At 45.8% G+C, this 60948-nt stretch overlaps 1 protein-coding gene across 1 annotated transcript; it reads right to left on the reverse strand.

The window, feature by feature from the left end:
* Window positions 1–18396: 18396 nt before the first annotated feature.
* MFSD8 (major facilitator superfamily domain containing 8) lies at window positions 18397–59921 on the reverse strand. Its single transcript, XM_073655764.1, has 13 exons — window positions 59636–59921; window positions 58176–58260; window positions 57185–57270; window positions 56344–56387; window positions 51486–51726; window positions 49303–49416; window positions 49072–49216; window positions 48919–48977; window positions 46654–46759; window positions 23271–23405; window positions 22551–22654; window positions 21681–21916; window positions 18397–19125 (listed from the first exon to the last, which is right to left on the reverse strand). The coding sequence occupies exons 2-13, from the start codon at window positions 58235–58237 to the stop codon at window positions 18919–18921; spliced, it is 1539 nt and encodes a 512-aa protein (XP_073511865.1). The 5' UTR covers window positions 58238–58260; window positions 59636–59921; the 3' UTR covers window positions 18397–18918.
* Window positions 59922–60948: the final 1027 nt, after the last annotated feature.

Raw genomic sequence — 60948 nt, forward strand, 5'->3', positions numbered from 1 at the left:
AATGGCTATGCCTCTTTATTTCATGTTTCGGCAACTGAACAAGTTCGATGTTGTAAAATAGGAGGAAATTGTCCACATGTGCTTATAAATAGGGAGGCATGATGGCTTTTTAATTTTAATATCAGAGTTCCCTAGACGGGGATGACTTATAGAGTGTATGCTCACCGCATCTAATTGTGCCGAGTTCAGGCACAACACAGACGCAACATGAAGACTGATAATCAAATCTCCTGGATGACTGCTGCTCCATCTACGGAACCAACCAAGGGTAAATGTGCTGAGAAGCGTAGGAATAAAAGAAACAGGACTAGGAGTCCTACCAGTAGGAGTAACCAGAGGGTTGCAAAAAAAAAAAAAAATTCTATTAGATAGGAAACACGTAGCATGTTTTAACCCATTAACAACCTATGATGTGTATATCAGTTATAGGTTGCCTCTCCCTCTTCGGTGCTGACTCCGGAGTTGAGCCCTCACATTTTCCGGCACATGACAGCTGATCTAATCAAAATCAAAAATACACATATTTGGTATCACCACGTTCAAAATCGCCCAATCCGTATAAAAAAAAAAGAATACGATTGGTTAATGACCAACGAGAAAAAAAAGCTAAACCCCAGAATTACAGTTTTTTGGTCGCCGCAACATTGCAATAAAATGCAATAACGGGTGATCAAAACATCGTATGTATCCCAAAATATAAGCCCCCACCCAGCTCCCGGTTTCTGGCCAGTTTTAGCTTTTAGTGAACATGGTAAAAAAAAAAACACAAAAAAAACAACTATTATGGAATTGCACTTTTTGCAATTTCACACCACTTGGAATTTTTTTTCACGTTTTCCAGTACACAATATGGTAAAACTAATGATGTCGTTCAAAATACAACTCGTCTGGCAAAAAAACAAGCCCTCACATGGCCATATTGACAGAAAAATAAAAAAAAGTTATGGCTCTGGGAAGAAGGGGAGGCGAAAACTGAAAAACCCATGGTCTTTAAGGGGGTTAAACAGATCAGGTTTCTTCATCAGATATCAGCCGTCCATGGCTTATATTTGCATAGAGCAGTGGTTCTTAACCGGGGTTCTTTCGAACCCTAGGGGTTCGGTGAGTCGGTCTCAGGGGTTCGGCGGAGCCTCCGCCACGGAGGTCAAGACACACCCGACTCATTAAGTAAATTCGTGATGACACGCCCCGCTTGGCCATCACTTTCTGCAGATGATCACGTTACATTAATTGGCCAATCAGTGCTGCGGGGAATTTAGTGTGCTCAGTAGTCATCGTGTGACTGTCGTAGTCGTACGTTGTGTGGTTTCTTTCTTAATATTTTAATCCATACTAACTATGTCGAGCAGAAAAAGAAAGTGGTCGGACGAATATGTACAACATGGATTCACATGTATCACGGAACGTGATGGGAGTCAGCGTCCTATCTGCATGATTTGCAATGCCAAGTTGAGCAACTCTAGTCTCGCACCGGCAAAACTGAAGGAACACTTCTTGAAGCTGCATGGAGATGGGGAATACAAGAACACAACGCTTGCTGAATTCAAAGTGAAAAGAGCCAGATTCGATGAAAGGGCCACTCTGCCTGCTCTTGGATTTGTACCCGTGAACAAACCGATCCTCATTGCATCGTACGAAGTTGCTTACCTGATCGCAAAGCAGGGCAAGCCGCACACCATCGGTGAAACACTCATAAAACCAGCAGCGTTAAAGATGGTGAAACTGATACTCGGAACAGCGGCCGAAGGTAAATTATCCCAAATTCCTCTTTCAAATGACACCATCAGTGACAGAATAGAGTGCATGAGTAAAGACATCTTGGCTCAAGTAGTCGCAGATCTAATTTCAAGTCCGGCAAAATTCAGCCTTCAACTCGACGAGACCACAGACGTTTCTAATCTAAACCAGCTTGCTGTTTTCGTGCGCTATGTGAAAGACAACATGATAAAAGAAGAGTTTTTATTTTGTAAGCCTCTTACAACAACAACAACTAAGGCAGCCGATGTGAAGAAACTTGTGGATGACTTCCTCAGAGACAACAATCTTTCATGGGATATGGTTTCTGCAGTTTGTACGGACGGAGCTCAAGTCATGCTGGGAAGAAAGTCTGGTTTTGGTGCGCTAGTAAAAGCCGATGCACCACACATCATTGTTACGCATTGAATTCTGCACAGGCATGCGTTGGCAACAAAAACCTTGCCTCCAAAAATGGCAGAAGTATTAAAAACTGTAGTGGAATGTGTGAACTATGTGCGAAATAGTGCTCTGAGGCACCGCATCTTCAGTGAGCTGTGTAAAGGAATAGGCTCTGAATTCGAGGTACTTCTGTACTATTCTAATGTTCGGTGGTTATCCCGGGGACAGGTGCTGAATCGTGTTTTTGCCATGCGTGTGGAATTAGCCCTGTTTTTGCAAGAGCACCAACATTGTCATGCAGATTGCTTCAAAAATCCTGAGTTCATTCTCATTTTAGCGTACATGGCGGATATATTTGGAGCTCTAAATCATCTCAATCAGCAGATGCAGGGTGGTGGAGTCAACATCATGGAAGCAGAAGAAAACCTGAAGGCTTTTAAAAAAAAAAACCTACCGTTATGGAAACGACGAACAGAGAACAATAATTTCGCAAACTTTCCCCTTCTGGATGACTTTGTAAGTAAGATCGAAGATGTGTCTGGAATCGGAGACATTTCTGTATCCATGGAACTGAAGCAAACAATTGCCACGCACTTAGATGAGCTTGCAAAGTCTCTTGACGGATATTTCCCTACAAGAGAGTCATATCCAGCATGGGTGAGACAGCCGTTCACGTTTGCTGTTGAGACAGCAGATGTCAATTATGAATACCTCGACGTAATCATTGAAATTCAGCAGAGCCAGGTTCAACAGCAACTCTTTAGAACAACAACACTCTCAAAGTTTTGGTGTCGACAGTTGGAAAAGTACCCAATTATTGCTAAGAAAGCCCTGGAATTTTTTTTACCATTTGTTACAACATATCTCTGCGAACAAACCTTTTCGAGGATGCTGGACATAAAAACAAAGAAAAGGAACAGACTTTGCTGTGAAAATGACATGAGAGTAGCACTTGCCAAGGTGAAGCCACGGATATCTGAACTGGTCTCTCAAAAACAACAGCAGAAGTCACACTGATTTGCAGGTATGTAATTTGTTGTGAGTTCATGCACTGTGTTGGTTTTGTTCTTTGATCAAGGTGATGTTCATGCACGGTTCATTTTGTGTACCAGTAAAAAAGCATATACCTATGTCTTGAATTTGGAAAAAAAATCATATTTATCACTAAAGAAGGGTTCGGTGAATGTGCATTTGAAACTGGTGGGTTCGGTACCTCAAACAAGGTTAAGAACCACTGGCATAGAGAAATTATTTTTTTTTTTAACATTGAATTTTTATTAGAATTTTTCAAACATTACAAGGAAAAAGGACATCAGGTACATCACATACAATATACAATATTTAGTGTACAATAAGGCTTCTGAGAGTAAGTAGCAAGAAACTTTTAATGTCATGAACCTGGGAAACAAGAAAGGAAGGGTGGTAGGATGTAAGCTAACCCCTCAATTGTGGAAGGGAGAGGAGGGGGGGGGGGGTAAACCAGGGAAAGGTATATTCTCCAAGTAGGTCATAATGAACATATTGTATTCAAGAATCTTTGTTATGAAAAAATGCTTTAACTTCCGGCCATGCACACCACCGTTGTTGGGTCCTATCTTTTTTTGAAGCGTCCCATGACAGAATCATTTCATAAGGATTATATGAGTCGACTCTCCACCAAATGTCATCCGTCGATGGAGTAGAGTGGGATTTCCATTTGGAGGCAAGAGCTTGTCTGGCCGCAGTTAATATAAAAGAACAGAGCCATCTGTTCTTGTACGGGAGGTCGGTAATGCCTATGTTCAGTAAAGCTAATGCTGGATTCATTGGGATGTCACTTCCAGCACAGTATGATAATCTCTTATATACAGTGGTGGCTAAAAGTATTGGCACCCCTGCAATTCTGTCAGATAATACTCAGTTTCTTCCTGAAAATGATTGCAATCACAAATTCTTTGGTATTATTATCTTCATTTAATTTGTCTTCAATGAAAAAACACAAAAAGAATTGTCCTAAAGCCAAATTGGATATAATTCCACACCAAACCTAAAAAAGGGGGTGGACAAAAGTATTGGCACTGTTTGAAAAATCATGTGATGCTTCTGTAATTCTTGTAATTAACAGCACCTGTAACTTACCTGTGGCACCTAACAGGTGTTGGCAATAACTAAGTCACACTTGCAGCCAATTAACATGGATTAAAGTTGACTCAATCTGTGTCCTTGTGTGTACCACATTGAGCATGGAGAAAAGAAAGAAGACCAAAGAACTGTCTGAGGACTTGAGAAACCAAATTGTGAGGAAGCATGAGCAATCTCAAGGCTACAAGTCCATCTCCAAAGACCTGAATGTTCCTGTGTCTTCCATGCGCAGTGTCATCAAGAAGTTTAAAGCCCATGGCACTGTGGCTAACCTCCCTAGATGTGGACGGAAAAGAAAAATTGACGAGAGATTTCAACGCAAGATTGTGCGAATGGTGGATAAAGAACCTCGACTAACATCCAAACAAGTTCAAGCTGCCCTGCAGTCCGAGGGTACAACAGTGTCAACCCGTACTATCCGTCGGCGTCTGAATGAAAAGGGACTGTATGGTAGGATACCCAGGAAGACCCCACTTCTTACCCCGAGACATAAAAAAGCCAGGCTGGAGTTTGCCAAAACTTACCTAAGAAAGCCGAAAACGTTTTGGAAGAATGTTCTCTGGTCAGATGAGACAAAAGTAGAGCTTTTTGGGAAAAAGCATCAACATAGAGTGTACAGGAAAAAAGAGGCATTCAAAGAAAAGAACACGGTCCCTACAGTCAAACATGGCGGATGTTCCCTGATGTTTTGGGGTTGCTTTGCTGCCTCTGGCACTGGACTGCTTGACCGTGTGCATGGCATTATGAAGTCTGAAGACTACCAACAAATTTTGCAGCATAATGTAGGGCCCAGTGTGAGAAAGCTGGGTCTCCCTCAGAGGTCATGGGTCTTCCAGCAGGACAATGACCCAAAACACACTTCCAAAAGCACTATAAAATGGTTTGAGAGAAAGCACTGGAGACTTCTAAGGTGGCCAGCAATGAGTCCAGACCTGAATCCCATAGAACACCTGTGGAGAGATCTCAAAATGGCAGTTTGGAGAAGGCACCCTTCAAATATCAGGGACCTGGAGCAGTTTGCCAAAGAAGAATGGTCTACAATTCCAGCAGAGCATTGTAAGAAACTCATTGATGGTTACCGGAAGCGGTTGTTCGCAGTTATTTTGGCTAAAGGTTGTGCAACCAAGTATTAGGCTGAGGGTGCCAATACTTTTGTCTGGCCCATTTTTGGAGTTTTGTGTGAAATGATCAATGATTTGATTTTTGCTTCGTTCGCTTTTGTGTTTTCTCCTTGCAAGCAAATTAAATGAAGATAATAAGACCAAAGAATTTGTGATTGCAATCATTTTCAGGAAGAAACTGAGTATTATCTGACAGAATTGCAGGGGTGCCAATACTTTTGGCCACCACTGTACCTCCTTCCAAAAGCTATTTAATTTAGGGCTAGACCACCAAGAATGCGAGAGTGTACCTGTTTCTCCACAATTTTTCCAGCATAAAGGGGATGCTCCTTGAGATAGGTGAGCTATACGGTTTGGGGTGTAAATACCAACGGAGTTGGATTTTTTTTGCAATTTCTAGGTGGTTTATGCATGATGAACTTTTAATGGGCCAAGACAAAGCTAATTGCCATTGGTCATGTGTGAATGAAGTGCCCAAATCTGTTTCCCATTTAACCATGTTAAAGTTTAGTATTATTAGGAGAATTGAGAAAATTATATGCTACCGAGACAACCCTGGAGAATCCCTTCTTCCCCAAGATAAAGTGTTGTATTGTGGATGGAGCTAGTCGGGACATAATTGCTGGAGAAGAGGATAAAAAACTCTTCAGTTGAACATAGGAAAAGTGAAGATTACCGGGGAGTAGATATATGGAAGATAGTTCATCAAACGTTTTGATAGAACTAGTTGAGAGCATAGACTGCAAGTTCGGAATGCCGTGATCTTCCCAACGATGGAATTGGGAGAATGGGACCACCAAATCAACACTCCTAAACGAGATATATTTCAACGGAATGTGTATAATCTTTTTAAGAATCAACTCTCTCCACATTTTAAGAGCGTGTGTCATTGTAGGGAGGGAGCAAGATTGAGACCCCAGGAGCAGAAATTCCGCCTCCAACATAAATCTAGTAGAATGAAGTTTGGTATCTGATTTTTCCATTTGGACCCAGGAGAGATTGGACTTCGTGTCCCACCACTCTCTAAGAGCATCAATCGTGCATGCTTTATAGTAGAGGTGGATATTCGGTAGTCCCAAACCTCCCTCTCCCATTCTGTAAAACAACAAAGAGCTCTAGAATCTGGGTTTTTTGCCACCCCAAATAAAACGGAATAGTAAAGCTTGGATTTTGTCTAGTTGTTTTTTTTGTATGGGAAGTGGTATACATCTTAAAAGATATAGAATTTTAGGTAAAGTCATTTTACATGTTTGTATACGGGCCATCCAAGAAAATTCTAAGGTGCTCAGTCTTTTGAGTTCTGGCTTGATAGTCTCTAAAAATATTTCAGAATTACTAGATTCTAAGTTTTTAGAGGGGGAGACTAGGTGAATTCCCAGATAAAGAATGGAGTTTTTAGCCCATGTAAATGGCAGAGATTTTTTAAAATCAGAAATTAGTCTAGAGGGACAACCAATCGGAAGGGCCATTGATTTTGCGGAGTTCAATTTGTAGAGAGATACTTCTGAGAACTGAGAGAGAATTGATATTAGTGCTCGGAGGGAAGTTTCAGGATGTGTTACAGAAATAATTACATCATCCGCATACAGACCAACTGGGTGGGCCACGGAACCTATTTTTATTCCAGAAATATCTTCACAAGAACTAATCCTCTGTGCCAAGGGTTCCATTATCAATGCAAAAATTGCAGGTGACAACGGACACCCCTGGCGAGTTCCATTTGAGATATGAAACCTTTTTGAGCTAAAGCCTGCTGCTAATACCTTCGCACTCGGGGAGGAGTATAACGCCATTATATCCTTTTGTATGTGTCCAATGAACCCGAATTTAGTCAAGACTGCTTGAAGGTATCCCCAGTGTACTCGGTCAAACGCTTTCTCTGCGTCCAGCGAGACAAGCACACTGGGGACTCCAGATTTTTCTGCTCTATAGATCAAGTTAAGAATACGTCGAGTGGCGTCTCTAATTTGTCTCCCCGGCACAAAACCCATTTGATCTGGCGCTACCAGTTGAGTAAGGACCGAATTAATTCTTTGAGCTAGTATCTTAGAGTACAGTTTAAGATCACAATTCAGTAGTGAGATAGGTTGAAAATTCTCAGGTTTATTTGGGGGTTTGCCTGGTTTTGGAAGGGTAACTATGGTCGCTTCCAAGAATAATGGATTGATTTTACCCTTAATTCTCCAGTCCAAAAATAATCGCTGTAAGTACGGGGATAATTGCTCTGACATTTTATAAAATTCATTGGCAAAGCCATCTGGCCCTGGAGTCGAGTGTAATTTAGAAGCTTTAATTGCACTTATTATTTCTCTAAGCTGAATAGGTGAGTTCAAAGACTCAAGTTGGGATTGTGAGATTTTCGGTAAATCAATAGGTTTTAAAAATTGTTCTATATGTGGGGTCGAGGGATGTCGGATGGTATGATCCGTATTCAGATTGTACAAATGAGAGTAATAGTCCGCAAATGCGTTGGCAATCTCTATTGGATCATAAATTTTGTCCCCATTTGACTGAAGCAAATGGTCAATCCTCCCCTTAGCAGTCTGTTTTTTCACTTTACGGGCTAATACGGCGCTTGCTCTATCCCCCAGGGCATAGTATTTTGCTTTAACACGTTTTAAATTATGTTCATAATTAAATAATAAGAGTTTCCGAAGATCATTTCTGCTTTCTAGCAAAGCGCCATTAATTGCCGGAGTTTTGTTTTGTTTCTGGTTATTTTCCAAGATTTTGATTTTATTTATGACTGATTGCACTTCACATTCTCTGCGTCTCTTTTCTTGTGAGGCCAATTTTATGCATAAACCTCTCATAAGGGTATGTGCACACGATGCAGAAATGAAGCAGAAAATTTCTGCATCATTTCTGCATCTCCCTGGCAGAAAAAACGCATGCAGATTGTGCATGCGTTTTTCCTGCAGAATACATGCGGATCCACATGCAGATTCACATGCGTTTCCGCATGCAGATTGACAAGCGCTTTCCAGGCGATTTTAGCATCACCTGGAAAGTGCTTGATAACTAGGTCACACTATATAAATCCATGCAAACAGCATGGATTTATACAGTGTGAACCGAGAGAGTGTATATACTTACCTCTGATGGCCCGCGCTGTCCTGCTCACTCCGTTCTCCCGGCTGCCGGCAACTTTGAATTGAAAGACCTGCCGACGTCAGCGTCACGTGACCCGTCACATGACTCTGACGTCACCGCAGGTCCTACAACTCACTGCAAGTGCCGGGAACCAAGCGGGAGCGCTGCGCGGGCCGACAGAAGGTAAGAATACATTTATTTTTTATTTTATTCTTCTTTTTACAGCTTTTTTAATGGTACCTGGGTGTGGATGAGACTCTCCTCTCCTCCACACCCGGGTACCATCCGCACATTAGAACGCACCAATTACGCAAGTACAAATGCTGTCTTGCGGAATTGGCGCGTTCTAATGCAAGTCAATCGCGGCGAAATCGCCGCGTTTCCGCAAAATTAATTGACATGCTGCGGATTTTTGACCGCAGCGTTAACGCTGCGGAAAAATCCGCATCATGGGCACAGCACATGCGGATTTCCATTGGGGAACATTGCTGCCCTTCTACCATGCGTTTTTCATGCGTTTCCGCGGCGTTTACGCAACTGCAAAAACGCCGCGGAAACGCATGAAATACGCATCGTGTGAACACAGCCTAAAAGCTTTTTGTGATAGCCATAAAGTCTCGTCGGAAACTTCTCCATTGTCATTAATTTTGAGAAAATGCTTCAGTTCATTAGAGAGATATTCCCTATTATGAGCAGATTTTAAAAGAAAGGTGTTCAGGCGCCAAGTAAACACAGAGGATGGAGCGCCGCCATCATCGAGTTCTAATGTAATTGGGGCATGATCGGACCAGGTTATCGAACCTATGTGTGAGGATTTACATAGTGGTAAAGCTGTTCTATTTACTAAGAAATAATCTATTCGGGAAAGTGATGAAAACCTAGGAGAAAAGAACGTATAGTCCCTTTCGTTGGCATGGTGGTATCTCCAAACATCATGGAGAGCTTCTTCTGATATAATTCCTTTTAGATCCTCTCGACCCGTAGAACAATCGGAGTCTGTGTCTAAATCTCTAGAAACAGGGGCGTTGAAGTCTCCGCAAATTATCAATGGTCCCTGACAAATGGAGCTGATTTTTTTAAGAACTTTAGGGAAGAAAATTTTGGGTTTGTTATTAGGGCTATATAGGGTCACAATCGTGTATTGGGAGTTATTTAGTAAACAAGATAGGACTATGTATCTCCCTCTGGGGTCAGTATAAAGGGACAACATGGAGTATGATATGGTGTGTTTTATGAGTATCGCAACACCCGTGTAACGGGTCTGGGAGGCGGAACCTCTGAGCTACTATACAAGGGGGCGGTCCTTGTAAGGGAGCGGGTGGCGACCAGGGAAGACGGGCAGGCAGTCACAGCAGGTGACCGGGACAGTCGCTGAGTGAACGGGCTGGAGGTCACGGCAAGTGACCGGGGCAGTCTCTGGATGAACGGGCAGGAGGTCACGGCAAGTGACCGGGGCAGTCTCTGGATGAACGGGCAGGAGGTCACGGCAAGTGACCGGGGCAGTCTCTGGATGAACGGGCAGGAGGTCACGGCAAGTGACCGGGGCAGTCTCTGGGTAAAGGCTAGGTACGACCTGTGATGGCAGAGCCTCCAGCTAGGCTAGCAGGCAGATGGTAGATGTGTGCTCCCAGGTGAGCAAGCGAGAGTCTCTGGAATGGCAGGTGGTCACAGCACGTGACGGCGGAGCCTCCAGGTAGGCTAGCAGGCAGGTAACAGGTGTGCGCTCCCAGGTGAGCGGGCAGGAGTCTCTGGAATGGCAGGTGGTCACAGCACGTGACGGCGGAGCCTCCAGGTAGGCTAGCAGGCAGGTAGCAGGTGTGCGCTCCCAGGTGAGCGGGCAGGAGTCTCTGGAATGGCAGGTGGTCACAGCACGTGACGGCGGAGCCTCCAGGTAGGCTAGCAGGCAGGTAGCAGATGTGCGCTCCCAGGTGAGCGGGCAAGCTGGTCCATAGACAGACTGACAGGAGTTGGAGGGCAGACCGTCGGACCTTAGCCTAGCAGGCAGGTAAGCGGAATATCAGGCAGGAATCAGACAGCAAACTGGCAGGAATCTGGCAGGTAACTGGCAATGGGACCTGAGGGCTGAAGCAGAGTAGTGAACAGTGCAACAACATTGCTCGGGCACCTCCATTTTGGAGGAGGTGCCTAATATATGGTGAAGTCCTCCGGCCATTGGCCGGGGACTCCTTAGGATGGCGCGCGCGGCCCCTTTAAGAGGGAGGGAGTGCGCGCGCCCTAAGCACAGTGGCCGGGAAGGAGCGCGCGCTGCCAGCAGAGCGGGAGGAGGACGCCGGGCTCGGAGCAGAGGGGTGAGGGGAACAGCGTCCCTGCCTAGCAGAGGGCAGGGACGCCGGCGCTACAGTACCCCCCCCTTTAAGCCCCCCCTTTTTTAGGCCAGAGAGAAATTTAGCTAGGATAAGAGGGGCATGGATGTTCTCCCGGGGCTCCCACGTTCTCTCTTCAGGACCAAACCCCTTCCAATCTACTAGAAAAAAGGTCTTCCCTCTTACCCTTTTGGTGGCCAGAATGTTCTCTACCTCAAATTCGTTTTCAGCGGAAACCGGAGCAGGAGGCGTACCTGTAGACTTGGAAAAAGAGTTAAGTACCACAGGTTTGAGGAGAGATACATGGAAGGAGTTAGGGATCCGCAAGTTGGCCGGGAGTTTCAATTTATAGGCCACCGGGTTGATCTGACTGATGACCTCCAGAGGACCGATGAACCGAGGCCCTAACTTATAGGAAGGAATCTTGAGCCGGACATACTTGGACGAGAGCCAGACCTTATCCCCTGGACGGAATTGAGGAGGATCCAGACGTTTTTTGTCAGCATGTCTTTTCATACGCTCGGATGACAGAAGGAGTGCGGATCGGGTACTCTCCCATATGGAGGAAAATTTGTTAACAAGAGATTCCGCAGCCGGATTGTCCACCGAGGTGGAGACGGGAAATGGGATCCGAGGATGCTGACCGAAGACTACAAAAAACGGGGATTTGGAGGAAGATTCACTCTCGTGATTGTTGTAAGAAAATTCGGCCCATGGCAGGAGATCCACCCAGTCTGAATGGTGGGCATTAACGAAGTGCCGGAGGTAACTGGTCAGGTTCTGATTGATCCGCTCCACTTGACCATTAGACTGTGGGTGGTAAGCGGAGGAGAAGTCCAAGGTGACGTCTAGCAGTTTACAAGTGGCTCTCCAGAAGCGTGAGGTGAACTGTACCCCACGATCCGACACGATGTGGAGGGGCAGGCCATGAAGACGGAAGATGTGGCGGATAAAGTCTCGGGTGCAGACGGGAGGCCTGGCAGGGGAACGAAATGAGCCATCTTGGAAAAGCGGTCAGCGACCACCCAAATGACCGTACAACCGGCAGAGACGGGGAGATCAGTTATAAAGTCCATTGCTATATGCTGCCAGGGGGCAGCAGGTACTGGGAGCGGAAGGAGGCGACCGGCTGGCAGATGTCACGGAACCTTGTTGCGGGCGCAGGACACACAGGCAGAAACAAAGTCTATTACGTTCTTGTGCAGGGTAGGCCACCAGTAGTGCCGGGTAATAAGCTGGAGGGTCTTTTTCTGACCGGCGTGGCCAGCTAGTTTAGACGAGTGACCCCAGTGTAGGATCTTCTCCCGATCAGGTACTGATACGAACGTCTTACCGGGAGGGAGACGATTTAGACTCACGGGAGCCACCTGCATTACTCTGGCGGGATCGATGATGTGTTTCGGTTCTTCCTCGAGATCAGACACCAGAAAGGATCGGGATAAGGGGTCCGCCTTGATGTTTTTGTCAGCCGGGCGAAAATGAAGAATAAAATCAAAGTGAGCAAAAAACAAGGACCACCGAGCTTGGCGCGGGTTAAGTCTCTGGGCATGCTGGAGGTAAGCCAAGTTCTTGTGGTCAGTGTAAATTATTACCGGGTGAAGAGCCCCTTTGAGCAGGTAACGCCACTCCTCCAATGCCAGCTTGATGGCCAATAACTCTCGATCTCCAATGGAATAGTTGCGCTCAGAAGAGGAGAAGAGTTTGGAGAAGAAGCCACAAGTTACCATTCTCCCGGAAGATGATTTTTGGGTAAGTACCGCTCCGGCTCCAGAGGAGGAGGCGTCAACCTCCAGGAAGAACTGCTTGTTGCCATCTGGGCGATGCAGAACCGGGGCGGAAGAGAAGGCCTGTTTTAAGGAAAGAAAGGCCTCCTCTGCTTCGGGCGGCCACTCTCTGGGATTAGTACCCTTACGGGTGAGCGCGGAAATTGGGGCAGTCCGGGAAGAGAAGTGCGGTATGAAGAGGCGGTAGTAGTTGGCGAAGCCCAGGAACCGCTGAATGGCCTTCAACCCCTCCGGTCGGGGCCATTTCTCGATGGCAGATAGTTTCTCTGGATCCATTCATAGGCCGGTCTGAGAAATAATGTAGCTCAAAAACGGAAGCGAGGTCTGCTCAAAGAGGCACTTCTCATATTTAGCGAAGAGGTGATTCTGCCTGAGCCTGAGCAGGACCTGACGAACGTCTCTCCGGTGAGTCTGGAGATCCGGAGAGAAGACCAAGATGTCGTCCAGGTACACCACTACGCAGGAGTAGAGAAGGTCCCGGAAGATGTCATTGACCAACTCTTGAAAGACGGCAGGAGCGTTACAGAGACCAAAGGGCATTACCAGATATTCATAGTGGCCGTCCCGGGTGTTGAATGCAGTCTTCCATTCATCCCCTTGACGGATACGGACCAGGTTGTACGCCCCACGGAGGTCCAGTTTGGTGAAGATTCTAGCCCCCCTCAGACGATCAAATAATTCTGGAATGAGCGGAAGGGGGTACTTATTCTTCACCGTGATCTGGTTAAGGCCTCTATAGTCTATACAGGGACGGAGAGAGCCGTCCTTCTTTTTTACGAAAAAGAAGCCTGCTCCCGCCGGGGAGGTAGATTTCCGGATGAATCCCCTGGCCAAATTCTCCTCAATATATTCGGACATCGACCGGGTCTCAGCCGTGGACAATGGGTAAATACGCCCACGGGGAGGCGTAGCACCGGGTAGCAGGTCGATAGGACAGTCGTATGGTCTATGAGGGGGTAATGTCTCTGCCTCCTTTTTATTAAAGACATCAGCAAATGACCAATAGGGAATCGGGAGTCCAGGTAGATTAGTTGGGGTAGGAGAAGGACGGGCGGGATGAACAGGAACCAAACAAGTCTTATGACAGTCCTGTCCCCAGCGAAGGACCTCTCCGGTCTGCCAGTCAAGCACGGGTGCATGTCTCTGCAGCCAAGGTAGACCTAGTAAGAGGGCGTGAGAGAGTCCAGGCAGAACATGAAAAGAGATGCTCTCAGAATGCAGCATTCCCACCTGCAGAGTTACGGATTCGGTGATGAGTTGGATGGGACGTGGTAAGAGGCCCCCATCCACAGCAGCGACAGATAATGGTATAGCCAGAGGTTTGGTGGGAATGCGGTATTTTTCTACCAGGGCCTGTGAAATAAGATTCCCGGCCGCTCCAGAGTCAAGTTGGGCTAGTTCGAAAAAACGATTCTCCCCGCAGATAATTGAGACTGACAGCAGCAGAGATGGAGAGGATTTATTCTTGTCTAGGTCGACCTCTCTGAGCGAACCTAGACACAGGCGTTTCCCGACCTCTCCGGGCAGGTACGGATCCGGTGCTCCTTACTGCCACAGTAGAAGCAGCTCCCCTCGGCACGGCGTAAGTCCTGACGGGTTTTGACCATCTTGGTCTGGTCGACCTGCATAGGCTCAGGAGAGTGTACCTGGGGAGAAACGGAGGGAGTGACGGATCTCTGAAAAGTAGGAGCTAGACGTGGGAACCTCCTCTCACGGGTGACTTCTTTGGCACGCTCCTGGAACCGTAGGTCAATCCGGGTGGCAAGAGTTATTAGGTCATCGAGAGTGGTAGGAATGTCTCGACCGGCAAGTTCATCTTTAATACGGCCGGACAGACCCTCCCAGAAGACAGATACCAGAGCGTCGTTATCCCAGGCCAGCTCCGAGGCAAGGGTACGGAACCGTATGGCATATTGGCCCACGGTGAGACTTCCCTGACGGAGGCGTAGCAGAGATGATGCAGATGAGGTCTTCCGTCCAGGTTCGTCGAAGACTTTCCGGAAAGCCGTGAGAAAGGCAGGCAAGTCGGACACCAGGGGGTCTCCTCTCTCCCATAGAGGATTTAGCCAGGCCAGGGCCTCCCCGGTGAGATGGGACATGATGAAGGCAATTTTGGCCCGGTCGGAGTTAAACTGGTGGGACAGGAGTTCAAAGTGCAGGGTGCACTGATTTATAAAGCCCCGAGCCTGAGCGGAGTCGCCTCCGAAGCGAGGAGGTGCAGAAAGCCGGGGTCCGGGGTAGGATACCATAGTATTGGTGGGCAGCGGAGCTGCCGGATTACGAGTCATGGCACTGGCGGTGGTTGCTGGTGGAGCAGTCAGAGTGTCCAGGCGAGAATTGACATTCCGCAGGTGACCCAGGATGGACTCCTGTTGGGACCTCTGACGGGACAGTTCATGACACAGGTCCGAGAGTGAGGGAGCTTGGGTGCCACCGGGTTCCATGGCCCGAGCAAACTGTAACGGGTCTGGGAGGCGGAACCTCTGAGCTACTATACAAGGGGGCGGTCCTTGTAAGGGAGCGGGTGGCGACCAGGGAAGACGGGCAGGCAGTCACAGCAGGTGACCGGGACAGTCTCTGAGTGAACGGGCTGGAGGTCACGGCAAGTGACCGGGGCAGTCTCTGGATGAACGGGCAGGAGGTCACGGCAAGTGACCGGGGCAGTCTCTGGATGAACGGGCAGGAGGTCACGGCCAGTGACCGGGGCAGTCTCTGGATGAACGGGCAGGAGGTCACGGCCAGTGACCGGGGCAGTCTCTGGATGAACAGGCAGGAGGTCACGGCAAGTGACCGGGGCAGTCTCTGGGTAAAGGGTAGGTACGACCTGTGATGGCAGAGCCTCCAGGTAGGCTAGCAGGCAGATGGTAGATGTGTGCTCCCAGGTGAGCAAGCGAGAGTCTCTGGAATGGCAGGTGGTCACAGCACGTGACGGCGGAGCCTCCAGGTAGGCTAGCAGGCAGGTAACAGGTGTGCGCTCCCAGGTGAGCGGGCAGGAGTCTCTGGAATGGCAGGTGGTCACAGCACGTGACGTCGGAGCCTCCAGGTAGGCTAGCAGGCAGGAGTCTCTGGAATGGCAGGTGGTCACAGCACGTGACGGCGGAGCCTCCAGGTAGGCTAGCAGGCAGGTAGCAGATGTGCGCTCCCAGGTGAGCGGGCAAGCTGGTCCATAGACAGACTGACAGGAGTTGGAGGGCAGACCGTCGGACCTTAGGCTAGCAGGCAGGTAGCAGAAGAGCGCTCCCAGGTGAGCGGGCAAGCTGGTCCTTAGACAGACTGACAGGAGTCGGTAGGCAGACCGTCGGACCTCAGGCTAGCAGGCAGGTAAGCGGAATATCAGGCAGGAATCAGACAGCAAACTGGCAGGAATCTGGCAGGTAACTGGCAACGGGACCTGAGGGCTGAAGCAGAGTAGTGAACAGTGCAACAACATTGCTCGGGCACCTCCATTTTGGAGGAGGTGCCTAATATATGGTGAAGTCCTCCGGCCATTGGCCGGGGACTCCTTAGGACGGCGCGCGCGGCCCCTTTAAGAGGGAGGGAGCGTGCGCGCCTTAAGCACAATGGCCGGGAAGGAGCGCGCGCTGCCAGCAGAGCGGGAGGAGGACGCCGGGCTCGGAGCAGAGGGGTGAGGGGAACAGCGTCCCTGCCTAGCAGAGGGCAGGGACGCCGGCGCTACAACCCGCTTTTTTATGTGGAGCATTGGCCTGAATTATTGTGGGGAAATGAATATTGGATAATCTGGGTGCGTCTTGGGGAAGCAAATGAGTCTCTTGTAAACAAATAACTTTGCTTTTAGAGGATCCTATCTCTTTCCAAAGGAGGGACCTTTTGAAAGGGGAGTTTAAACCCCTCACATTAAGAGATAAGACCTTAATACCCATGGTGGTGTATCAAAATTCTCGAGTACGATCAGAGGGGAGAACATTTGTACGTCAATACATATTCCTGACAAGGAGAGAGATAGAACAGTGCAATTTCGAGTATTTGGAGAATAGGGACCCAGAGGGTGAGGGTTAATTAACCAGACATGAACATATCTAAGAAAAAAGTAAAATAGAGCAACCAAAAACACATATATGGAACAAATATTCAAATGATAGCGAACCATCTGGATATACACTATCGAGTGGGGGTATTTAAGGGATACGGACACAACAAGGAAGGACAACCGAAGTAGTCAGGTCCGCACCCCTGCGTCCAGGCCACAAGAGGAAAGAACAATACAGAATCGGAAAATAGAGGTGAACTCCTAGAAAAAAGGTTACAGGCCTCAATGATTTACAGTGATCCAATCAGTTGGATCAGTTACATATCAGCCGTCCATGGCTTATATTTGCATAGAGAAATCATGTTACATTATTAATTATATTCTTAGTTCAACAGGAGAAAGCAGCAGATTTCTCTGATAAAATATTAAAGTTGCTTATTCTCATTAGTACTACTGATTTATGGTGGTGGTAATGACCATCAGTTTTTAAGGGATTTTTTTTCCAGTTAACCAAAGCAAATACCTTTCAATAACCTAGAAGCTCGAGAGGATTTCACCTGCGCCACAAAAGTGTCAGACTTTAATAAATAAGAAAGATAAAGATAGCGCAATCAACATAATTATCCACGTTACCAAAAAATATAATTTACTATTTAAGCAGCTGTTGGCCTTGGCTCCATAGCTGCAGTTTTAATTCCTACTTTGAATTAAAACATTATGTTACCGTTTATTCTCCTTAGAGAAAAAGCACAAATACATTTTTTCCATTTGTTAGTGTCAGGGCTGCGGAGTCAGAGTCTGTGTACATTTTGGAGGAGTCGGTATAAAATGGACTCCTAAAATATACAGGGTGGTCTAAAAGTAGGTGGACAGAAAATAATAACATTTATTTTGATTTATAATTATATTTACTAACACAAGCATAACATTGACAATTAAATTTTATTCTGAACAATAATACAAAAGCCCTTAAATTTTATTAGTGCAGGAGCTCAAACTGTTTTCCATTACAATTTGCACAGCTTTGAAGTCTGCCTCTTACGCTTCAACAAACTTTTTTGCACAAGTCTCTTTGGGTATTAATTTGACTGCATTTTGAGATTTCCAATACTCTGTTAAAATCCATTTTCTTTGATCTGTATTTAAATTATTTGCCATTATGTGTTATCTGAATTATCTGAAAAGAAAACCAATTTGGGGGAGATCTATCTGTGAAAACTAGATCTGTGAAACTGGCTCAGTTGCCCTTAGCAACCAATCAGATTCCACCTTTCATTTTCCAAAGAGTCTGTGAGGAATGAAAAGTGGAATCTGGTTGCTAAGGGCAACTGAGCCAGTTTCTATTTACACCATGTTTGATAAATCTCCCCCTTCATAACCTTATTACACTTTCTGTCCACCTACTTTTGGACCACCCTGTATAATAAATTGGTACAGTAGTACAATGCAGGATGTGCTCTAAGTGTTTTCATAAGAATTTGGGAAAGTTATGAAGTTAGATAAATATCTGTTCTATTCTTGATCTAAGGATTTAAAGGGGTATTGACATCTCCATGATCCTATTCCAATATGTAGTAGATGTAATAATAATATTAGAAAATCCCTCCAATTAGAAATATAGTTTGGTTCTTCTGATTCGCCATGTCGCTTATCCCATGTGCAGGCATTGCAGAACCTTAGGTATCCATGGTTATGACCACTAGCAACTAGCTAACTAACTGTCACTATATCAGTGGTCGTAGCCATAGATACCCAAGGTCCTGCAATGCCTGCACATGAGGTAAGCGACTTAGCGAATCAGAAGAACTATACTACATTTCTAATTGGAGGTATTTACTAATATTATTATTACACTTACTACATATTGGGATAGTATCTTGGATACATTGTAAGCTTGCATACAGGGTCCTCACTCCTCCTGGTATCTGTTGATTTATGTGATTGTTATTCTGTAATGTCTTATTGTCTGTACAAGTCCCCTCTAAAATGTAAAGTGCTGCGGAATATGTTAGCACTATAGAAATAAAAATTATTATTATTGGAGATGGGGAGATGGGAATACTTTAAGCTTTTAGTTGTGATGAATCTGTGCTGAACTTTATGTACACGCTCAGTAGTGAGGCCGTGCTGTGGAGTCAGAGTTGGAAGTCAGGGAAATTGAGGAGTCGTGGTTTGGCTTACCGACTCCACAGCCCTGGTTAATGAACACAATAGAAAAAGTCACATTATTGCAGCCAATGAATCCTGGGTAAGTCACATTATTGCAGCCAATGAATCATGTGTACTTTTTCATATTCCATTTTGTTTTCTTGAAAAGTCTTTTTTGTTGTTGTTTCTCAGTGGAAGTTTTGTCATTGCTGTAATTTGCCGTATCTCACAGAAAAGGCAATTAGTCTTTTGTAAACTGTAACCAGATGTAAAAGAGAACTTGCGACAATGCCACAGATCAATCCAAAGGTCCATCGGGGTCCCAGATGTGTATAGATTTCACTGACAAACACAGGTCCCAGCGTCCGGGCTGCACTACCGGCAGCAGTTAGCCATCCCATATAGACACCCTAAAATAGAAGAACAAGTCAGGAAAGAAAAACTATAGGAATTTAACATTTTCATTAAAGAAGCACTCCCACTAACTTTTTTTATTCAATAAATGTGTGTACATGCATGTTATGTAGTGCGATTATATTGATATACTCACCTACTTCTGCTTTCTCCGGTGTCCAGAGCCGTTCTTCTCTGCTCCTTAGTGAGGTCACCGCAATTCTGAGTAGCCAGCTCTGTAGCCCGTTTGTTAGGCAATCTATGCTGTGTTGCAGCTGTCTAACACCCCCGTGACATGCAGCAGCGGTGACTCGAGCATATTATTCGAGCACACCGAAGATACTCTGTTAGCACACGAGAGTGCTATAACACGTTATCAGAGCACGCTCGCTCAACACTGCTTGCTACCAGTAGGGGAGCTCACTGCATGTGTCATTTTTACTGCTTCTTTTGACATCAATGTAAACATTAATAATTACATGTGCAATAAAGCTTTTCTCTAGTGGAGGCAGCAATCACCAGATTATCGGTTAACGCCAAATTGTCTGAATACCCAGGGGAGCAGCAGGAATAAAATAGGAGCAAAAACTATACTCTTTTGACCTGGTGACAGGTCTTCTTTAAAGGAAAGCTAATCTTTACTAAACAAAAAAGTAATGTAATCTTACAATTTTCATATTGACCACTTGGTTTGATTTTTTATTTTTTTTTGACACTTAACATTTCTATACCCAGCCAATAACACAGTCTCCAAAAATCTGAATAGGTGATTTCCCAATGACCTTTGCACAGACATGTCAATAGAAATGATTGGGTCGAAATCTGACTGTTGTGGCTATGTACATGTGTTTCCAGAAACAAAAAGGAGATTAGAGTTAGTGATGAGCGAGTGTGTTCTGTTAACCATTTCGGCGAGCATGCTCGGGTGCTCGCCGAGTATTTGCAGCGTGCTCGAATGTTATGTTTGAGTCACGCCGTGTTCATGATTTGCGACTGACAGCTTTAATACATGTGAGCAATGCCTAACAAACAGGTATTCCTCACATGTATTAAAGCTGTCAAACCGTCGCAAATCATGCACACACAGTGACTCAAACATAAAACCCGAGCACGCCTAAGATACTCGGAAACCACCCGAGCATGCTGGTAAATCTCGAGTAACGAGCATGATCGCTCATCACTAGTTAGAGTCTAAAAAAGCCCCAATGGACAGGATGAAAATTGCAATATTTCCATTTTCATACAGACTGCAAAATGTAACGCAAAAAAAACAACACACATTTAAAACAAAAATCAGATTTAATCAATCATTTTCTGAAAATAGCTTCCCTTTAACTCTTTACGACATATAACGTACTGGTACGTCATAGGCCGGCTGCCTGATTTTGATGAGGGTTCAGTTCTAACCTGGCGAAACATTTTACTATTCATTTTTACCATATAATGAATGCTGTAAATAAAAATCCTAAAAGACAAATTCTGGAATTATTTTTTTTCAGCACATGTAAATGTACTTGAGAGGGGGAAAAAATTACATGATAAAATGGATGGTGGTCATTCAAAAATACAAGTTGTTCGGCAAAAAGACAAGTTTTTTGTCTCCAGTAGAATAAAAGTTATGACTTGAAAAAAACAAAAGCACAAAACAAAAAAATAAATTATCATCATATCAATAAGCCAGTACAAATTCCAGACCTCAAATCTGCTGCAACATATTGTGAGTTTTCTGATCCACTCTTGCACATAATTTTTCTGTGATCTTTTGGATGTCAACTTTTGCATAGGGTTAAATCTGTGACAACATTGTGACACGTAGGTGCGTTTTCTGCTGCAAAAACGCTGAAAGACTATGTTTAGGTTTTGCAGCGTATTTTGCTGCACATTTTTCTGCAAATTTTCAGCTGCGTTTTGCAGTACCAGCAAAGTGTATGAGAAACCAGAATTCTCTGTTCACACTTTTTTTTTGATGCTGTGTATTTTATGACTTGGTTGTGTTTTTGGAAAATAGAGCATGTCACTTCTTTCAGCGTTTTTGCAGCGTTTTTTTCACCCATAGGATGTAATGGGTGGTCAAAAAAACGCAACAAAACCTGCGTTTTTAACGCAGCTGTTTTCCTGGCAGAGAAAAGTTAGCAGCAGAAAAAAAAAAACAACGTGTGTGAACATAGCTAAAGAAGTGACATGCTCTTATTTTCCAAAAACACAACCAAGTCACAAAATATGCAGCAAAAAAAACAAGTGTGTGAACAGAGAATTCTGGTTTCTCGTAGACTTTGCTGCTACTGCAAAAGACAGCTGAAAATTTGCATAAAAATCTGCAGCAAAACCCAACATGAGCAGAGCCTTAACGAATCGGGAGCATCTGACTCCAGCACGCTCACATCAGAAAACCACCGGTCTTGAATTGGAATTGGACGTCTTTTCTCAAAGTTAACCTTATTCGTGGGCAGCGATCAGCATTCCAACTCCCAACATGACCTGACCGCATTATTACTGAGCTATATCTTCATTCATAGAGTACTGGTGAACCCTTCTAATATTAATAACTTATTTCCAAGCTTCTGAATCTTACCTGTGGTTTAGGGCCTATGACTTTAGAGTACAAAGTATAACACATCACACTACAGACTGGGTAACCCAGACCGATCAAAATGTCTGACACGATGTACTGAGCTAGGTGGATAATGGGTGTATAGAAACACCAGGACTGAGTAGCTGGACACCCTGTTGGTTCTGCCGTGTGATTACCAGAAGTTGAGGGACTTGAAACCAAGAAGGTCGAGTTATGTTTGGTTGTATTCTGGATTTCTGTACATAAAGAGATCAGGAAACAAAATAATAAGGGTGAGATAGATTTTTCCATTTTGATAGGTAATATTTGTATTTTTTTTATACACTCAACATTGAAATTTTCAAAACGAAGAAGGAAATGTCATGGAATTACAAAAATCACAGGAACCATAGATATGTTACCGATATGCAAATGACAAAATAATATAACATTTTCAAGCCATCCCAACTTATTTAGTATGGAGTATGAACACCACACACCTTGGTATGCCATGAATGAGGCTATTAATCGTTGTCTGAGGAATGATTTGCGATTCTGAATGTACTTGGGCAGCAAATCATCAAGATCCACTACTGGCAGCTCCTTCTGCAATTGCTGACCGATGACATCCCAGATATGCTCGATGGGAAGCAAATCCAGAGACTCTGCAGGCCATGGTGGCATGTTTAGACCACACAGACCAAGACGTTTAGGCGCACATATTTCTCATACTTGATACTGAATAAATTGAGATGTTTTCAAAATGTTGTTCCATTTTATTTATCAATTGCACCTCACTAACATTTCTGTCGATCCTTTGATTACCTTAATTCCACGACTTTCCCTTCTTGGTGTTGCAATTTCAATGCTGAGGAATGTGTATTAACTTACCTGCCCACTGTATGCTGGGATACTTATCTCCCCAAGGCAACATGATAAAGAATCCAACCCAAATAGTAGCCAATCCCCCAAGGAGCAGTATTCGTTCTCCAGTCCTGCGATATAAAGTGCAATTTGTAACACAGTTATTTCCAAAAGTAATTAAAGTAATTGAATTGGACAGCAAGTTTTTGCTACGTAAATTGAGGACAGCCTGAGGTTGAAATTAAAACAAAGATGTGTCACATGTCCGGCTGTGTGGTATGGTTTATTTAGACTGAAGGTTTTATCACCTAGAGATTATCATTATTATGAGTAGCTGGCGCGAGGGCTCTAGTCTGAATATGCCCCCTCCTCTGATAAGCAGCTCACTGTCAATAGACAATGTACACAGAGACCCTGGTGTGGGTGGTGTTAGCTTTCTCAGCTCTGCTGCATTGCTAAATCTAAAAACTCTGATTGTTTACTGGATGCAGCGGTTTTGACACTACGTAATAGATTGTTGGATTCAGGGTCTCTTTATATCAAACTGCACTCACATGAGGTAGCAAAATCCTGCTGACAGATTCCCTTTAACCGTAGAATCAGGGCTAGTCATTGTATGCAGGCAAAATCTGCAAGATGACTAATTTAAAAAAATAAAATAAAAAAAATTGCTATGTACACTTGCAAAAAAGTGAAAAATACTAAACCTGATAGGTGCATATATTAGTGACAGTCATTTTAACTTACTTTTTAGAAATAATTTTCACAGCAATGAACACTAGAACTGACTCGACGCCAATGGCGGCCAAGATAATTCCATTGTAGAACACCGCTTGAGTCCTGGTCCATGCATACATATCCATTGTCAGTGGGGTGGAGATCCTGGAGGGATACATGGGTGTTACCTAGGTGTTATCATTTAACTACCGCTGACATACACTTCAAGGGAAGATTAATTAGTGGGAGTCTGACCACTGCAGCAAGGGTGCTCTCAGGTTTGGTAATGCCATAAGAGTCTTCGGTGGAAAGCAGAACTATAATAACTATACAGTATAAAGAGGATGTCCTGCATTAAAATATTCAATTACGCTGCTGGATCAATATCTCTCACATACACAAAAAGTATAAATAATAATTGTTAAATGATTCTAAATAAAAACAGGTAATTTTAACCAATAAGCCAGAAGAATAGTGAAAGCAGCTCTATCATAAAATAGCTTGTAAAGGTTAAGTTCCCACGATGCGTTTTTGACACTTGCGGTTTTTTTTTTTTTTTTTGCGCAGAGAAAATACGAATGTCTTACAGTTCCAGCAATGTGGATGGGATTCATAGAAATCATATGCCCACGGTGCTTTTTTTTACGCTGCGTAAACTGAGCTGCGGTGCAAGTTCGAAATCTGCAACATGTTATTATTTGTGAGTACACAGCGTTATGTGCAGATCTTCCCAATAGAATGGCATTAGATGCCGAGAATCCACTGCAGAAACGCACTAAAAGCCTTAGTTACTTACCGGTAACGGGATTTTTCGGAGCCCATGACAGCACCACGAGAGAGAGGATCCGCCCATCATGGACAGGAAACCTACAGGTTAAAAAGGGCGGCACCTGGGCGTGGCCTAGCTCTTGATGTGAGAGGTCGGGTGGCAGTGCCTCTCCACCACCATTAGCTTCAATTATCCTGCACAGAGCCCGAACCAGCCAAATCCCTTATCAGGAACTGCTGTCTGAGGGTCCCGGGAGTCAGAGGCGAACTTCTGCCAGACTCAGAGAGTCCAACATGGGCTGCAAAAGGCAGAAGGATGCCGGGGCCTGCAGCAGTGCCTCAGCCCAAGATGGCACCGAGACAGAGGAAGAGGTGGGAAGGAGGAACACAGCCTATGCACGGAGGCTGGAGGCTTCAGCACGGCTGCACAGGTATGCGAGGGGCATGAAGGCAGATGAAGAAGGAAGTGAAGGCAGTGAGAAGCATGGAGATGAGGAAGATGGTGAGGAGATGCCTGTGCCTGTGCTACATAATGAACAGCAGGAGGAGGGGGATGGTGACACTGTGCTGGCAGCTGAAAGTTCAGATGAGGCAGAGCCGACTCTGCGAGATGTATTCCAGGCTGTCTTATACTGAAAGACTGCTTTAACTGCTCTGACAAAGCAGGTGAATGGTCTGAAAGCCGACTTGGGAGGCATTGAGGCTTCTATGCAGAAAGTTACAGCCAGATTGACTGAGGTGGAGGGCAGAGTTGGTGTAACAGAAGATCATTTAACCTCAGTGCAAAAGACGCAGCAACAGCACACTCAGAGGATCACGGTAGTGGCTAACAAAAACGATGACCTGGAAAACCGGTCACGCAGGAACAATTTGCGTATTGTGGGCATCCCTGAAAGAGCTGAGGGTGCTGACCCCACGACCTTTGTTGAAACCTGGCTGCTGGGAAAGTTTGGGTCTAATATCCTGTCGAGGGTGTTTGCTGTGGAGCGTGCCCATCGAGTGCCCATGAGACCCCCAGTGCCTGGAGAGGGCCCTCGTACGATGTTAGCCAGAATCCTGAACTGCAGAGACCGGGACACTATCTTACGTAAGGCCAGAAAATTGACAGATCTTACCCTGGAGGGCAAACGCATTGAAATATACCCGGATTACTCGGCTGAGGTGCAAAAGCTGCGGCTACGGTATGGTGAAGTGAAGAAACAGCTCCGCTCTTTGAATGTGAAATACTCTACAATTTATCCTGCCAAATTAAGAGTGGAAGCCTTTGGAAAGGTAAATTTTTTCCCGTCACCGGTAGAGGCCGCCTCGTGGTTGGAGCGGAACCGGAGCAAATTGAGAGAAGCTGAGGACTCGGCACGGTGAATGCACGACCCTGCTATCCTGACCACTGGACAGGGTTGTGGCTCTGCATTGCTCTGCGAAACCGCAGAGGAGGGGGAGAAACCCCCGCTGGGATCTACGTTTTATAGTTTTATAGTTAATTTGTTTGATTAATGGTTCGGGACTATGCATACTATTGATTATGTGGTGGAGAGACTGCCAATGCTGGAGGAGGACACGGCGCATGTTGATATGCGGTATACTACGATGTTGCTCAGGTTCTTTGAGCTCCCACTCTCACGTTGGGAAGAGAGTGACAAGAGAAGGGTGGGGGGAGGGGGGGAGTTGGATGGGTTGGATTTGCGGGAAAATGGGGTTGCTTATGCTGTTTGACCTGGTATGCTTGGGAACAAAATGGAAAGATGTTACTTGATGATGGTGGATTGTTTTTTCTAATGCACAATGAGTAACCGTACGGTTCGGATTTTAAGTTGGAATGTACGTGGTATATCTGACAGGATTAAGAGGGCAGCAGTTCTGAATCACATCAGATCTTGTGATCCTATGATTGCGTGCTTACAGGAGACCCATCTCACTAGAGATACTAGGCACTGGCTATCGAGAGGGTGGATGTTAAAGACATATCATTCCACTTATTCCTCGTACTCCAGGGGGGTGTCAGTCTTAATACACAAAAACGCACATTATGAAGAGCTGGCAGTGCAAGTAGACAGTGAAGGGCAGTATGTATGGATTGCGTGCAGATTGTATGGACACAAAATGATTTTAGTGGCTTTATATATCCCTCCACCTTAATCTAAAAAGGAACTTCAAGCAGTAATGGACTTGACGGCCAGATGGGGGGAGGCTCCGATGTTGATTATGGGAGATGTTAACAACACCATGAATGATTACTGGGATAAAGTACGTCCGGCAGGTATGGAAGCTGGACGGGACGGAATGACTGCATTTGGCACCTACGTGGGGGAACTGGGGCTGGTGGATCTGTGGAGAGTACGAAATGAGGGTAAGAGGACCTTCTCGTGTCATTCGGCTACACACGGAACACTGTCAAGGATAGACCTGGCTTTTGGGGATACTGCTATGGATGGGATGGTTGGGGAGGTGGAATACCTACAGAGGACTCTATCGGATCATAGTCCTATGGTTGTCACGCTTCTAGTGGGATCTGCTCAGGGTCAGAGGGGAGGTTGGCGTCTTCACCCGACGTGGCTTAAAGTGGTGGATATGGGTGGCATAACCAAAGAACTAGAGCACTTCTTCCAAGTGAATGAAGGGAGTGCTGAGGCCACAGTGGTGTGGGAGGCTATGAAGGCATTTACGAGGGGACTCTTTATAAGTGAGATCTCACGGTGTAAGACCAAAACTAAATTGGCAGATCAACAAATAAAGGATGACTTGACAAGGGCAGAGGCAGACATGATTTTGGCGCCAACGAGTGTAGCTCACAATAGACTAAAATTGGCACAGGAGGCAGTTAATAAACTGCACATGATGCAAGCTGAGAGGAAAAGGGCATTTCAGCAAGCCCAATTCTTTGAGGAAGGAGAGAGAGTGGGTCACTTGTTGGCGGTGATATCTGCGGCACAGAGGGAGTCTTCCAGGGTGTACAGGTTGAGAGACCAAACGGGGACGACTCTGACAGACACAAAGGACATATTGGAGGTCTTCAAGGAATATTACATGGCACTGTACAATTCAAGAGTACGGGACACGGAGGGGGCCGTAGAGGAATTTTTGGAAGGCATCTCACTGTCTAAATTGTCTGAGGAAGATAGGATGAGGTTGGATGAACCTGTGAGTGTGGAGGAGGTGGAATGTGCAATTCTGTCTATGCCCAATAACAAATCACCGGGTGCTGATGGTCTACCTGGGGAGGTGTACAGGGAGCTGGTGGAACTGCTAGCTCCAAAATTGAAATCTGTGTTTGATGAGGCTTTGGTGAAGGGGGCGTTACCGAGATCAATGGAGGAAGCGGTGATAGTGGTTCTGCCAAAGGAGGGGAAAGACCCCATGGATGCGGAGTCGTATAGGCCCATATCGTTGTTGACAACGGATGTCAAAATACACGCTAAGATCCTGGCCACCCAGCTCACTGGGGTTGCGCATACTGTTATTCACGAGGACCAGTCGGGCTTTATGCCCAACCGCTCCACGGCTGTTAACTTGAGAAGATTATTTCTTAATATGCAGCTGCCTGCTGATAATGGTGGCGGGAGAATAGTGATGTCATTGGACGCTAGAAAAGCATTTGATAGCGTGGAATGGAAATATTTATGGAAAATCATGGAAATAATGGGATTTGGCCCCGCATTCATGGCCTGGGTGAAGTTATTGTACTCATCCCCAAGGGCGGTAGTTAAGGTGAATGGTGAACGGTCCGGGATGTTTGACTTACATAGGGGCACAAGGCAGGGGTGCCCGCTGTCCCCGCTATTGTTTGCGGTGGCAGTGGAGCCCCTGGCGGCCAAAATAAGAGCTGAGAGAGGAGTTGTCGGATTTAAATTTGGGAGGCTGGAAGAAAAAATATCACTGTATGCCGATGACATCCTGTTATTTCTGGAAAATGCAGGAGAGACATTGGGGTGCACGATGGATGTAATTAAACACTTTGGGAGCATTTCGGGACTGGAGATAAACTGGCACAAGTCTTATGTCATGGCTGTAGATAGACCAATAAAAGCGGAGGAGATAGATGAGAGGGGGAAGCAGCTCCAGCTGGTTTCACAATTTAAATACCTTGGGATATGGGTGGCGCTTCCATTGACACGATTCACGGATCTGAATTTAGTTCCTCTGCTAGAGAAATTTAAAAAGAAAATAGGCGCATGGTGCCAATTGGCTTTGACGGTGACGGGTAGAACTAACCTGATTAAGATGGTCCTTATGCCACAACTAATGTACGTTTTGCACAACTCACCGATATGGCTACCAAAAAAACGGTTTCAGGGTATTGATTCTATCTTCAGATCCTTGATATGGGGCAAGAGGCAGGCAAGGATTAAATTGGGAACGCTGCAAAATGGGAAGGAGGAGGGAGGATTGGCCGCACCCAATCCCTGGGTCTATTTCTTGGCAGTACAGGGCCAGCATGTCAGGGGATGGAGAGAACCCGATTGTGGAGGGGCAGCTTGCCGGGTGCTGGTACATGTGTCGGGGAGACGCCCACTGGTCCAGGCGTTAGAGGATGGTACCTTTAAGAAATTGGGAGCAATATATCCTACCTTAGGCTTGACTCAGAAGGTATGGGACACTATTAAAAAGATCAGGGGGGTGGACGGGCTGACTAAGTACTCACCGGTGTTGGGCAATGAACATCTGCCGGAACTTAATAAGCTGTGTCAAATGGGCAATTGGAAGGCGCAAGGAGTGAGATATGTGTGCCAGCTGCAGAGTGGAACGGACCTGAAGACCTTTGAGAATTTGAGAGAAGAATTTGATTTGCCTTTGGTATGGGGATTTCAATACTATAGGCTTCGACATGCTTGGAGGGCACAGTGTGGATTGGGAGCCATGACGGTTCAGGGTGACATTGTACTAGACTCTGTATGTATGAAGGGAGGGACGAGGGGAGTCATATCGAGCTTATATCATGACCTACTGCACTCCTATCTGGGGGGAAATCACTTCATTGCAAAGAGTAAATGGGAAAGGGAGGTGGGTACCCTCACAACAGAACAATGGGAGGCAATTCTAGAATATGTCCCGAAGATCTCTCTAAGCGAGCAGGCACGGATCTCCCAATTATACATAATACATAGGACATACAAAACACCGCTGCGCCTATACAAGGCGGGCTTGAGGGGAGATTCCAGTTGCCCTAGATGTGGCACGGACCAGGCCGGACTGCTACACATGCTATGGTCATGCCCACGGCTAGTGGCTTATTGGTTGGTCGTTGTTAACAAAATTGAGAGGGCTTATACATGTACAATTGACAGAAACCCGGTGCTGTGTGTTTTGGGGGAGGTGGATGGAATACCTGTCTCAGAACATTACAAAGTGGCGATAGCGCGATTGCTATATGTGGCACGCAAACTAATAGCATGAAAATGGACAGATTCGGAACCCCCCACTGGGAGGGAATTTACTGCTCAGACACGTACGGTAATGCATTTAGAGGAAAGCATTTACAGGCGGAGGCATGGAGAGAGAACTTTTGGGAAAATATGGTCCGCATGGATGGCGGTAATATGATTGTCAATGTTCCCAGGTATGCCTGGCATAAGGAGTATTGGCGGGAGGGGGGAGGGGGGAGAGGGTTTTAACTGTATTACTACACGTTATGTGAATTGTTATATGTATATTGATAACTGTTTGCTGTAAATTTTTGAAACCTAAATAAAAATAATTGGTTTAAAAAAAAAAAAAAAAAAGGGCGGCACCTCTCTCCCGCCTCAGATAAGGTTAACAGAGCATGAGAGGACCGCCAAGGTTAATAACAACAAAACAAATTCACTTTAAACCAATTACTTTCACTAACTTCCCCCCGAGGGTGCAAAAAAAGGAAATTAATTCTACGGCAGTACGAAAAAACACCAGTGTAGGGAGGGAATATAAGGGTGCTGTCATGGGCTCCGAAAAATCCCGTTACCGGTAAGTAACTAAGGCTTTATTCGTACTCCCATGACAGCACCATGAAAGAATTACAGAGACGAAAGGAGACTAGGGAGGGACCACAGCTTGAAGCACCCTTCTCCCAAAGGTGAGATCAGAAGAGACATCCAAATCCAATCTATAATGCTTATAGAAGGTGGAGGGAGAAGACCAGGTGGCAGCCTGGTACAGACCAAAAGTTTGGACACACCTTCTCATTTAAAGATTTTTCTGTATTTTCTTGACTATGAAAATTGTACATTCACACTGAAGGCATCAAAACTATGAATTAACACATGTGGAATTATATACTTAACAAAAAAGTGTGACACAACTGATAATATGTCTTATATTCTAGGTTCTTCAAAGTAGCCACCTTTTGCTTTGATGACAGCTTTGCACACTCTTGGCATTCTCTTGATGAGCTTCAAGAGGTGGTCACCGGAAATGGTTTTCACTTCACAGGTGTGCCCTGTCAGGTTTAATAAGTGGGATTTCTTGCCTTATAAATGGGGTTGGGACCATCAGTTGTGTTGTGCAGAAGTGGATACACAGCTGATAGTCCTACTGAATAGACTGTTAGAATTTGTATTATGGCAAGAAAAAAGCAGCTAAGTAAAGAAAAACGAGTGGCCATCATTTCTTTAAGAAATGAAGGTCAGTCAGTCTGAAAAATTGGGAAAACTTTGAAAGTGTCCCCTAGTGCAGTTGAAAAAAACATCAAGCGCTACAAAGAAACTGGCTCACATGAGGAAAGGAAGACCAAGAGTCACCTCTGCTTCTGAGGATAAGTTTATCCGAGTCACCAGCCTCAGAAATCGCAGGTTAACAGCAGCTCAGATTAGAGACCAGGTCAATGCCACACAGAGTTCTAGCAGCAGACATCTCTTCAACAACTGTTAAGAGGAGACTTTGTGCAGCAGGCCTTCATGGTAAAATAGCTGCTAGGAAACCACTGCTAAGGGCAGGAAACAAGCAGAAGAGGCTTGTTTGGGCTAAAGAACACAAGGAATGGACATTAGACCAGTGAAAATCTGAGCTTTGGTCTGAGGAGTCCAAATTTGAGATCTTTGGTTCCAACCACCGTGTCTTTGTGCGACGCAGAAAAGGGGAACGGATGGACTCTACATGCCTGGTTCTCATCGTGAAGCATGGAGGAGAAGGTGTGATGGTGTAGGGGTGCTTTGCTGGTGACACTGTTGGGGATTTATTCAAAACTGAAGGCATACTGAACCAGCATGGCTACCACAGCATCTTGCAGTGGCATGCTATTCCATCCGGTTTGCGTTTAGTTGGACCATCATTTATTTTTCAACAGGACAATGACCCCAAACACACCTCCAGGCTGTGTAAGGGCTATTTGACCAAGGAGGAGAGTGATGGGGTGCTACGCCAGATGTCCTGGCCTCCACAGTCACCAGACCTGAACCCAATCGAGATGGTTTGGGGTGAGCTGGACCGCAGAGTGAAGGCAAAAGGGCCAACAAGTGCTAAGCATCTCTGGGAACTCCTTCAAGATTGTTGGAAGACCATTTCAGGTGACTACCTCTTGAAGCTCATCAAGAGAATGCCAAGAGTGTGCAAAGCAATCAAAGCAAAAAGGTGGCTACTTTGAAGAACCTAGAATATAATACATATTTTCAGTTGTTTCACACTTTTTTGTTAAGTATATAATTCCACAAGTGTTAATTCATAGTTTTGATGCCTTCAGTGTGAATGTACAATTTTCATGGTCAAGAAAATACAGAAAAATCTTTAACTGAGAAGGTGTGTCCAAACTTTTGGTCTGCACTGTACAGTTATATGAAAAAGTTTGGGCACCCCTATTAATCTTAAGCTTAATGTTTTCTTAAAATTGGTGTTTTTGCAACAGCTATTTCAGTTTGATATATGTAATAACTGTTGGACACAGTAATGTTTCTGCCTTGAAATGAGGTTTATTGTACGAACAGAAAATGTGCAATCTGCATTCAAACAAAATTTGACAGGTGCATAAATATGGGCACCCTTATCATTTTCTTGTTTTAAATACTCCTACCTACTTTTTACTGACTTACTAAAGCACTTTTTTTGGTTTTGGAACCTCATTGAGCTTTGAACTCCATAGCCAGGTGTATGCAATCATGAGAAAAGCTACTTAAAGTGGCCACTTGCAAGTTGTTCTCCTGTTTGAATCTCCTCTGAAGAGTGGCATCATGGGCTCCTCAAAACAACTGTCAAATGATCTGAAAACAAAGATTATTCAACATAGTTGTTCAGGGGAAGGATACAAAAAGCTGTCTCAGAGATTTAACCTGTCAGTTTCCACTGTGAGGAACATAGTAAGGAAATAGAAGAACACAGGGACAGTTCTTGTTAAGGCCAGAAGTGGCAGGCCAAGAAAAACATCAGAAAGGCAGAGAAGAAGAATGGTGAGATCAGTCAAGGACAATCCTCAGACCACCTCCAGAGAACTGCAGCATCAACTTGCTGCAGATGGTGTCACTGTGCATCGGTCAACTATACAACGCACTTTGCACAAGGAGAAGCTGTATGGGAGAGTGATGCGAAAGAAGCCGTTTCTGCAAGCACGCCACAGAGTCGGCTGAGATATGCAAAAGCACATTTGGAGAAGCCAATTTCTTTTTGGAAGAAGGTCCTGTGGACTGATGAAACCAAGATTGAGTTGTTTGGTCATACAAAAAGGCGTTATGCATGGCGTCAAAAAAACACAGCATTCCAAGAAAAACACTTGGCACCCACAGTAAAATTTGGAGGAGGTTCCATCATGCTTTGGGGCTGTGTGGCCAATGCCGGCACCGGGAATCTTGTTAAAGTTGAGGGACGCATGGATTCCACTCAGTATCAGCAGATTCTTGACAATAATGTTCAAGAATCAGTGATAAAGTTGAAGTTACGCAGGGGATGGATCTTTCAGCAAGACAATGATCCAAAACACCGCTCCAAATCTACTCAGGCATTCATGCAGAGGAACAATTACAATGTTCTGGAATGGCCATCCCAGTCCCCAGACCTGAATATCATTGAACATCTGTGGGATCATTTGAAGAGGGCTGTCCATGCTCGCGCGACCATCAAACTTAACTGAACTGGAATTGTTTTGTAAAGTGAATGGTCAAAAATACCTTCATCCAGGATCCAGGAACTCATTAAAAGCTACAGGAAGCGACTAGAGGCTGTTATTTTTGCAAAAGGAGGATCTACTAAATATTAGTCACTTTTCTGGTGAGGTGCCCATACTTATGCACCTGTCAAATTTTGTTTGAATGCAGATTGCACATTTTCTGTTAGTACAATAAACCTCATTTCAAGGCAGAAACATTACTGTGTCCAACAGTTATTACATATATCAAACTGAAATAGCTGTTGCAAAAACACCAATTTTTATAAAACATTAAGCTTAAGATTAATAGGGGTGCCCAAATTTTTTCATATAACTGTATGTCTTCGATGGAAACCCCTGTCTTCTCCGCCCAGGAGGTTGCTACTGCTCTGGTGGAATGAGCCCTCAACCCCTCCGGTACTTCCTTATCCCCTGAGGAGTAGGCGAGGGAGATGGCCTCTCTAATCCACCTCGCAATCGTAGATTTTGAAGCTTTACAACCTTTCCTAGTCCCCTGATGGCATATGAATAGGGAACTATCTTTCCTAAAACTGTGTGAAACCTCCAGGTATTTAAGTACGCACCTCCTAACATCTAATGTGTGTAGTTTCTCCTCTTTCTGATTTTTAGGGGGAAAACAAAAAGTTGGAAGATTAATCTCCTGAGTCCTATGGAACCGAGTGACTACCTTTGGAAGAAAGGCTGGGTCAGGTCTTAATACAATTCTATCATCCAGAATTTGAGTAAATGGTGGGGATATAGAAAGAGCCTGTATGTCACTTACTCTTCTGGCTGAAGTCAGGGCAACTAATAGGGCTGTTTTAAGAAGAACAATTTTATGGGAGGCTGAATCTAGGGGCTCGAAGGGAGGGTTAGTCAAGGCATTTAGGACTAGATTTAAATCCCAGGGAGAGGATTTAGTTTTAATAATAGGTCTACACCTAAAAGAAACTTTTATAAACCGTGCTACCCAATAATTAGCCGCTATATCGGAGGAAAACAAGGCTCCCAAAGCCACCACTTGTACTTTCAATGTACTAGTGGTAAGGCCCTGTTCTAAACCCCGCTGCAGAAATTCTAGTATTTTCCCAATAGGGGGCCCATCCTCTGGTTTAAATTTTGAAAAGGACAGAAACTTCCTCCAAGTCCTAGCGTAGATGCGGGTAGTAACGGGTTTTCTGCCACATAAGAGAGTGTTCACTACATTTGAGGAGAAACCTTTACTGGTTAACAGCGCCCTTTCAAATTCCATGCCGTTAAATGGAGATTTGAGGCTGGAGGATGGGAAACCGGACCCTGAGTGAGGAGGTCCGGAATCTCCGGAAGAACCCAGGGGTCTGATATGGACATTCTCCGGAGGCAAGGGAACCACTGTCTCTTGGGCCAAAAGGGGCATATGAGGATTATTCTGGCTTTGTCAGCCCTGATCTTTCTTATAACTGACGGAAGCAGGATCATGGGAGGAAATGCATATGCCAAAGGGAACTCCCAGGGAACCATGAAGGCGTCCACTGTCAGGGGTCTTTCCCTGGGGTTTAGGGAACAAAACGCTGTCACCTTCCGATTGGATTTTGTCGCAAACAAGTCCACTGTTGGAAGACCCCACATTGCCACAATCCTGGAGAATATCTGAGGGTTCAAGGACCATTCTCCTTCTTTTATGGAAGTACGGCTGAGAAAATCTGCTGTGACGTTTTCCTTCCCTCTTAGATGAACAGCAGAAAGGGAGAGACAATGATCCTCTGCATTCTGAAGAAGTTTGTCTGCTACTCTCATTAAGTCTTTTGAACGGGTTTCCCCCTTGATGATTTATATATGCTACTGAGACTTGATTGTCCGAGAGTATACGGACATCCTGGCTCTGTAAATATACAAGGAACTTATTGAACACATAATCGCCAAAAGTTCCTTAACATTTGAGGAAAACCGTACCTCATTTTCTGACCAGGTCCCCTGAATTAGGCTACCTTCAAAATGAGCACCCCAACCTGTACCACTTGCATCTGTAGTCAAGACTGCAGTAGGTTTACATTCCCAAGGGACTCCCCTAGAAAGATTAGTGTGTACCAACCACCAACGAAGGGATTGTAGGGAACGAGGGGCCAAAGTAAACTCCCGGTCTAGATGTTCATCTAGGATTGAATCATTATACAATATATCCCATTGAAGTGCCCTTGAGTGAAATTGGGACCAACGCACTGCGGTAAAACTCGAGGTCAAGGTCCCTAATAATGACATGGCTTTACGGAGTGACATAGAGGGTCTATCCATACAATGTCTTACTAAGCCCTGGATTTTTGCAATCTTTTCTTCTGATAAATAGCACAACTGTCTTTCAGAATCTACAATGACCCCTAGAAACTATTGAGCTTTTAGTGGAGTCAACCTAGATTTTTCCAAATTTAGAAACCAACCTAGTCCTTCCAGGACAGAGATAGTTACCTGAAGGTGGGCCTCGCATTGAACAAAGGAGTTTCCCACTATCAGGAAATCATCAAGGTAAGGGATTATTAAGATGTCTTTTTCTCTTATATGGGCCATAACCTCTGCCACTAGTTTGGTAAAAATTTGCGGGGCTATAGCTAACCCAAAGGGAAGTGCAGTATACTGAAAGTGTTTAACCACCCCACTTATTTCAATGGCCACCCTCAAATACTTTTGATCGTCCTTATAAATGGGAACATGGTAATATGTGTAACGGGTCTGGGAGGCGGAACCTCTGAGCTACTATACAAGGGGGCGGTCCTTGTAAGGGAGCGGGTGGCGACCAGGCAGGCAGTCACAGCAGGTGACCGGGACAGTCTCTGGAAGAACGGGCAGGAGGTCACGGCAAGTGACCGGGGCAGTCTCTGGATGAACGGGCAGATGGTCACGGCAAGTGACCGGGGCAGTCTCTGGGTAAAGGGTTGGTACGACCTGTGGCGGCTGATGGTAGACGTGAGCTCCCAGGTGAGCAGGCGAGAGTCTCTGGGTAAACGGGTGGTCACAGCATGTGACGGCGGAGCCTCCAGGAAGACCAACAGACAGGCGGCAGATGAGTGCTCCCAGGTGAGCGGGCAGAAGTCTCTGGACAGGCGGGTGGTCACAGCACGTGACGGCAGAGCCTCCAGGTAGGCTAGCAGACAGGCAGCAGATGAGCGCTCCCAGGTGAGCGGGCAGGAGTCACTGGACAGGCAGGTGGTCACAGCACGTGACGGCGGAGCCTCCAGGTAGGCTAGCAGGCAGGTAGCAGATGTGCGCTCCCAGGTGAGCGGGCAAGCTGGTCCATAGACAGACTGACAGGAGTTGGAAGGCAGACCGTCGGACCTCAGGCAAGCAGGCAGGTAGCTGATGTGCGCTCCCAGGTGAGCGGGCAAGCTGGTCCTTAGACAGACTGACAGGAGTTGTAAGGCAGACCGTCGGACCTCAGGCTAGCAGGCAGGTAGCAGAATATCAGGCAGGAATAAGACAGCAAGCTGGCAGGTATCTGGCAGGTATCTGGCAGGTATCTGGCAGGTAACTGGCAGGTAACTGGCAGGTAACTGGCAGGTAACTGGCAGGTAACTGGCAACGGGACCTGAGGGCTGAAGCAGAGTAGTGAACAGTGCAACAACATTGCTCGGGCACCTCCATTTTGGAGGAGGTGCCTTATATATGGTGAAGTCCTCCGGCCATTGGCCGGGGACTCCTTAGGACGGCGCGCGCGGCCCCTTTAAGAGGGAGGGAGAGCGCGCGCCCTAAGCACAGTGGCCGGGAAGGAGCGCGCGCTGCCAGCAGAGCGGGAGGAGGACGCCGGGCACGGAGCAGAGAGGTGAGGGGAACAGCGTCCCTGCCTAGCAGAGGGCAGGGACGCCGGCGCTACAGTACCCCCCCTTTTTTAGGCCAGACAGAAATTTAGCAAGGATAAGAGGGGCATGGATGTTCTCCCGGGGCTCCCACGTTCTCTCCTCAGGACCAAACCCCTTCCAATCTACTAGAAAAAAGGTCTTTTCTCTTACCCTTTTGGTGGCAAGAATGTTCTCTACCTCAAACTCGTCCTCAGCAGAAACCGGAGCAGGAGGCGTACCTGTAGACTTGGAAAAAGAGTTAAGTACCACAGGTTCGAGGAGAGATACATGGAAGGAGTTAGGGATCCGTAAGTTGGCCGGGAGTTTCAATTTATAGGCCACCGGGTTGATCTGACTGATGACCTCCAGAGGACCGATGAACCGAGGCCCTAACTTGTAAGAAGGTATCTTGAGTCGGACATATTTAGATGAGAGCCAGACTTTATCTACAGGACGAAATTGTGGAGGATCCAGGCGTTTTTTGTCAGCGTGTCTTTTCATCCGTTCGGACGACTGAAGGAGTGCGGATCGGGTACTCTCCCAAATGGAGGAAAATTTGCTAACGAGAGATTCCGCAGCCGGGTTGTCCACAGAGGTGGAGACAGGAAAAGGAATCCGAGGATGCTGACCGAAGACTACAAAAAAACGGGGATTTGGAGGAGGATTCGCTCTTGTGATTGTTATAAGAGAACTCGGCCCATGGTAGGAGATCCACCCAGTCTGAATGATGGGCATTAACGAAGTGCCGGAGGTAACTGGTCAGGTTCTGATTGATCCGCTCCACTTGACCATTGGACTGTGGGTGGTAAGCGGAAGAGAAGTCCAGGGTGACGTCTAGCAGTTTACAAGTGGCTCTCCAGAAGCATGAGGTGAACTGTACCCCACGATCCGACACGATGTGGAGGGGCAGGCCATGAAGACGAAAGATGTGACGAATAAAGTCTTTAGCTAGCTCGGGTGCAGACGGGAGGCCTGGCAGGGGAACGAAATGAGCCATCTTGGAGAAGCGGTCAGCGACCACCCAAATGACCGTACAACCGGCAGAGACTGGGAGGTCAGTTATAAAGTCCATTGCTATATGCTGCCAGGGGGCAGCAGGTACAGAAAGCGGAAGGAGGCGACCGGCTGGCAGATGTCTTTGAACCTTGTTGCGGGCGCAGGACACACAGGCAGAAACAAAGTCTATTACGTCCTTGTGCAGGGTAGGCCACCAGTAGTGCCGGGTAATAAGCTGGAGGGTCTTTTTCTGACCGGCGTGGCCAGCCAGTTTAGACGAGTGACCCCAGTGAAGGATCTTCTCCCGATCAGGTAATGATACGAACGTCTTTCCGGGAGGGAGACGATTTAGACTCACGGGAGCCACCTGCATTACTCTGGCGGGATCGATGATGTGTTTCGGATCTTCCTCGAGATCAGACACCAGAAAGGATCGAGACAAGGCGTCCGCCTTGACGTTTTTGTCAGCCGGGCGAAAATGAAGAACAAAATCAAAGCGAGCAAAAATCAAGGACCACCGGGCTTGGCGCGGGTTACGTCTCTGGGCATGCTGGAGGTAAGCCAAGTTCTTGTGGTCAGTGTAAATTATTACCGGGTGAAGAGCCCCCTCGAGCAGGTAACGCCACTCCTCCAATGCCAGTTTGATGGCCAATAACTCTCGGTCTCCTATGGAATAATTGAGCTCTGAGGAGGAGAAGAGTTTAGAGAAGAAGCCGCAAGTTACCATCCTCCCGGAAGATGATTTTTGAGTAAGTACCGATCCGGCTCCAGAGGAGGAGGCGTCAACTTCCAGGAAGAACTGCTTGTTGCCGTCCGGGCGATGCAGCACAGGGGCGGAAGAGAAGGCCTGTTTTAAGGAAAGAAAGGCCTCCTCTGCTTCGGGCGGCCACTCTTTGGGATTAGTACCCTTACGGGTGAGCGCGGAAATTGGGGCAGTCCGGGAAGAGAAGTGTGGTATGAAGAGGCGGTAGTAGTTGGCGAAGCCCAGGAACCGCTGAATGGCCTTCAACCCCTCCGGTCGAGGCCATTTCTCGATGGCAGACAGTTTCTCTGGATCCATTCGTAGGCCGGTCTGAGAAATAATGTAGCCCAAAAACGGAAGCGAGGTCTGCTCCAAGAGGCACTTCTCGTATTTAGCGAAGAGGCGATTCTGCCTGAGCCTGAGCAGGACCTGACTAACGTCCCTCCGGTGAGTCTGGAGATCCGGAGAGAAGACCAAGATGTCGTCCAGGTACACCACTACGCAGGAGTAGAGAAGGTCCCGGAAGATGTCATTGACCAACTCTTGAAAGACGGCAGGAGCGTTACAGAGACCAAAGGGCATTACCAGATATTCATAGTGGCCGTCCCGGGTGTTGAATGCCGTCTTCCATTCATCCCCCTGACGGATACGAACCAGGATGTACGCCCCACGGAGGTCCAGTTTGGTGAACATTCTAGCCCCCCTCAGACGATCAAATAACTCCGGAATGAGCGGAAGGGGGTACTTATTCTTCACCGTGATCTGGTTAAGGCCTCTATAGTCTATACAGGGACGGAGAGAGACGTCCTTTTTTACGAAAAAGAAGCCTGCTCCCGCTGGGGAGGTAGATTTCCGGATGAATCCCCGGGCCAGATTCTCCTCAATATATTCGGACATCGACCGGGTCTCAGCAGCGGATAATGGATAAATACGCCCACGGAGAGGAGTAGTACCGGGTAACAGGTCGATAGGGCAGTCGTATGGTCTATGAGGGGGTAGTGTCTCTGCCTCCTTTTTATTAAAGACATCAGCATAAGACCAATAAGGAATCGGAAGTCCAGGTAGATTAGCTGGGGTAGGAGAAGGACGGACGGGATGGACGGGAACCAGACAGGTCTTATGGCAGTCCTGTCCCCAGCGAAGGACTTCTCCGGTCTGCCAGTCAAGCATGGGTGCATGTCTCTGGAGCCAAGGTAGACCTAGCAAGAGGGCGTGAGAGAGTCCAGGCAGAACATGAAAGGAGATACTCTCAGAATGCAGCATTCCCACCTGCAGAGTAATGGATTCGGTGATGAGTTGGATGGGGCGTGGTAAGAGACCCCCATCCACGGCAGCAACAGACAAGGGTACAGCCAGAGGTTTGGTGGGGATGCGGTATTTCTCTACCAGGGACTGTGAAATAAGATTCCCGGCTGCTCCAGAGTCAAGTTGGGCTAGTTCGAAATAACGGTTCTCCCCGCAGACGATTGAGACTGACAGCAGCAGAGATGGAGAGGATTTATTCTTGTCTAGGTCGACCTCTCTGAGCGAACCTAGACACAGGTGTTTCCCGACCTCTCCGGGCAGGCACGGATCCGGTGCTCCTTACTGCCACAGTAGAAGCAGCTCCCCTCGGCACGACGTAAGTCCTGACGGGTTTTGACCATCTTGGTCTGGTCGACCTGCATAGGCTCAGGAGAGTGTACCTGGGGAGAGACGGAGGGAGTGACGGGTTTCTGAAAAGTAGGAGCTAGACGTGGAAACCTCCTCTCACGGGTGACCTCTTTGGCACGCTCCTGGAACCGTAGGTCAATCCGGGTGGCAAGAGTTATTAGGTCATCGAGAGTGGTAGGAATGTCCCGACCGGCAAGTTCATCTTTAATACGGCCGGACAGACCCTCCCAGAAGACAGATACCAGAGCGTCGTTATCCCAGGCCAGCTCCGAGGCAAGGGTACGGAACCGTATGGCATATTGGCCCACGGTGAGACTTCCCTGACGGAGGCGTAGCAGTGATGATGCGGATGAGGTCTTCCGTCCGGGTTCGTCGAAGACTTTCCGGAAAGCCGTGAGAAAGGCAGGCAAGTCGGACACCAGGGGGTCTCCTCTGTCCCATAGAGGATTTAGCCAGGCCAGGGCCTCCCCGGTGAGATGGGACATGATGAAGGCAATTTTGGCCCGGTCGGAGTTAAACTGGTGGGACAAGAGTTCAAAGTGCAGGGTGCACTGATTTATGAAGCCCCGAGCCTGGGCGGAGTCGCCTCCGAAGCGAGGAGGTGCAGAAAGCCGGGGTCCGGGGTAGGATACCATGGTATTAGTGGGCAGCGGAGCTGCCGGATTGCGAGTCATGGCACTGGCGGAGGTTGCTGGCGGAGCAGTCAGAGTGTCCAGGCGAGAATTGACATTCCGCAGGTGACCCAGGATGGACTCCTGTTGGGACCTCTGACGGGACAGTTCATGACACAGGTCCGAGAGCGAGGGAGCTTGGGTGCCACCGGGTTCCATGGCCCGAGCAAACTGAAACGGGTCTGGGAGGCGGAACCTCTGAGCTACTATACAAGGGGGCGGTCCTTGTAAGGGAGCGGGTGGCGACCAGGCAGGCAGTCACAGCAGGTGACCGGGACAGTCTCTGGAAGAACGGGCAGGAGGTCACGGCAAGTGACCGGGGCAGTCTCTGGATGAACGGGCAGATGGTCACGGCAAGTGACCGGGGCAGTCTCTGGATGAACGGGCAGATGGTCACGGCAAGTGACCGGGGCAGTCTCTGGGTAAAGGGTTGGTACGACCTGTGGCGGCTGATGGTAGACGTGAGCTCCCAGGTGAGCAGGCGAGAGTCTCTGGATAAACGGGTGGTCACAGCATGTGACGGCGGAGCCTCCAGGAAGACCAACAGACAGGCGGCAGATGAGCGCTCCCAGGTGAGCGGGCAGAAGTCTCTGGACAGGCGGGTGGTCACAGCACGTGACGGCAGAGCCTCCAGGTAGGCTAGCAGACAGGCAGCAGATGAGCGCTCCCAGGTGAGCGGGCAGGAGTCACTGGACAGGCAGGTGGTCACAGCACGTGACGGCGGAGCCTCCAGGTAGGCTAGCAGGCAGGTAGCAGATGTGCGCTCCCAGGTGAGCGGGCAAGCTGGTCCATAGACAGACTGACAGGAGTTGGAAGGCAGACCGTCGGACCTCAGGCTAGCAGGCAGGTAGCAGAATATCAGGCAGGAATAAGACAGCAAGCTGGCAGGAATCTGGCAGGTAACTGGCAACGGGACCTGAGGGCTGAAGCAGAGTAGTGAACAGTGCAACAACATTGCTCGGGCACCTCCATTTTGGAGGAGGTGCCTTATATATGGTGAAGTACTCCGGCCATTGGCCGGGGACTCCTTAGGACGGCGCGCGCGGCCCCTTTAAGAGGGAGGGAGAGCGCGCGCGCCCTAAGCACAGTGGCCGGGAAGGAGCGCGCGCTGCCAGCAGAGCGGGAGGAGGACGCCGGGCACGGAGCAGAGAGGTGAGGGGAACAGCGTCCCTGCCTAGCAGAGGGCAGGGACGCCGGCGCTACAATATGCGTCTTTAAGATCCAGAACTACCATATAACAATGGGGAAAAAGTAATTTTATTATCGTTTTTAAGGATTCCATTTTAAAGGTGTCTATTTTAAGAAAGCTATTTAAAGGATCTTAAATTTGATTGTCCTGAAACACCCATCTGGTTTGGTGACCAGGAAAACCGGGGAGTAGAATCCGTGACCCTCTTCTGAATCCGGAACCTCAATCAGGATGTTTTTCTTTATTAGGACTTGAATTTCCGATATGAGGGCAGTCTGCCGTTCTGGGGAGGAGCTAGAGGGAACAATCATGAATCTTCTGTAAGGAAGGGTTTGAAATTGAAATTTAAGACCAAACCTAATTAGGTTCAAAATCCAATTACTATGTGAAATACGTTCCCAAGCTGGGAAAAATAACGAAAATCTCCCTCCCACCTGGGCCGACTGTGATTTCCCTGGCTTCTGCTCATTTTTGGAAGAAGAACCAAAGAGTAGGCCTCTACCTTTACGACCTCTTTCTTCGAATTTTTCTTGTTCTCTGAAAAATCTTCTTCAGAGAAATTTCTTTTTCCGAAACGATTTCTTAAAAGAGGGTAGAGGTACAGATGGGAATCCCTTCTTAGGATCTTCGGCTTTTTCCAACAGTTCGTCCATGGTCTGGCCAAAAAGATATTCCCCCTCGCAAGGAATTGTACAAAGCCTAGACTTCGTTTGTACATCACCAGGCCAGCATTTAATCCAAAGGGCTCGCCGAGCAGCAATTGATAGAGCTGATGATTTTGCTGCCAGTCTGAGTCCGCCAACGAATCACCAAGAAAGGCCGCTGCACCCTGTACCAGGGGAAGGGAAGAAATAATCTCCTTCCTGGACTCTCCTTTAGTTGATTGTCTAACTGTTCCAGCCAAACCATCAGGGCTCTGGATGTGCAGGTGGCTGCCACTGCTGGTTTCAGGGCTCCTGCAGCTGTCTCCCATGCACCTTTCAGGAAGGTATCGGCTCGTCTGTCTAGGGGGTCTCTCAATGCTCCCATGTCGTCAAATGGGAGAGAAGACTTTTTTGATGCCTTAGCAATGGCAGCATCTAACCTTGGTGCTTTTGACCAAGAGGTACAAGTGGCATCATCAAATGGATATCTACTTTTGAAAGAGGGAGGAATGCTGCCCTTCCTGTCTGGCTTTTGCCACTCTCTATCAATGAGATCTTTGACTATTGTATTTATTGGGAAACATCTCTTCTTCTTTTGTCCTAAACCCCCAAACATTACATCTGCTACAGATTTTTCTGGTCTCGTGTCTACAATGCCCATGGTGGTCCGGACAGCTTTCACCAAGGCATCAACCTCCTGCAGAGGAAAACACTGTCTATCAGATTCGCTATCAGAAGAAGAGAGAGAGGAGGAAGAAATGTTTGAGATATCAAGAGTCCGAGCCTGGCTGAGGGTCCTGGGGAACATGCCTGGACTCAGAATTCCCTTGCAAAGCCTTGCCCATTTCTTCTCTAATTAAAGTCTTTAGGCCTAAGGAAAACCACGGGGTTTCTTCGGTCATTACCTTGTCAATACAAGGTTGGCACAATTTCTTAACATACGCATCAGGGAGCGGATTGCTGCATAGGGCACATTCCTTATGTTTAGACTTAAATGAACATTTCTTGCTCTGAAAGAAAGTTATAGATAGAGAAGGATGAAGAAGAATTAGTAGAAGTTTCACGAAGATTCCACTTACCCCATGGAATATTTGGTACCGTACAGTCATGGCCAAAAGTTTTGAGAATGACACCAAAATTATATTTTCACATGATCTGCTGGCCTCTGGTTTTTATTAGTGTTTGTCTGATGTTTATATCACATACAGAAATATAATTGCAATCATATTATGAGTACCAATAGGTTATATTGACAGAATGAGTTAATGCAGCAAGTCAATATTTGCAGTGTTGCCCCTTCTTCAAGATCTCTGTAATTCTCCCTGGCATGCTCTCAATCAACTTTTGGACCAAATCCTGACTGATAGCAGTCCATTCTTGCATAATCAATGCTTGCATTTTGCCAGAATTTGTTGGCTTTTGTTTGTCCACCCGTCTCTTGATGATTGACCACAAGGTCTTAATGGGATTAAGATCTGGGGAGTTTCCAGGCCATGGACCCAAAATCTCTGTTTTGTTCCATGAGCCATTTAGTTATCACCTTTGCTTTATGGCAAGGTGCTCCATCATGCTGGAAAAGGCATTGTTGGGCGCCAAACTGCTCTTGGACGGTTGGGAGAAGTTGCTCTTGGAGGACATTCTGGTACCATTCTTTATTCATGGCTGTGTTTTTAGGCAAGACCGTGAGTGAGCCGATTCCCTTGGCTGAGAAGCAACCCCACACATGAATGGTTTCAGGATGCTTTACAGTTGGCATGAGACAAGACTGGTGGTAGCGCTCACCTCTTCTTCTCCGAATAAGCTGTTTTCCAGATGTCCCAAACAATCGAAAAGGGGATTTATCAGAGAAAATGACTTTGCCCCAGTCCTCAGCAGTCCACTCCCTGTAGAATATCAGTCGGTCCCTGATGTTTTTTCTGGAGAGAAGTGGCTTCTTTGCTGCCCTCCTTGAAACCAGCCCTTGCTCAAAGAGTCTCCGCCTCACAGTGTGTGCAGAAGCACTCACACCAGCCTGCTGCCATTCCTGAGCAAGCTCGGCACTGCTGGTAGTCCGATCCCGCAGCTGAAACAGTTTTAAGATACGGTCCTGGCGCTTGCTGGTCTTTCTTGGGCGCCCTGGAGCCTTTTTGACAACAATGGAAGCTCTCTCCTTGAAGTTCTTGATGATGCGATAGATTGTTGACTGAGGTGCAATCTTTGTAGCTGCGATACTCTTCCCTGTTAGGCCATTTTTGTGCAGTGCAATGATGGCTGCACGTGTTTCTTTAGAGATAACCATGGTTAACTGAAGAGAAACAATGATACCAAGAACCAGCCTCCTTTTAAAGTGTCCAGTGATGTCATTCTTACTTAATCATGACTGATTGATCGCCAGCCCTGTCCTCATCAACACCCACACCTGTGTTAATGGATCAATCACTAAAACGATGTTAGCTGCTCCTTTTAAGGCAGGACTGCAATGATGTTGAAATGTGTTTTCGGGGTTAAAGTTCATTTTCTGGGCAAATATTGACTTTGCAAGTACAGTAATTGCTGTTAAGCTGATCACTCTTTGACATTCAGGAGTATATGCAAATTGCCATTACAAAAAATGAAGCAGTAAACTTTGGAAAAATTACTATTTGTCTCATTCTCAATACTTTTGGCCATGACTGTAGAAGCAGAAGTATCCATCTTAACCGGCGGAGAATCACGCCGAACCACCGGACCTTCTTTCCTGCTTTTTGCGGTGAATTTTCTAGCCGAACAATTGGACCCAGACCGGGAACGTCGTTGCACCGCCAATTGTGAGGGCTCCCCAGAGGGCTGCTCCTGAAGCAGTTGCTCTTGCTGAGGTGATAGCTGCTCCTGTTTATCTCCCATGTTTAACAAGGCAAAAAACAATGGGCTAGGAAGCACCTCCGTATGCTGCCAGTAACTTTTTATACTGGCCATACCTGGTACCTGTGTGGAGTTTTTTTTTTTTTTTCTCCTTTTGTTTATTAGGTGCTCTGGAAGAATTCACACCTCCCACCCCCCCCCCCCCCCCAGTGGGCTAATCGCCGCTGTTTGCAGTACCAGCGGAACGCTCCTGGACTACTGCTCCGGGGTCATCATGCTCGCATGCGGCTTCCTGGTTGCGCGCGCGAGCTCCGCCCACTTCCGTTGGAGTCCCCGACGCACCGGAAGCACGTCATAGGGCCGCGCCTTTCACGTTCCCCGCCGGCGCGGCAAGGATCACAGTATAGCACGGGGGGGGATGCCCGCATGCGGCTCCACACATGGCGGGCATCTAGCTCCATGAGAGGGGAAGTCACGCCTGCCGCAACGCACACGGAGGTGCCCCAGTGAGCCCTGCCGTGGTGTCTCCAGAGTTCCAGGACTGACCTAGGGTGGAAACCTTCACTGCTCCAACACCCTGACGATTACATCTGGGGCAAGAGACAGTCTTCATCCTGCAGGTAAGCCTGAGAGGTCTCCCATCAAGGACAGGAAACCTAAACTGAGGCGGGAGAGAGGTGCCGCCCTTTTTAACCTGTAGGTTTCCTGTCCATGATGGGCGGATCCTCTCTCTCGTGGTGCTGTCATGGGAGTACGAATAAAATGCATCTAATCCACACATGACTATCAATAAAGTTGTCAAAGCCAAATACTAGGAAGTATCAAAAACATGACATAAGAAATGCTGTAGAAAATGTGCAACATCAAGAACTCCCCAAATACTTGTGAGAACGGAGCCTTAGACATCATGCAGCTTGTGAACAGTGTACTAAGAGTTCCTGCACTTTTTATGTAGATAAGATCTATAAGTACACAGATAAAAGTATAGAAAAGTTAAATAGTTAGTGGTATAGATATATAGATACACTAACATAATCCCTATAGCCAATTTAATACATGTAAATGACAATTTGTGAATACGTACGTCTCAAAAATGGCAAATATGAATAAAATTATGAAGAATAGAATATTTGATGAGACTACGGCAATCTGGTCAACAGGCTCTTCACGCTCGTTTACGGTCTCTGTGCCTACAAGAAAGTCAGTGAGAACACTGTTCAGATACAAGTAAGGCTGCATTTACACTGGACGATTGTTGGGAGCGAGCGTTCCTAGGAACAACCATTGCCAAAAATTGGCTTGTCTAATCAGGCTGCCAATCACCCGGCAAGTGAGCAAAACGACCGTCCTGTATAAAGGGAACATCCAGACACTACTAGGCCTATACATGGAGAGTAAAAAACAGACACCTTTCTTGTCTCATGGGCAAGTATCAAGGTTTGCTTTTTATGGGACGAGTAAATAGTTATGAAATAAATCATTTATTTTCCTATAGCATAAAAAATAATAATAATTTCACCATTGTCTTTTGATTTATACAGCATTTATTGGATTGTATAAATGATCTGGAAACATTATTCTCCAGTTCAGTACAATTCCATTTATACAAACTTCAATAGATTTTTTGGTGTCAAGTGGTGAAAAAAAGAATTATGAATTTTATAAAAAATAAATAATTGGTTTGTATCACCATTTTTCCAGGCCCATAATGTTTTTATGTTTCCATCAATCGAGCTGTGAGAATGCTGATTTTTGCATAGTGAGCTGATGGTTTTATTAATACCAATGTGGGTGTACATACGACATTTTGATTGATTGTTATTGCATCTTTTGGAAGAAGGTGTGGTGATTGAAAAACCACAATTCTGGTGTTTTCATTTTTTATTCTATTTATGGCATTTACAATAAAGGTTAATTAATAGACCGGACTTTTACAGACAAGACAATACCAACGTTTTTTTACTTTTAAAACGTCTTTATTTTTAAGGAGGGAGGGAATTCAGAATGTTTATGTATTTTATATGTAGATTTTTAAATTTTACTATACTATAACCAACAGTATTGCAGTATATAGTGTGAGGCTATGTTCACACATGTTGGTTTTTTTTAAAGTCACAAATCTGCAGCGTTAAAAATGCTGGTTTTGATGCGTTTTTTATACGTTTTTTTTCACTGTCCTTCCCCATTCTATTTTGCCATCAAAGACTCTGAAAAAAACGCTGAAACGCTGATGCAAATTTTGGTATGTTTTTCAGCGTTTTTTTCACCACCCATTACTTCCAATGGGTGAAAAAACGCTGAAAGAAGTGACATGCTCTATTTTCCAAAAACCCAACCAAAGCACAAAATGCACAAAAAAAACCCCAAAGATGTGTGAACAGAGAATTCTGGTTTCTCATAGACTTTGCTGGTACTGAAAAATGCAGCTGAAAATTTGCATAAAAATCTGCAGCAAAAAAAGCTGAAAAACCCAACTTGTGTGAACATAGCCTAAAACGTGGTCTACGATGCTCTTTTCTCACAGTACATTCTGATGCCATCTCTTCCCCAGCTAAGTGACACGCGCACACCCAGCCATGCACATAAACCATTATTCATCACATTACGCCAACTGCTCGATGGTTCAGTAGTGACGCTCACCTGCCCATCGTAAGCTATTACTAGCAGTGGGTAGGGATCAGAATGGGTTCTCTGATCAATTTGTGGCTACACAGCCCCATAGACAGAGAGCCGTCATGTTCTTTGTGTTCTGACACATTATTAAGCCACGTTCACACAATCAGTATTTGTAAGCCTAAATCAGGAGTGGAACAGTCAGAGGAAAAGTATAATAGAAACACGTCACCACTTCTGTATTTATCACCCACTCCTGATTTTGGCTTACAAAAATTGATGTAAAATACTGACCAGATACTGATCGTGTGAATGTGGCCTTATGGCCAGCAATATATGCTATAGGAGCTTTTCTGTGGGATTGGACCAGGCTCCACACAGATCAATGAGCCTTAGGTGCACATGCCCATTGTTTCACCATTGGGCATCTAGTGGTAGGTACTTGTCGCCACTGCATACTTATACCATCCCAAAAGACCTGCTGTTTTCTGGATGCTGTCACCCAACCTAGCCAAATTACTGGATGATTTTTAGAATAGTAGCTTATACCAATAAACAGCATGTGCCAGTAAGTGTTGCTGAAAACCCACAGCCTCTACATAGAGGAAAATTCTGCATATTTTGGAAAGCTATATCCCATCCTGATGCCAGTTCTGGGGGTACTGTTTCATGTAGAATAATAAGCACATTCACACAGCTCTGGGGGCTGAATAATAACCCAAAATAGTATACATACTTTCAGATGCATAGTTTATGCTTCCTATTTTCTTTCCATGGTCATCAACTTGATGTTCTCTGAAAGAAGATATTTTGGGTTTAGACTTCATAAGGAATATTTCATCAGTAGGCAGTGTAAGCCAGAGCAAGCCAACAACTGGACTGTCCTTACCTGAATATTGCAAAGATCAAAATTATATTCACAATGCCAAGAAAAGCACCCATAAGCGATGGTGCAGTGTACATGTTCACTTGGAGGTCGATGGCTGTGAAGGTCACTCCTACTTCTCCAATTAATGTAAATGCAGCCTGAAATGCTGGAAATCAGAATTATTCTACTTAATGTCTTACCCTAAAATTACAGGCCTAAAACTTACTCAACAGACCATAATAACATACCTACCAGGACCAAGGATAAATCCAAGAGCTTGAAAAGCACTAATATTAGCCATAGCACTTGTCCTTTCTGATAGGGAGGTTGCACCAGCGACATATGACCGAACAACAGCTACATTTCCTAGAGTGCACAAAATAAAGTATAGGACAAGAAGGCCCTCAATACTATGGCAGCGGACAGGTTCCTTATTTATAAAATTGCTTAATAAACGTTACATTTCTTTAATTAGTAAGCCTAATCAAACAATAAGAACTTCCATAGACAACAGTAGAGAACCTGCATAGATAAGCATAAGCAGCAAACATGTCCAAATGGGGTATGTTGCCAACAATATGCAAACTTCATTAGGTATGAACCTTTCATCACCATAGTTTGCACTTGCAAAGTATTTATACACAATAAATGTTTCCACATTTTTTCATGTTACACCCACAAACCTAAATATATTTTATTGGGATTTTATGTGATGCACCAATACAAAGTAGCAAGTATTTGTGAACTGTAAAGGAAGTGATACATGGTTTTCTATTCATTTTAAAAATATTAATCTAAAAAAATGGATATGTGCATTTGTATTCAGCCCCCTGTAGTCTAACATACCCAAATAAAACCCTGAGTGACCAATTGCCATCCAGAAGTCACAAAATTATTGTTAATTTTAGTCCACCTGTATGTAAATTATTCTCAGAGCTGTTCCTTGAAGGCCTCAGAGGTTTGTTTGAGAATATTAGGGATCAAACAGCATCGTGAAATCCAAAGAACACACCAGACAGGTCAGAGATAAAGTTGTGGAGAGGAGTAAAACAAGGTTAGGTAACAAAAAATAGCCCAAGCTCTGAATATCTCACAAAGATCTGTTCAAAAAGTCATCCAAAAATGGAAGGAGTATGGCACAACTGCAAACCTACCAAGACATGGCCATCCATCTCAACTGACATCCCAAGCAAGGAGAGCACTAATTAGAGAAGCAGCCAAGAGGCCCATGGTCACTCTAGAGGAGCTGCAGAGATCCACAGCGCAGGTGGGATAATCTGTCCACAGGACAACTATTAGGTCACATTCACATGTTCAGTATTTGGTCAGTATTTTACATCAGTATTTCTAAGCCTAAACTAGGAGTATGGGATAAACCTCATGTCTACTGCATGTCGTTATTTTTTTTAAACGCATATTTATTGCAAAAGACATGGACATGTTGCAGATTTCAAAATCACACAGCAGGTTAGTTTCCGTAGTGTAAAGAAGCAAAAAAAAACAAAAAACACCACACATAGTGGGCATGAGATTTATATAAATCCCATCCACTTTGCTAACACGGTAATATGCTGCATTTTTTTAACACAAAAAATATATAGTGGAAAAAGGCACCAAATACTCATTGTGGGAACTTAGTCTGCATTCACACGTTGTGATCATTTTTTTTTTAACCAATAGCTGCAAAATTGCATTGGTTTGCTGTGATTTTCAGAAGCCATGGCAACAAAAAATACAAGACAACACACTGCAGGTGCAATATGTCAACCCGACTTAAAGGGAGTCTGTCATGTAAAATAACGCTATTTACCTGCAGATATGGGGTTAATCTGCAGGTTAATAGCGTTCTGACACCAAGCAGCGCCAGCACTGAGAGCCCCGCTGCCGGAAGGTAATTAATTTTATTCCTCCTGGCAGCATTCAGCTTCCGGTCATAGGGGTGGCACCGCCATGGTTACACACACCGCTTTGTGTATAGAGAGCAGTGGCTGTAACCGCCCACTTCCCCCTGGTACTGACTGACAGCATGATCAGCATTAGGGCCGGCTGGCAGTCATTGCGGGGGGACGTGGTTACAGCCGCTACTCTTTATACATAGAGCGGTGTCTGAAGCCATGCTGGCAGCACACCTATGAAGACTGAATGCTGCAAGGAGGAATAAAGTTCATTTCCTCTCAATGGCAGGGTGTCGCACAGAGTCTGAACATTATTAACCTGCAGATTAACCCCATATCTGCAGTTTAATAGTGTTATTTTACATGTCAGGTTCCCTTTAAGACTACATTTCAGTGCTATTATACAAGCCACAGACAATTCTCTGCTTAATCATTTCCTAGATTACAACAGATCCCACATCTACAGGTCAGATTAGTGCTCATTCTCCTCGTAATGTGTAACAACTTTTGTAAATTTACAAAAACTTTGGAATAACATACCTGATCCAAAACCAACTAATGCTCGGGCAATGAGCATGTAATACTTGTTGTGCGAGACCGGAACGTGCACGTAGGCATAAAGGCAGCTAGCGGCTACCAGTATAGATATGGAGACCACCAGAGGTTCTCTTCTTGGCCTGTGGTTAGACCATAAACCAAACAAAGGAGATGCAACCATCTGTCCCAAACTGTAGGCTGCTATGACCCAGCCAAGAAAACTTGTATCAGCACTTGGGTCAATCTAAGAAAAGGATTGTAGAAGTTAATAAAATAGAAGAATGAATATTATCACAGATTTTCCCTAAAACCAGTTACTGAAACAAGATAATTTTTTGCTGATAGAATAAATACATTTATTTTCTGTCCATGATCCATCGCTTATTGTCAATAGGGGATAATAGGTCATCTGCCTCCAGCTTTATAGTAAAGATGGTGACTTTCAATGTTCTCCAGCCTGTGGAAATAATGAGATCACTGCTGAGAAGTGACCTCTGCAGAACACAAAGTCCTGCCTATTAGAAGACTCAGGAGCCAAAAATATTACATTTTCTTTTTACAGATAAAGCCATAAAAAATATGAAGTCTTGATGTCAGAATAGCTCATTTTCTGACAATATATTTAGTTAAAATACACTTTTCAAAAAAATAAAGGGAACACTTAAACAACAGAATATAACTCCAAGTAAATCAAACTTCTGTGAAATCAAACTGTCCACTTAGGAAGCAACACTGATTGACAATCAATTTCACATGCTGCTGTACAAATGGAATAGACAATAGATGGAAATTATTGGCAATTATCAAGACACCCTCAATAAAGGAGTGGTTCTGCAGGTGGGGACAGAAGACCACATCTCAGTACCAATGCTTTCTGGCTGATGTTTTGGTCACTTTTGAATATTGGTTGTGCTTTCACACTCGTGGTAGCATGAGACGCACTCTACAACCCACAGAAGTTGCTCAGGTAGTGCAGCTCATCCAGGATGGCACATCAATGCGAGCTGTGGCAAGAAGGTTTGCTGTGTCTGTCAGCGTAGTGTCCAGAAGCTTGAGGCGCTACCAGGAGACAGGCCAGTACACCAGGAGATGTGGAGGGGGCCGTAGGAGGGCAACAACCCAGCAGCAGGACCGCTACCTCCGCCTTTGTGCAAGAAGGAACAGGAGGAGCACTGCCAGAGCCCTGCAAAATGACCTCCAGCAGGTCACAAATGTGCATGTGTCCGCACAAACAGTTAGAAACCGACTCCATGAGGGTGGTATAAGGGCCCGACGTCCATAGATGGGGGTTTTGCTCACAGCCCAACACCGTGCAGGACACTTGGCATTTGCCACAGAACACCAGGATTGGCAAAGTCGCCACTGGTGCCCTGTGCTCTTCACAAATGAAAGCAGGTTCACACTGAGCACATGTGACAAACGTGAGTCTGGAGACGCCGTGGAGAGCGATCTGCTGATTGCAACATCCTTCAGCATGACCGGTTTGGCAGTGGGTCAGTAATGGTGTGGGGTGGCATTTCTTTGGAGGGCCGCACAGCCCTCCATGTGCTCGCCAGAGGTAGCCTGACTGCCATTAGGTACCGAGGTGAGATCCTCAGACATCTTGTGAGACCATATGCTGGTGCGGTTGGCCCTGGGTTCCTCCTAATGCAGGACAATGCCAGACCTCATGTAGCTGGAGTGTGTCAGCTGTTCCTGCAAGATGAAGGCATTGAAGCTATGGACTGGCCCGCCCGTTCCCCAGACCTGAATCCAATTGAGCACATCTGGAACATCATGTCTCGCTCCATCCACCAACGTCACGTTGCACCGCAGACTGTCCAGGAGTTGGCGGATGCTTTAGTCCAGGTCTGGGAGGAGATCCTACAGGAGACCATCCGCAACCTCATCAGGAGCATGCCCAGGTGTTGTAGGGAGGTCATACAGGCACGTGGAGGCCACACACAATACTGAGCCTCATTTTGACTTGTTTTAAGGACATTACATCAAAGTCGGATCAGCCTGTAGTGTGTTTTTCCACTTTAATTTTTGGGGTGACTCCAAATCCAGGCCTCCATTGGTTAATAAATTTGATTTCCATTGATGATTTTTGTGTGATTTTGTTGTCAGCACATTCAACTTTGTAAAGAACAAAGTATTCAATGAGAATATTTCATTCATTCAGATCTAGGATGTGTTATTTGAGTAGTCCCTTTATTTTTTTGAGCAGTGTATAAACTTACAGGGAATATAGAGTATTCTATTCTCTGAAGAATATTCTACAGTGTATCTGTAAATAACACTAACACATTTAGGTCGTCATTATTTAGAAGCACATTCTGAAGATTAAAATTTATTACATATCCACCTATGAGACTCCAATCTCCTTCAGATCATCCAAGACATATCCAATGGCTGTAGTATTAATTTCAGTCTTCCAAAAATGTCTTTACCCCTTAAAGGGGACCGATCACTTGCCATAAATATGTAATCTTTTTATCTGGTATGCGTGGCACCCCTCACCCCCAATCCTGGTATGCGTGGCACCCCTCACCCCCAATCCCGGTATGTGTGGCTCCCCTCACCCCCAATCCCGGTATGAGTGGCACCCCTCACCCCCAATCCCGGTATGAGTGGCACCCCTCACCCCCAATCCCGGTATGCGTGGCACCCCTCATCCTTATCCTGGTGTGTATGGTATCCCTCATCCTGGTATGCATGGTACCCCATCCCTATCCTGGTGTGTATGGTATCCCTCATCCTGGTATGCATGGCACCCCATCCCTCATTCCCAATCCCGGTATGCGTGGCACCCCTCATCCCCAATCCCGGTATGCATGGCACCCCTCATTCCCAATCCCAGTATGCCTGGCACCCCTCACCCCCAATCCCGGTATGCGTGGCACCCCTCACCCCCCAATCCTGGTATGCGTGGTACCCCTCACCCCCGAATCCTGGTATGCGTGGCACCCCTCACCCCCGAATCCTGGTATGCGTGGCACCCCTCACCCCCCAATCCTGGTATGCGTGGCACCCCTCACCCCCCAATCCTGGTATGCGTGGCACCCCTCACCCCCAATCCTGGTATACTTGGCACCCCTCACCCCCAATCCTGGTATACTTGGCACCCCTCATTCCTATCCTGGTGTGTATGGTATCCCTCATCCTGGTATGCATGGCACCCTATCCCTCACTCCCAATCCCGGTATGCGTGGCACCCCTCACCCCGGTATGCGTGGCTCCCCTCACCCCCAATCCCGGTATGCGTGGCACTCCTCACCCCCAATCCCGGTATGCGTGGCACCCCTCATCCTTATCCTGGTGTGTATGGTATCCCTCATCCTGGTATGCATGGTACTCCATCCCTATCCTGGTGTGTATGGTATCCCTCATCCTGGTATGCATGGCACCCCATCCCTCATTCCCAATCCCGGTATGCATGGCACCCCTCATCCCCATTCCCAGTATGCCTGGCACCCCTCACCCTCAATCCCGGTATGCGTGGCACCCCTCACCCCCAATCCCGGTATGCGTGGCACCCCTCACCCCCCAATCCTGGTATGCGTGGTACCCCTCATCCCCAATCCTGGTATGTGTGGTACCCCTCACCCCCCAATCCTGATATATGCATGGTCCCCTCACCCCTTTCACACTGTACATACATACGAAAAAAATAAACAGTTATACTCACCTTTCTTCTCTGTGTTCCAGCGCTGCTGTGTCCTCTTCTGCCGGAGGCCGGGGGAGGAGTGCGGCGCCGGAGCACCGTGCTGTCCGGCGCCATTTTGCTGAAGACACACTGTAAATGTGTCTTCAGTAAAATGGCACCGGATAGCGCTATGCACACGCGCCGGTCCGATGCCTTCACTCCGCCCCCGGTCTCCAGCGAAGAGAGGCGCCGCGGCAACGCTCCTCCCGGTCAGGTAAGTATGTAAGTATGGCGCCGGAGATCGCAGTATGCGTTCAGTGTCTACGCATACCGCGCGATCTCCGGCGCCATACACCCCCTCTTACCTGTAATGGCTGGATGCGTGCTCATCTCTGGAGCCAGACTGCACGTCACGCATGCGCAGTCTATCGAGGCTTCGGACAGAAACACGCATCCCCGGTTATATTATAGATAGTATTTTAGCCATGTGGGTATGGTTCTAAACTCTTCTTCATTTGATGTCTTCTTTAGTACCATGCTCACTTGGCTAAAAATATAAGCTTTATATACAGACAAAAGGGTCCATATTTCAGGAATGGAGAGGCACAGGAGTAAAATAAAAACAAGACCAGTGTCATTTACACCAAATAAAAAAAAAAAAAATACATATTTATGGCAAATAACAGACCACCCCATGTCTTTTGAGGGCTGGTGATGTCAAGCCTTAGTCCACAGTGACATCGTCTGGCATCACTGCAGCAGAGGGGAGGTTAAAAAGGTTGTCCACCTTTGTGTACAATATTTATTCTTATCTGTCAGTAGAATCAACCCTCCTAAGTAGGGATTAGCGGACTCCTGGAAGTTCGGGTTCTGGTACCCGACCCGAACATTATCTCAAAGTTCGGTTCAGTACCAGAACCCCATTAAAAACAATGAGACCCAGACTTTTGAACTGGAAAATTCTCTCTCTCCTATGCTATAGACATGTAGGTCATAGAAAATAAGCCATGTTCACATGTAACACAGTAAAAAAAAAAAAATTGCCACGTTTTTATAGCATTTTTGAAAAACCTCATTAAAAAATACATTGTGAACGCATAGTGGAAAAACTGCCCCGTTGGTATTTACTTCCATGTAGGCAGACTGGAGCACCTGCTATAAACTTTTTCTATAGTTTATTTTAACCTTGTTAATTTTTTGTCAGTATATTTACTAAAAACAAAGAACACTCACCTTTTGAAGATACGGCCAAATTGATGTCACCACAATTGAAAATCCTGGGGAAAAATATAATGTTTTCATTCATAAAATATAGGAATAAATACAGTAGTTTTGAAATATTAGTATATAAAAGTCAGTGTAATTTTTTTTTTTAACTCCTCTGAGACCCATGTATATCACATGTCAAGTGAAAGTGTATAAAGTGGGTTTAGTCACGCGGCTGATAACTACTGCAATTGAAGCGAGCTACAAAACAACTAGTTTAACCCCCCAGATTCCACAGTCACCATTTACTATGCCATCTAAGTAGTTATCTAGTGTAATCACATTGACCCACACCTGATGGCACAATGCTACTGAAGGCAGGGCACAATACTATTACAAAGTACAGTACCAGCAATCGCAAGTTCAAGAACCCTAATGTGACTCGGAAAAAAATTGGTATTGTTGCCTTCAAAACTGGTCTGAACTAAGAAAATATCACATTATATCTAAAGCAGCACGGTGCCCCTGTATATAGCACTATTGCTTTCCAGCGCTGACGGCCTGGGTTGAAATCCCACCAAGGGCAACATCTGCAAGGAGTTTGTATGTTCTCCCCGTGTTTGTGTAGGTTTCCTCCCACACTCCAAAGACATACTGATAGGGAATTTATATTGTGAGCCCCAATGAGGACTGCGATGATGTTGTATGTAAAGCGCTGTGAATATGATGGCGCTATATAAGTGTAATAAACAATTATATTTTAGGATGAATATAAAGAAAAAATAATACAAGAATTATCTTTTTTTTTTATTTTTTATATCGTCTCCCAAAATAAAAAAGAATTTAAAGTTAGGAAAGAAGTACTCGCCCACACTGCTGAGGAACATGGTGAGGTACATGACTCGGATGGACCTCCATCTGCTTTTATGTTCCTGTTGTGTTTCCACAATGAATCTGTAAAAGAATTTAAAAAAAAAAGAGTGAATGTAAAAAGATACTTAAGCCATAGCATATAGAATAAAACAGAAACGTTCTCAAATTCCCATGGGTTTTATCGGATACTACTTTGGAATCTCTCAATGGGGCTGCAATGTAAGACAAATGTCTACAAGTAAGCGGCTACATCTCTTATTATGAAAGCTTGTAATCATGACATTATGTTGTTTTCCAGCCTCGGCACACATGGAGGACCATGACAGAAAACAGCTATAACGGGATGTGCTCCAGCATATATTGTCAATTCTTTATTTTAATGGTATGTTCACACTGCGTTTTTTTGAGGAGTCTGTAGGATCAGGCCTGTTGTGAAAACCTTCTGAAAAATCACTAAAAATAATAGAAAGACTCTTCATATCTATTTCTATTGATAAATGACTTGCTGGTCACACATTCCAGCTTTATATAGATTACTAGCTTCCAAAAACACCAAACACATAAAAGAAGTGAACAAACTATTCTTCAGGCCGCTCCATACTATAATAAATAAAAGAAGTCAATGGGAAGACTCAAAAGACGCCCTGACATTCGTATTTTTTTTTAGCATTCAGTAAGTATTATTGAGGCGTCTTCACCTCATTAAACTTTGACATTTTACTCTTAAATGGATTTAGAAAAAAATCAAGACAGTAGTACATCGCCACAATGTTAAGATGTTAAATCGCTTATAGAAGACATTAACAAAAAACATCAAGCAAAGACCAAATAGAAGGAGCAATTCCTGAAGTCTTTTCCTCTTGAAAAACTCACAGTTTTTGACCGCTTCAAAAGAAAACTCTGTGTGTATATATCTTTATAAGGCACAAAACAGATGTAGTGAGAAATGTCCCAGGCCTAGGAACGCCATTGCTTTGTGAACTTACCCAGGATCTGAGGATGGCAGCAATGGTGAGCGCTCATCATCTTCATCTACTACTGACGCCATGGTATCCACCAGTGGAGCTTTCTCTACATGAGATGAACAATGAACCAGAGAAAAATGACCAAAAACAGAAAATGGAAAAGAGCAAGAGCGTTACACAGGAAACCATTAAAGGGGTACCATTCTTTCAGAGAAGCAACTAAACACGGCCAAATCTGGCCCACAGGGTGGTTTTATTTGGTCCGAAACACCAGAACCGCCACGACTATGTGGGGCCCGTTATTCCACGCGGAGGACTATGTGGGGCCCTCTGTGTGTTTGAGTTTGGCATCCCTGAACTAAAATAAGCAATTAGCTCTCCTGTCATTTACTGATCGCTGCTTAGCGTTAGAGTTTTCTGGGGATGGCCAATATGTGCCGCTATTTCAGATTTCTTTCTTGTATTTCTGTTCGGCCATCTTTGTAGGGCCCGACTATTCCCTGCTCTCTATGTGTACATGCCAGACACAATAAAGAGGCGACTGGTCATATGGGTGCAGGCTGAATACTCGCTCACAAACCAATACAAAATGTAATTTTACAATAAAAGCAGATCCGTCACCAGGTTTCACAATACAAATTGCATACGTTATTAAACAGATCTTGATGAGACCTGATGGACTTATTTTGATAACACAATGGTTGTATTAATTCTGATACCAAACAGGCTTTCTGGACTCCTCGTATAATGTTCCAGTACTCTATGTGACTGCTGTTTGCAATTTGCATACTTGTGGTTATGTGCCGACTAGCGACTTTTCCTGCTTCTCTCAATGTTCTATTGATAGTGATGAAATACGCAAATCACATATTTGCTGTTACATGACGAAAGCTCCAGCCGGCAATAAAGCAGAATCCTGACAGTGAGCATACTGCAAGCAGCAGTCACATGGAGCAGTGCTCCTCAGCTCCAGTCCTCAAGGCCCACCACCATGTTCTCAGGATTTCCTTAGTATTGCTCAGTTGATATAAGGAAACCATGATCAGAGAGGCAGAGACTTGGCAAGTGCTCCAACCACACGGAAAGCACTTCAGCTTCATTTGCATATGGTATATAAGCTGTTTTTTTACAGTAGTGGAGAAACAGATTGCTTAAGTAAATTACAGATTGCCTTAGGTTTCACATACAGGAAGACATTCCACATAAGAACCTAAAGAGTCCGGCCCCTGTAATCAGAGATTTGTTCATCTGTACTACTTCAATCACTGCTGGGAAAAGTAGTGGCCGAGGTCACAGTCACTAAGGAGAGGTAGTTTTCTTAAGGTCCTCCACAGCCAGGATCCCTGAGGATATAACAGCTCCCAGAGCCTTATCACAGCTATGTGTCACTCAGGTAATGGAGGCTACAATGACAGCACAAATCAGCCAGGACACAATGCGCTTCATGTCAACTGCACAGGACTGAGAGGGGCTGTCCTTACCTACGTGCAGCCTGCACTCAGCACTGGAGCACCTGCCTTACATCGTGAGCCCCGCACCGATCACCTCTCACTCTGCTCCAGAGCTCAGGACAGAGTGCACACACGTCAAATGACAGCACACAGCGCTTCCGCCCTTCCCCGACATCTTTGTTAAGGGCAAAACACATTTCTAGCAGCAAAGAAAGAAGTTTTCTCTTCTTGCTGTAATGAGTCACGTATGTTTGTAGTCACATGGCGCAACAGCGGTATAGTGTAGTCCATGACTGGCGCTGCGGGAATGCGGGCTGAGCACTGCACATGCGCAGTGTGGCTAGGCTTGCGCTTGCTCTCCAGTGCGGTCCTCGCCAGTCCTTGTCCTGCCGGGGCTGGTACAGCCTCAGTATTGGGCAGCCGTGATCCTGTTCTCTACAAGACGATGCTGAATTCTTATTATTCACATTTTCTTTTTTACAACTTTAATAAGGAACAGAAATGATCACAATAATAAAATACAGCATAGCGCTGCACACTGACATGAATACTTAAAAGCAGGTACAAAAAATATAAAAATTGGCACATAAATGGGCATTAAAGCGGGCACTAAAAGGTGTTCTCCAAAGGGTTAAATGACTTTGGGCCCCTGATCTTACAGAGTTGCTTACTTTTATGTGCACTTTTGATTGATTACATAAAAAACAATGGTAACTGTTACATGTATCTTAGGTGTTGCACAACCAAATAATTGAGCCGGACTAAACACTGGCATACCTGCAAAGTGTAAGAGCATGTTCACATTATGGTCATTTCACAGACAAAACCCCAAAAATTCCAAAATGAGCATTTACCCTAAAGCAGTGTTCCCCTACTCCAATCCTCAAGGCCCACCAACAGATCATGTTTTCAGGATTTCCTTAGTATTGCACAGGTGATGGAATTATTACCTATGCTGGTGATGTAATTATCACCTGAGCAATACTAAGGAAATCCTGAAAACATGACCTGTTGGTGGGCCTCGAGGACTATAGTTGAGGAACCCTGCCCTAAAGCAAGTAAATAGTAATAGTACACGTAAAAAGGCCACTATCAGGGCCATTACTACCCTTACTGGTGTATGGGGCCCAATGAGCAGAAGCACGGATCAGGCCTCTTTTTGCTACTGCTCACGGGGCCCCATGGGCAGGATTCAGCCGAATCAGTAACTGAATGTGCTTCTGAGGACACACGTTCAGTTAAAATCTATTGCCGTGCAGAAAGCTACCACCAGGTAAGGAGAAACGTTTTTTATTTTTTGTATGGGGCCAGGATGGAACATGATATGGAGCCTGGGGGCAGGA

The sequence above is a fragment of the Phyllobates terribilis genome, unplaced genomic scaffold, assembly GCF_046119375.1.
Source record: "Phyllobates terribilis strain yellow unplaced genomic scaffold, ASM4611937v1 Scaffold_1__5_contigs__length_1240528914, whole genome shotgun sequence".
Lineage (NCBI taxonomy): Eukaryota > Metazoa > Chordata > Amphibia > Anura > Dendrobatidae > Phyllobates > Phyllobates terribilis.

Excerpts from the sequence above, each read along its gene's own strand:
- MFSD8 (XM_073655764.1), bottom strand. The coding sequence starts at position 58,237 with ATGGCGTCAGTAGTAGATGAAGATGATGAGCGCTCACCATTGCTGCCA. Across the intron at positions 51,727-56,343 it reads TTTGGCCGTATCTTCAAAAG|ATTGACCCAAGTGCTGATAC; the intron begins GTGAGTGTTCTT and ends TCCTTTTCTTAG. Across the intron at positions 19,126-21,680 it reads TCATAGGCCCTAAACCACAG|GGTGTCTATATGGGATGGCT; the intron begins GTAAGATTCAGA and ends CTTCTATTTTAG.